General features: G+C 46.0%; 1 long non-coding RNA gene across 1 annotated transcript; it reads left to right on the top strand.

The window, feature by feature from the left end:
* The first annotated feature begins 42976 nt into the window (after positions 1–42976).
* LOC142784417 (uncharacterized) lies at positions 42977–45851 on the top strand. The gene is made up of 2 exons (XR_012888617.1): positions 42977–43121; positions 45037–45851. It is a non-coding gene; the product is annotated as an uncharacterized LOC142784417 (long non-coding RNA).
* Positions 45852–72089: the final 26238 nt, after the last annotated feature.

Below are 72089 nucleotides of genomic sequence, written 5' to 3'. Positions count from 1 at the left end.
CGCTCTTGTGCCGAATGTCAGCGCCGAAAATCTCCACCACACGCCTCCGCCGGTGAACTGCAGCCTTTACCATGCCCTTCCAGACCCTTCGAACGGGTTGGAATAGATATTTATGGGCCACTTCCATTGACTCCGACTGGCAACAGGTGGATAATAGTTGCTATATACCACCTAACGCGCTATGCTGAGACCGCTGCTCTTAAAACGGCTACAACACAGGAGGTTGCCACTTTCCTACTGCGTCATTTTTTGTTGCGTCATGGAGGCCCTCAAGAACTCCTCAGTGACCGCGGCCGCGCCTTCTTGTCCGAGGTCATTGAAAAATTGCTCGCTGAGTGTGCTATTGTACATCGCACATGTACCGCTTACCACCCACAAACCAATGGGGCTACTGAGCTCTTTAATCGTACTCTCGGTGACATGCTATCTATGTATGTGACGCCTGATCACTCTAACTGGGACTTAGTTCTCCCATTCATTACATACGCCTACAATACGGCAACGCAAGCGACAACAGGCTTCTCCTCTTTTTACCTCCTCTACGGCCGTCACCCCTCCCACACCATTGACACCATTTTGCCCTATCGACCAGACGCGTCCGAGTGCCTACCGATCTTGGACGCCGCCAGACACGCAGAAGAATGCCGCCAGTTAGCTCGTCGCTTTACCTGCGATGACCAAAACAGGCAAAAAGCAATTCGTGATGCCCAGACCTCAACTCCCGTTTTTCTTCCGGGTTCTCTTGTATGGCTGTCAGTGCCGCATCGCACACCTGGGCTCTCTTCCAAACTTCTGCCAATGTACGATGGGCCATATCGTATTGTCGAACAAACTTCGCCAGTAAACTACCTCATTGAGCCTCTTACGCCACCATCAGACTTGCGATGTCGCAACCGCGAGGTTGTACACGTACAGAGGCTCAAGCAATACCACGATTCAACGCCGCCTGCACAGGACTAAGTCGCCAGGATGGCTCCTTTTTTCCTCCGTGGGGCCATTGTAAAGAGGAAGTACTCCGGCGCAGAGGCAGCAGCATCGAGTGTGCAGCAGCGGCTCGAGCTCGGAAATTGCGGCTGGTGCATCGCCTTCCAAGCCTTCCAAGCACCAACCTTTCTGCTTAATAAATCTCCTTTATAATATATATATATATATATATATATATATATATATATATATATATATATATATATATATAGTGTGACGGGGCGAGATCTAGGTTTTTTATATAGCCTCCACAGAGAATCGGCAGCCGAACATATCTGAGTTGCCTCTCGCCTAATCGCCTCACGCGCAGGCATCTTCGTCCTCTTCGCAAAGTGCTACGCTTGATACTGTCGATGGTGCACTGTAACATCAATCCCCCGTGGCGTAAGCGCCGTCACGGCGCTTGGTACGGCAGCGACGAACTAGCAGGGCGTTAGGGTTTGAGTCTGCGAATGTGGACAACGTCCGTTTGAAGTGAGGGGGTCGAAGAGGTGTTGTTTAGGCGTGTGATCTCGTAGTTAACATCACTCAGTTTTCGTAACACTTTGTAGGGGCCATGATAGTGTGGTAGTAGCTTCTCTGATAAGCCGATTTGGCAGTTTGGTGTCCAGAGAAGCACCAGTGACCCCGGCGGGAAGTGCACGCCTTGGTGGCGACTGTCATAACGGTCTTTTTGGTGCACTTGCGACAAGCACAGGCATGCATGGGCAAGCTGATGGGCTGCATGGGTTCGAGAAACGACATCGCTGGCATTCTCAGTAAAGAAGGAGGCAGCCGAAGCAAAGAGCGTGTCAAATGGAAACGCTAGATGTCGGCCATATAACAAATAAAACGGTGAATAACTAGCTGTGTCGTGCCGTGAAAAGTTGTACGCAAAGGTGACAAAGGGGAGTACTTAGTCCCAGTCACGTTGATCTGGTGAATCGCACATTGACAGCATCTGCGTCAGCGTTCGGTTAAGACGCTCGGTGAATTCGTTTGTCTGTCGATGATAAGCGGTGGTAAGCTTGTGCTCAGTGGAGCAGGCGCGGAGAATGTCATCCACAACACGTCAAAGAAAGTACCTCCCTTGACCAGTAAGCAGCTGTCGCGGAGCGCCATGATGAAGAATGACTTCATACAAGAGTAAGTCAGTGACGTCAGTGGAATAGCTTGTCGGCAGTGCTTGAGTGAAGGCAAAGCATGTGGCGTAATCTATCGCTACTGCAACTCATTTATTCCCGGAGGTGGACGTAGGAAACGGGCCCAACAGGTCGAGCCAACACAAAAGAATGGTTCCCTCAGTATGTGGTAGGGCTGTAGGAGGCCTGACGGTAGCACAAAGGGGCGCTTGCGACGTTGGCAGTGGTCTCAAGCAGTGACGTAGCGAACCACAGAACGATACAGTATGGACCAGAAAGAGCGACGTCGCACACGATCGTAGGTACGAGAGACGATTAGGTGATCGATTGTAGGCACCTAGTGGAGTTGTTCGAGAACGCTGGAACACAGGTGATGGGGATGCATGAGTAGTATTTCCGGGCCATCGGCGTTGAAGCTGCGATGGTACAGTATGTTATCGTGTAGATCGAACAGGCGAATGGAAGGATCTGTTGGAGTAAAGGTCAGACACTCGATGATGAAGAGTAACGATGGGTCACGTCATTGTTCGGTTGAGATATCATACAAAGCGTGGATGGACAGCACGCAAGGGTCTGAATTAAGGTCTGTCAAGTCGGGCGTTTAAATCGGATGACGTGACAAACTGTCTGCATCTGTGTGCAGGCGTCCCGACTTGTAGTGGACCACGAACGAGTATTCCTGCAGACGCAGCGCCCAGCGACCGAGACGTCCAGATGGGTCCTTTAGCGATGAGAGCCAAAAGAGAGCGTGATGGTCAGTAACAACGGAAAAAGTGATGAAGTAACAACGCTCAGTGATGGAGAAATTTCGTTCGGCAGGTGAAGAAAGATGACTGGCGTAAGCAATCGCGTGGTCCTTCCCATTCTGTCGTTGGCCGAGGACTGCTCCAATTCCATGGCCACTTGCATCGGTTCGAATCTCTGTAGGTGGTGCAGGGTCGAAATAGGCTAGTATTGGTGGCGTAGTCAGCAGATAGATAAGAGCCGAAAAAGCTTCTGCTTGCTCTACGGCTCATGTGAAGGGGACGTTCTTCTTTAAGAGATCAGCATGTCGTCGAGCGATGTCGGCGAAGTTGCGGACAAATCGACGGAAATAGGAACATAGCCCTACAAAACTTCGGACGTCGTTGGTTGAACGTGGTTCAGGAAGTTCTTGTATTGCTGGCAGCTTCTCATGATCCGGTTGAACACCAGCGGCACTGACAAGGTGTCCGAGTATGGTGATTTGGCGATGTCTGAAATGACATTTTTCAGAATTGAGCTGAAGAGCGGCTCTTCAAAAAACAGCCAGAGCGGCCGACAGACGTGTGATATGGTTGTCAAAGGTAGGTGAGAAGACGATGGCATCGTCTAAGTTACATAGGCAGATGAACTCCTCGAAATTCGCCGATGCAATACATAGCCCGAACGGCATGACCTTTACTGGGAGAAGCCGTCGGGCGTAACGAAAGCGGTTTTTTCGCGATCCTTGGGGTCAACAGAAATTTTTCAATAGCCCGACCGAAGGTCGATAGACGAGAAGTATTGGCACCATGGAGGCAATCGAGGGCGTCATCAATCCGAGGCAAAGGGTAGACATCTGTATGAGTGACTTTGTTCAACTGACGATAGTCCACGCAAAAGCGTCAGCTGCCATCCTTCTTCTCAACGAGCACGACTGGGGAGGCCTAGGGGCTTGATGATGGTTCTATGACGTCTTCAGTAATCATTGCATCCACTTCATTTTGAATTACCTGGCGTTCCTTGTGAGATGCGCAATATGGACGCCGCCGTATTGGACTAGCGTCACCAGTGTTGATCCAGTGAGTCACGCCAGTTGTATGGCCGAGATGGTGGTGGTAAATGTCGAAAATGTCTCTATATGATGTTAGCAGACGATAGAGGCACAGCTTGCGCTTGGGTGAGATCGGGAGCAATCATCTTGTTAATGTCTATATTGTAATAAGCGCTGCAGCGTGAGCACGAAGGTGCTAGAAGAAAAAGACGAAAGGCGAGGCGAAGAAAGCAAAAAGGACAACACGAGCACTGACTACCAACTGAATTTACACGCGCTGCAGCCCTTCTTACCATAAATTCAAACCAACTAGCCCAAATAGCCGTTCTTCTTGTTAATGTCATGGGCAGGCAGAGTGTGACTGCGGCCAAGACAGGGGGATGTAGGATAGATGTCCAAACCAGTAGCGTTGCAGCTGTCAAGCGGAGATAGGGTGGCCAAAGACATGTCCTGAGGAATAACTTGAGTCAAGAAACTGACATCCAATAGGGGTATAAACACTGTATCATCAGTGACGGAGACAACGGTGTAAGCAAGGGCGACGTCTCGGGCCATCAGTACGTCGACTATTGGAGTGACGAGGTAGTCACCATCGGGCACATCACGTGAGCACGACAAAGTAACGTACGTAGCAGCCTGCGGAGGCAAGCGAACATGATGACGAGGGCATAAACATGGAGAATGGTCAGCTGGGAGATCGGCAAGCTGCGGCAGCTCAAGCTGAAGAGCACCAGTCGCACAATCAATGAGCGCAGAATGACGTGACAGGAAGTCCAAGCCAAGTGTTAGGTCATGAGGACACACTTTAATGACGACAAACTGAACTAATATAGGGTGACCGGCAATGGACACACGGGTCGTGCAGATCCCTCGAATGGCAGGAGTCCTCCCATCAGCGACTCGGAGTGTGCGGGAAGCGGCAGGCGTGAGCACTTTATGTAGGCGTCGACGAAGGTTCGTACTCATTACAGAAATGTGCACTCCACTACATATAAGAGCTGAAATCGTCACACCATCAACGTCAAAGTCCAACAAACTTTGTCTCGTCGGAAGCGTCAAGAGAGGGCTTGTGGAGAAAGTCGATAAAGCAGCGGTACCTCCGGGCGCTGCACCGTTTAGTTTTCCGGATAGGCAGGAGCGGGGTTGAATGGGGACGACGGCCTGCGAATATGCGGTGAGCGAGACGACTGGCGACGTCCTGGAGGTGAACGCGACTGACGACCATGCGGTGACGGAGATCGGCTGTTGAATCTTCTGTAGTTGTATGGCGAAGAAGGCTGCGCGGCAGATGCAAAGCGAGTGCTGTCCTGTCGATAGTAAGGTTCAGATGACGTCCGGGGGGCGAGGACCAGCGGTAATTGCAGGAGCGGATGACGTGACTGATATGATGGCAATGAAAGCAAATTGGTGGATTGTCGGCGGTTCTCCACGCAGCAGGGTCGCGAGATGGAGCCGTAAACTGCTACTCGTGATAGGACGAGGGTGGACGCCATTAAGCTCGCTGCGGGCTGGGCAAAGCGCACACCGAGGGATTACCTATGCTGGTGAGTTCGTGGCGGACGATGGCTTGAATCATGTTGGCAGTGAGTGGGGTCGTGTCACATGCAGCAGTGTGAGCCGCAGCAGGGGTAATGGCTTCTAGTTCGCGCCGTACAGTCCGGGTCACCTGATCTAATGAAACTGGAGGTGGCCTCGGTGATGAAGGTGGCCTCTTTTAGGCCTTTGCGCCTATTACCGACGCTTTATTGATAATTTCTCGCGTATTGCATCACCTTTGACACAACTCCCCCGAGAAGACGTCACGTTCATGTGGGGTGAAGAGCAGCAAGCAGCGTTCAACGAGCTGCGACAACGTCTTCGAAACCTACCAGTTTTCGGACACCTCGACGACGACACTCCGACAGTGGTTCACACCGATGCCACCAATGCCGGCTTAGGAGCTGTGCTCGTTCAGTGGCAAGATGGCGCTGAACAAGTAATTGCTTCTCCCGTACAGATGAGAAGTACTCCACCACTGAAAAAGAGCGCCTTGTGGTGGTGTGGGCGGTCATGAAGTTTCCCTCATAATTGATTTGCCGCCCGTTTACATTCATCAGTGATCACCACTCGCTTTGCTGGTTGACCAACATAAAGGACCCGTCAGAACGATAGACGCACTTCAAGAATTTGATATGGCTATAGTTTACAAATTCGGAAAGCGACATACAGACGCCGAATGCCTTTCTCGTGCCCCATTAAGAGACACAAATGCCGAAGAAGACGACGAAGGACATTTGTCGGTGTAGTCAACATTTCTACATTCGCGCAGCAGCAACGCGATGACACGGCGTTGCAACCCCTTATTGATTTCTTAGAGGAACGCACATCTGCTATGCCAAAGCTCTTGGCAAGAGGGGTAGCATGGTTTTGTTTGTGCAACGACGTCCTTTATAAGGTGAACTTTTCTCCGAGCGGCAACACATAATTGTCATCCCCACACCACTCAGGAAAGAAGTACTAGAGGCGTGCCATGACGAACTGACAACTGGTCATTTAGGCCACACACGAACGCTATGCCGAGTGAGACAGAAGTGTTATTGGCCGAGACAGATGGCAACCGTTCAACAGCACGTTTGGACTTGTGTTGAGTGTCAACGTAGGAAAGTGCCAGCCGTCAAACCAGCAGGTCTCCTCCATCCAATTTATGTACCAGAAACTCCATTCATTCAAGGCGGAATGCATATTCTAGGACCATTTCCAACTTCAGCTGCTGGTCCCAAATGGATATTTACAGCCACAGGCTCATTCGCTCGCTACACCGAAACCAAGGCTTTGGAGCGGAGCACGACAAGTGAAGCAGCTCGGTTATTAATAGAGAATATAGTCCTGAGGCATGGCGCTCCATCTATATACTAATATTTGACAGAAAAAAAAGCATTCACAGCCGAGCTATTGCGCACAGTTTTAAGCCTAAGTGGTACATCTCACCGGCGTACAAAGGCATATCATCCACAAACAAATAGTCAGACGAAACGGCTGAACAAAGCACTTTCTGATATGCTTTGCATGTGCTTTGATGTGGAACATATAAACTTGGATGAGATACTGCCTTATGTCACTTTGACTTACAATACGGCACAGCGAGAGACAACACGCATGACACCGTTAAGTCTTCTCCATGGCCGTGATGTCACAAAGATGGTCGACACAATGTTGGCGCGTGAAAGTGACTGCGTTGAAAAAAGTGCAGGGTACATAGCTTAGCTTGCTGACGAAGCCTTCCAACTTCGCCACGTACTTAATCGTCGCCACCATAACTACGACACAAGGCGCTAAAATCTTCGCCACCAACAAATTTCCTATGAATCAGGAGAAAAAGTTTGGATCTGGACCCCAGTTCGCCATCGTGGCATCTCAGAGAAGCTCTTAAGATGGTACTTCGGGCCGTAAAAAGTCCTCCGGCGTCTCAGTGGTGTTAACTATGAGATTGTTTCCGACAGTCCACATTGTTCAAGACGTTGAAGACATGATCCAGAGGTTGTGCCCATGGTTCAGTCGAAGCCTTATTTGTCCGAATGAACCCGTGGGCTGCTAGTGACTACAAACCCGATACAAAATGGAGGAAGCAAACCAGAAAGTTGACTGGTAAATACTTAGAAAACAGCAGGTGGCCAAACCAAAAAGAACTATCGGTTAAGAAGAAAGTTAAAAAAAGGGAGACTGCATGTGGAAAATGGGCATGATTAAGAAGTCCGCACTAGAGATCTATCGAACTTTTAAGCAGGAAATTGCCAAGAAAAGGATCTATGATAATACTCGGGGTAGTTCTCTACTGTTTGAGGCAAGGACGGGAGTACTGCGAACCAAGACATATCGGGCCAAATACGAAGGGTTAGACACAGTATGCAGTGCGTATGGAGAGGAAGAAGAAACTGCCGAACACTTGATATTGTTCTGTAAAGGGCTTCACCCTATAGTTCAGGATGATGGCGCAGATTTTTTCAAAGCACTGGGGTTTAGGGACCGGGAGGGCAAAATAGACTTTAAGCAAGTAGACTTAACTAGAAGGAGGTTATCTGATTGGTGGCTAAAGTCAAGGCATGATTGAAAATTTAACTCTTGACTGCAAAGTACGAATCCTCAAACTCACTTTTTAAGGAAAAATTAAATAAATATAGTTCTGAGTTCATTAAGCATTACGGCTTGTTGGCGCTAGCCACCGCCCGATCTAAAGGGTACAGCCGTATCCATCCATTCATACATCCATACGTTTAAATTCCCATATAAACCCAAAAAAGTGGCAGGGGGGATACCGTCGTGATAGCTCAGTGGTCGAGCATAGAACGCGTTACTCTCTGCTCACTGCTGGTTATTTTTTCATCCACTTTTCTTTCTTCTTATTTACATTCTATTGGTTCTAATAACTTCCCCTGTACATTACTTGGCATTACTGTCTGTTGAATCTCATTATTATTGTGTTAAAACACGGAAAAACGAGCCCTTAGGTATACACTTCTTTCCCTTATTATATATATTATATATATGACACAAGGATTTGTTTTTGCGAGACGAGCAAGGCTCTATTCACACGCAAGAGCACACGCGCAACGTCGTCTTCTTCAAGAAACGCCCGAGACTGCCGCTTGTGATAATGGCTTCTTCCTCTCCTGTTGTTCTTATGCTATTGCAAAAACTAGCGCCACTGGGTACCAGCGTCTAGCGTCATGCCTGATTATGGGCCGAGTATGAATGGATGGATGGATGGATATGGCTGTACCCTTTAGATCGGGCGGTGGCTAGCGCCACCAAGCCGTAATACATAATGAACTAGAAACTAGATTTATATTTTTTTTAAAAAGTGAGTTTGAGGATTCGTACTTTGCAGTGAAGAGTTTAAGTTTCACTCGTGCCTTGACATTAGCCACCAATCAGCTAACCTCCTTCTTGTTAAGTCTACCCGCTTAAAGTCTATTTTGCCCTCCCGGTTCCTAAACCACAATGCTTTGAAAAATTTTGCGCCATCATCCTGAACTATAGGGTGAAGCCCTTTACAGAACATTATCAAGTGTTCGGCAGTTTCTTCTTTCTCTCCACACGCACTGCAAACTGTGTCTACCCCTTCGTATTTGGCCCGATATGTCTTGGTTCGCAGTACTCCCGTCCTGGCCTCAAACAGTAGAGAACTAACTCGAGTATTATCATAGATCCTTTCCTTGGCAATTTGCTGCTTAAACGTTCGATAGATTTCTAGTGCGGACTTCTTAATCATGCCCATTCTCCGCATGTCAGTCTCCGTTTCCTTCACTTTCTTCTTAACCAATAGTTCTTTTTGGTTTGGCCACCTGTTGTTTTCTAAGTATTTACCAGTCAATTCCCTAGTTCGCTTCCTCCTTTGCGTATTGACATTCTTCATGTACAAGTAGCTGAAAACCTTCCTAGCCCAACGCTCCTCCCCCATTTCTCTCAATCGCTTCTCAAATTTTATCTTGCTGCTTGCTTCCCTGCCCTCAAATGATGTTCATCCCATATCACCTTGTACTTCCTGATTTGGTGTATTCCCGTGAGCTCCTAAAGCAAGCCTACCTAGTCCACGTTGCTGAATTTTTAATCTTTCTTGAACTTCTGATCTCATGCACAAGACCGCACTGCCGAACGTTAGCCCAGGAACCATGACCCCTTTCCATATTCCTCTCACAACATCATACCTATTCTAATTCCCCAGTGTCCTATTTTTCATCACTGCTGCATTCCTGTTACCTTTAGTCCTCACGTATATTTCGTGTTCCCTCAGGTACTTGGTCCCATTGCTTATCCATACGCCCAGATATTTGTAATTATCTGTTATCTCTAGCGTGACCTCCTGTATTTTAAGCTCACTACCTTCGCTGTCCTTGAAAATCATGACTGCTGATTTTTTCTTACTGAATCTAAAATCTAACCTATCTCCCTCATTACCGCAGATCTCCATCAATCTTTGCAAATCTTCCTTGTTGTTAGCCATTAGCACTATATCATCTGCGTACATTAATGCTGGTAGTGCCTGATCAATAAGCTTTTTTGTATGACTAGACAGAGGTTGAAGCCCAGTCCACTTCCCTCTAATCTGGCCTCTAAGCCTTGTAGGTACATCACAAATAATAAGGACGACAGGGGACACCCCTGCCTAATCCCCCGTTTCAGCTCTGCAGGCTTGGAAACCTGTTTTTCCCACTTTATGACTACCTTGTTACCTTTATAGATACCCTTCAAAAGATTAGTGACTACATGTTCCACGCCTAGTGTGTCCAGTAGTCCCCACAATTCCTCTTGAACCACGCTATCGTACGCTCCCTTGATATCCAAAAATGCTAGCCACAGGGGCCTGTGTTTCTTTTCTGCTATTTCGATGCACTGCAACAGTGAGAACAGATTGTCTTCCAACCTCCTGTGTTTCCGAAACCCATTCTGCAGTTCCCCCAGCACTCCCTTGTCCTCTTGCCATGCCTGCAGTCTTTCCTTTATAATCTGCATCGACAGCCTGTTGACCACTGTTGTCACTGTTATAGGACGGTTGTGATTTATGTCAGCTTTGTCCCCCTTTCCTTTATATATCATGCGCATCCTGCTAAGTTTCCATTCATTGGGAACTTCACCATCGATTATTATTTTGCTCACTGCCTCTCTCAAAGCCTGCTTAGACTTCGGAACTAATGTCTTTATCAGCATAATTGGAATGCCATCTGGGCCTGTTGATGTTCTACTAGGAACCCTTTTCTCAGCCCTTTCCAACTCTCGTTGTGAAAATAGAGCCGTCGCACCACTTGATTCGTCCTTGTCTATTGTTGTGCATAAAGTACTTATTTGTTGAAAATTTTCTGTCACCCTTGTTCTTATATATTCAATAGCTTCGTCTCCTTCTAGCCAAGCACCTTGGCCTGTTGTATAAAACTCTGCTCTAGGCTCGTCTCATTTCTTAGGGAGTTAGATGGTTTCCAAATTTCGCACCTGCCTTTCTATCTTTTTTATGTACTTCTGCCAGCCACTGAGCTCCCTTTCTTCTAATCCTTTAATAGATCAGAAGGAATGCAGCCCTACTACAGCTTAGAAAGGTTTCCCATTTTTTTTTCAACATCATCTGTCGGTTCACCCCGCTGCTTAGCATGTCTGTGTTCCCTAGAGGCTTCCTGACGTTTTGCTATGGCTCTCTTACCTTCCTCATCTCACCAACTTTTGGGTTTGTGTCTTCTTTTCCGGGGTGACTTGTTACGCGTCTTAGCAAGCTCTAGCTCAAAGAGCCTAATTCGATTCGTGTACGTCCACACTGTCTTATTATCCTCCGTGTTTACTTTCTCAATTTGTTTAGTGGCTATTTCAATTTGCCTTTCTGGATAAAAAGTTTTCTGTAGTTGCTCATGTTGTCTCCTTCCCACTTTCACTGCTCTTCGAAAACTTAGCTTGATACGTTTGTGATCACTACCCAGACTTGAAGCCACCTTCATCTATGTGGGTTCCCCTGAGCTTATCATACATCCTATGTAACATCAGTACATAATCTATCGTCGACTGCAGCCTTCCTACCTTCCATGTTATTTGCCCTTCACACTTCTCGGTACTGTTGCAAATGATCGAATAAGCCTTTCACACATATCCATGATCATTTTGCCTGTCGAGTCGGTATACCCATCTATATCTTCTAAGTGCGCATTCATGTCTCCTAGTATAATTATCTCGCACTCTCTTCCTAACTCCTGAATGTCCTTTGATATACACTCTACCATTGCCTGGTTTTCCTCTTTTGCCCTTGCTCGCGTCCACAAGTACACGAAACGAAGGAGTGTCATTTGACCTGCCACTTTCCATTTTATCCATAAATGTTCCTTGCACTCCTGCTTGACCCTTTGCCAGTCTGTACTTTTATGAATGAATGCCCCACTACCACCTCCCTTTCTGCTGCCTTCTGTTCTATTACAATATTCCCACGCGTAGTCCGGATTGTTCGGAGGTTGTTCCATGTCCCTGAGATGTTTTTCTACAAAACCGTATACCATCGGCCTCTCTTCCCTTAGCTGTTCTTCTATCTCTTCCCACTTCAGCCTGTTCCTACCACCCTGCATGTTAATATACCCTATATCTGAATTGGCTCGGCGCTCGTGGCTACGTCTATTTAAGCCCCGAACTCTACATATCTTAGATATTGGTGCCACTTTGGAATCGTATCTGTCCATACCACCTGTCGAAGAGTGACTCTGGTTGTTTTTCTCGTCACTAGCTATTCTGCACTCCGAAGGGCTCGCTTGCCCCCAAAAAAAGCTACTGCGCCTCCTGCAAGTCACCAACACACCTCATGACCTAGCCGCCCATCGAAGTGAATTCTGTCTCGTTGAAAACCACCCCACCTATGCACCTCTCTGTTTATTTCCACCCCCTCAAAGCCATTCTCTCGACTCATCCGTCATATCTCTTGGTTTGCGTTGACAACCGCTCTTTGCATGTTGCTATCACGCACCGGTACCTCCGGTATCGTGCATATAACTACCTGTACCTAAAGAGAAGTGGCGCACATGTCATCGACGCCTTTCGCCAGTGTGGTTGCTAGTCCTGCTGTATCTTTATTTAAGACATCGTTTAAACCGCCTGAAATTATCACGAGGTTTCGTCTATCAGCTGTAGCTTTGAGTTACGCGCTCGCTTGCCTCATGACTGCTTCAAGCTTGCGTCCTGGGAACGCCCCTACTGCAACCCTCTTGTCACCTCTTACCCTCTCTTTGATGGCTTGTGTGCATCGATTTAAATTCGAGTCCCCGGCGATTATCACATGCTGTGACTTTTCAGCTGGAGCGTCCTGCACCTGGGGGCTACTTGCACCTGTGACGCCGGCCGCCTTGTCCCCTCCCAGCCCCACCACTACCTCGCTGAAGCTGGGCCTTGCGACAATTGAACCGGCTGAACCTGTTTTTTTCCATACTTGCTTGCTCTTCCTTCTCCACCATTCTGGTTGCCGGTTTCCTACTATTCTCTCCGTAGGCCGCTTCCTTGTTCAGCTTCGCTAGTGCTTCCTCGGCGGACTTCAGTCTTTCTCCCATTGCCCTCGTTTTCTCTTGGTCTGTCGCCAACGCAGTCTCGACCTCGGCGATTCTCATCAGCAGTTCACTCTGGGCAACCATCATTTTCTCCATTTTTTTCTCGACCTCACATTGCCTACACTTCGCGTCAGCCTTTTCTCGATCCACTTCTACGCTTGGGTGCACTTTTAAACCCACTCCGCATCCTGAACACTTTACAGTCTTTTTAACCATGTGTTTCTGACACCTATTGTCCCTATACTCGATAATTACTAAACTCGAGCCCTGCACTACGAAAATAAAGAAAGTCTGAGCTTTACTACAAAAATTTGCGTGTTCAATGTATGCGCACCTCCCCCACGGGGTGGCAAAAGAAAGAAAACAACAAAAATATTCATACACACACACCCTCACTAACTAATAAATACCTGGTGACTGGCCCCCGAAAAAGCCGTACCATAAAATAAGTGCTACGAAAATTTCAACCGCTGCCTTATAATTATAAAGACAAGCTCAAAACATGCAAAAACACTTATCTGCGCAGTCAATCTGGAGCGCTCAAAAAACACGTCCATCCACCGTGACAGCCCGAACTCATCAGCTACAAGTACTGTACTGTACTCATCAGCTACATTTACCGCCATCTAGTGAACAAGCTCTGATGAAGCTGAAACGAGGTTCGAAGCATCACAATCTTATCATGTGTACGGAAGTTCTCGGTGCAAAAGAGAGTGCGCAATGGTCGTAAACAATGTTTCGCATCAGTTCATATTGTAGAACGATAAAATAACGGCCCGAATATACGCCAACTCGTAATCCTAATCGTGGCGGAAAACAAACCAATTAAGCCAAACAAACCAAGTATGGCGCTGGTACCAGTGCATCCTAGCGCAGGTACTGGGACGCTGGAGTGGCAGCGTCCCAGTACTCTGCGCAGAATGGCTTCCCACGGATAAAACGGGGGTGTCCATTCGCCATAAATAAATAACTAAATATATAATGTAAATAACGCGCATTCACAATAAAAGAATGAAAAAAATAAAACAATGCTTGACGGAATTCAAACCCACAACCTCTTGATCTTTAACACAGTACGCTGCCCACTACGCCAAGCCAGAATTTTTTTTCATGGTATTTATTCAAGTACTTGGGCAATAAAGAGAAAATCAAGCGAACAAAAGTACAATCAAATCGCGAAAGTAAGCGTTCAAGCGTTACTCATAAACACTAAATGGCTAACACAGCGCGAGTTACTCACATGGAGAGTTCTTCACATCGTGTTATACAAACAAAAAAGGGGTGAGGTCAAACAGTTCTCTAAGACGGAGTACCAGTCCGGTCTAAAGTCTAGCTCATCGTAAATGTTTTTTAGGTGGATAGCCATATGAATGAAGTGTGCGCTTGAAGAGGTGGTGGGCTCTGCATTGCGGTCTTGCATTCGTGTCTTCCACAAGCTGTGCAAACACATGAGGAAAAAGATATCATATGGTACTTCATCACGCGTTGCTGGTAGAAGATAACGTATTGTGTGCGAATTAATGACGAAACGCTTTTTCAGTGCTCGCTGAAGGACATGCCAAAATAGTATGGCATCTTTGCAGCTAACAAAGCAATGTTCAATCGTTTCCGGCACATCACATAGATGGCAGTTAATAGACGGAATGAAATTACCTTTTCTTTCTAACTATGTGTTTACCGCCAATGTTTCAGAGTGGAGTTTATAGAAGAATGTTTTTGAATTTGGTGGAATGTACATTTTGCGCACTCGCTTCAACACATCGTGACCTGGAAGATTGGAGTACAGTGAACGGTACAATTGAGGTGGGAGGAGTCTACTCAGTAGGTCTTTATACAGCATTTTGCGCGATACTGTGTACAGGTATTCCACAGAAAAGCGAGTTTTAAGGAACTGAACTGTGAGGTAAACTTTCTGCATGAATCCCCACAAGCATGGGCGTTCGGAGAAGTTGGATGAAACAATTAAATCTGGTAAGCAATCAACAAGTGTAACCTGGAAGAAAGAACGGATTACAGGATGGGAATTGTCTCAAAAAAGAAGAATCGGGACACTATTTGCCATAGATAAAGGTGTTTTAGTCCTAACCCACCCTCACTAACTGGCTTGAATATATTATAACGACGCCAGGGCTCAAAAGTCAAAGACCATATGAAAGTAGCGAAGATCCGATGAAAACGTTGTATATAGAATCTTGCGCAATGAATCAGTTGCAATACGTAGTAAAACTTTGTAGCTAAGAAAGTATTGCAAGCTTCAGCTCTCCCAAATATCGAAAGTCGAAAGAGCACAAATGTCTGGGCCTGTCGTTCAAGCTTAGGGACGCGTTCCTTCCAGTAGTGCGCACTGAATCTATATGCATGCAATGGTACACCGAGGTATGTTGGAGGAGTTCTTGTCCAATTAATCCCTGCAAAGTGGTCCGGTGTGCTACCTCACAAGCCAAACCACAGCCCTAAACTTTTAGAGGCATTTAAACGAGCTCCTGATACTACGCCAATCTTTTCAACAGTATATACCACATGTTCGACACTTGGTTTATCTGTGCAAAAGAATGCGACATCGTCTGCATAAGCCAATACTTTAACCTCACTGCCTAATATTCTAAAGCCACGAATGCAACTCGACTGTATTATGCTTAAGCACAGTGGTTCTAGATAAAGTAGAAATGAAAGAGGTGACATCGGGCATCCCTGTTTTACAGAAGAGCGAATAGAAACTGGCTTGGAGAGGTGACCATTAACTATCAAATGAGTTGAGCATTCATTATAGCATAATATAACGCCTTTCAGAACAACATTGCCAACATTAGCTTGTTCGAGAAGAGAAAAAGGAAGGAATGACGAACACGATCAAAAGCTTTTGCAAGGTCTACCTTTAGCATTGCAAGATGTTGTTTAAAACCATGACAGTATTGAAGCACTGTTCGAGCGACATATATATTGGTTTGTATGGATAGACCTCTGATCCCACATGTCTGATGAGACCCAATGAGGATCGGCATAGCAAATTGCAACGTATTTGCTAATACTTTTGCGAAAATTTTGTAGTCCACGTTTGACAGCGATATTGGTCTGTAGCCCTCAACGTAGCGAAGTTTTTCCTTGTCAGTTGTTTTCGGTATTAACACAGTGTGACTTTTGCAAAACGATAAAGGGAGTGTATCCATGTGATAACTCATCTGAAATATATTCTGCAATATAGGAGCAAGCGTTTCCTTGAAAGCTTTAAACTTCGCCTGAGATGCCATCAGGGCCCGCTGTTTTCAATAAAGGCAAGTTGTCGATTGCTTGCTCGATTTCCTGTATAGTAATGGGCCCTTTAATGACTGCACAATCACTGTCCTTCAAGGGGTTCACAAGAGAAACAAAGCTAGCCTTGAGGTGAGCGTCAAGATCGTCAGAGGGAGAGCTAAATAAGCTGTTATAATACGTTTCGAACGCAAAAGTAATGTCTCCGTTATCTTTTATGAGCACATCGTTAAAGTACAAGTCTGGAATAACTTTAGAAATCACATGGCGTTGCTCATCAAGTAAAGCTTGGCGCGTCGGTTGCTCAGAATTTAAAGTGCGCTGGTTCCGAGATCTAATACGTGCCCCTTGGTAGCGAGCAGCATCATATCTCTGTAGTTGGCACCTATTATTCTCAATGTCCTTGATGTACTTTCCCGGTATTTCGCATTCCATCTCATAAAGATTTAAAGAACTTTAACCAGTATCTTTTCATCATTGTTTCTATAGAAAGACTTAACAGCCCCAATTTCTAAAGCTATAGCACGAACTTCTTGTTTAAAAAGCTCCCAAGGAGCGAAGATATGAAAACCAATCGAAAAAGATTGCCTCAATGCCATCTGGACGCGATTCATGAATTCCTGATCACAGAGGAGCTTCGCATTCATTTTCCAAAGGGCCCACTGGGGACGGAATTGTTTGTGACGATTTTCACCAATTTGCGCTATGACAATACGATGGTCTGAGAATGATACAGCTTCGGTGCTGCAGGAAATTATACGAGATAGGAGTGATGATAACACATAAATTCTGTCGAGGCGAGCATGAGAACTGCCTTGTACTCTTGTATATGCTGTTGCCCGATTCGAGAGCACGATGTCACTTAGTCCTGCATTGTCTGCAATACCGGATAAAAGCTCACCACTCCTGTCTCTCTTTCCAGACGAATTACAACGATCAATAGCTTCACATACGCAGTTGAAGTCTCCCATAAAAACCGTGCATCTGTCGACGTCAGTTAAAATACGCACATTTTCAAATAACTCAAGTCGTTTCGGAACATCATTAAGCACATATAGATTGATAATTCTCCATGGCACTCCTTGCAACAAAAAATCACAGCATATATACCTGCCCTCTTCATCAACACTAGTGCATAATGCTGAACAGGGTAGACTTTTTCTCAGAAACAACCAACAGCCAGCAGATAAACCTTTGGCATGTGAGACACACACATTAAACTGAGACAGAAAACTTCCTCGCTCTCGATCTTTGTCTCTTGGATGGCGACAAAGTCGAGACGCTTCCGATTGAGAAGTCTACGGAGCTGTGCTTGTTTCTGCGAAGACCTAAGGCCGCGTACGTTCAAGGTGGCATTTAGGAGTCACTCAGACTGCGCCATGGTGACTACCTTCCGATTCACTTATCGTCCCACTTGATCAGTCCCAAGATTTGGCGCTGAGGCTTCCCGTGTACCCCAAGCAGGCCTCCTACATCGGGATCGGCGACACTTCCCCTTTGGCATGGACTTTCGGCGACGGCGTGACTCCCTAGTCACTGACGCAGGGTCACTCCTTTTGCTTGAATCCGAGCTGTACGATGCGCAACGTTTCAGTATTGCTGAATCCGTAGAGATATGCATATCATCTTCCGACACTGCACCATGATGAAAAAGCTGCTACGGAGCTGCAGCGCAAGCAAGTGATGAACTTTCTGCGGCATCCAGCCCAGAGTCTCTATCTTGTACTGGCGGTTCTTCGGCATCTTTATGGGTCAGCGCAAAAGCACTCTTCATAGGAACTCCTACTGGTGCTAGGGGTTGTGCGGAGTCGTTTTGGGTATGTTGCTTGCATGATTCACTTGGCTCTTTGCACGCAGAAGTTTCAACTGTGTCAACAGCGAGTGACTTTCTTTCCTCTTCTGGATTCCTTGTGGTAGAGCCTGCAGCATATGACATTGACGGAGTGTCTCCTGTTGCGTCCAAAACCTCGGTGGCATCTATAATATGCTCTTGTAGGTTATCATCTGGCTGTTTTGTGTGCTGTCACAGATTGTTGGCGTATGTCATAACACAATCTTCGGCCGAATGACCGAAGCGTCGACAGTTGTCACAGCGAGGGGTCCTGCAGCTTCGACGGATGTGTCCAACCTTACTGCACCGAAGGCAAAGTGGTGGGCGGCCAGGTATCAGGACGAGGCTTTGCACTCCGCAGACAACAAGAATATGAGGAATATCCGCAATGCGAACTCCATTAGCAAGGGACAAAACAACATCCCTATTTAGCGTCCGCATTTGTTCCATGTCCGCTACTTTCCAGCTTTCTTGTGATATTGTCTTGACCTTCCCAAAAGCTTGCAGTGCCTCGCACTCATAGGCGTACTCCAAGCGCTCAGGAAGCCACTTAAGTTTCAACTTTCCTTCCGTGGGCTCCGGGTCTATAACGAGGCATCGACGACTTTTGACGAAAAATTCGCCTCTTGTGACCAACTTTGTTTTCATCAGCGTTGACTTGCATGTGACCATCCAAACATGAGACATTTGAAATTGACCTATGGAGCTTATTTCCTTCAAGTCAATGATGTCCCGAAGAGCATCTCTAAAATCTTGAACCCGGAGGGGCGACCAGCTAAGTCCGCATGTAGAAAAACAGAGCCTACAACAGGCTTACCGGTGGGAAGGCGAGGAAGTACAACACGGTAGTCATTGCCGCTGGCTGAAGCCTGAGCAGCACCTCGGCCTAAGGCCGATAAATCCTTCGAAGTGGAGAACATGAAAAACGCCTCCGTTCAGAACGTCGTTTCGTCTTTCTCCGTCTACGCCACGCCACGCCAGAACGTGCCTGTGAAGTTGTAAAACGGCTTTTTATCCGCAGAACGTGCCGTTGAACTTCATGTTTACAAGTCACACAGTCAAGACTGACCCGATATTCCTTTCCAAACAACAATTGCGTCTTGACTCGGCAGTGCCGAACGGCTTCGAGGCACCAAATGACGTGCAGATATTAGCAAGAGCGCAAAGTTTTTGAATCATCTATATCTTGACTCTGAAAAATCTCAAATTGACTGGAGGAGCAGCCACAGATTGTCAGCTGTCGCTGCCGATAGTTTTTTTTCTTTGATAGTCGTTTCTAACACGTGCTACTGGTCAACAAGTACAGATGATATACATGTCTTGTTTCGTAGATATGAACGCACACGAGTGAATATTGAGTAATTTTTTTCGCGCAAGCGACGACGTAGCAGTACACATCCGGCGTGTCAGATTAAATAATTGCAGTTATATTTATACTTGCAATTACGAAATTGCTGAAGAAATTACTAATGCCATCAGCTGGGAAAGTATTCCAGTATGTTTGTTCACTAACGCATACCAATTTACCAACTCAAAATTGCGCGTTATTATGTACGAGTCAGGAAAGTACCGGCTCCTGCGCTCAGAAGGAAGCTTTTGGTGACAGCCTGCGTTGCTGAAAGCACGACACATCGATCGTCGCCGCTCCTTCTGCGGGCACCGCACACGTGAATAGTCGATTTAGGCTCAGGGATGTCTAAAGTGTACTTTACAGTCATTTTTGTATTTTTGAATTCAATTGTGTCTACATTAAGTAAAAAGCACCGGCAGCAGGTACACCAATGCGGGCGGCACGATAGGCCTCGCTGAGACGGGGCGCTGGGTAAGGCTGCCTTCGAAGCAGCTGAGTTGCGATGCTTGAATTTTCAGCATTTGAGCTTCGCAATATTTCTAACTGTACCTAAACTGTGCCTGAAGTAAGTGGAAGGTCAATGAATTCCAGAAATGCATTTACGAAGTGGCGATGGTGAGCGACAGCCAATTTTCTGGCCTCCGCTGGCAGTAAACAGCGGACGTGCCAGTTTACTGATATATGCAGTTATTTTATTTATTTATTTACAAAATACTGTCAACCCTCCTTGAGGGTTATTACAGGAGTGGAAAGGATACAAACATTATACAAGCAAGGCAATATAGTGGCAATACAAGAAGAGTACATAAGAAACGCGCGATCATGATAATAAGTAATGTATACATCATACAGGCATAGTTGCCTTGAACCAAATGATGAAGAAAATAAAATAAAATGTTAGAGTGTGGATGCTTTCTCCCGAACGCAATTAGGTTAACACCTGGAACTTGGGAGCACAGACATGAGTTTTTCAACGCTTTCTAAAAATTTTTGAAGTGTTGGCTGTGCTACAGTATCTGGATCAAGCGCATTCCATTCTCTTATTACGCGAGGGAAAAATGAAAACCTGAAGGTATTGTTACTGCAGAAATATTCTTTGAAGATGAGGTCGTGTTTTTGGCGCACTTTCCCTTTTTCTTTTATAGTAGTGAAGACGGAGGCATTAGTTTTAAAGTGGCCGTGCAACAGTTGATAAAAGAACTTCAACCGATGTATTTTTGCTCTATCGCGAAGCGTAGGTAGCTCTGCTCGGAGCAGAAGCTCGGAAGGGGAATCCGTTCGCCTATAGCGGTTAAAGATAAATCTTACCGCCTTGCGCTGTACGCTCTCGAGCAAAGCTATGTCAGTATTTGTTGAAGGAAACCACACTATATTCGCATATTCTAGCATAGGTCTTATAAAGGAAATGTAAGATAAGCGCTTGGTATCTGTGGTAGCGTAGCGTAGGGTCCGTTTTAGAAAAATCAACTTGTTTATTGCCTTTTTCGTCACCTGATGTATATGCGCAGTCCATTTGAGGTCAGATGATATTAGAAGCCCTAAATATTTATACTGAGTTGCTGTGCGAAGGGTGACACCATTAAGTGAGTATGGAAATAATAGTTTGTTTTTCTTTCTGCTTATGTTCATCACGACCGTTTTTTCGGAATTAATAACCATCTGCCAATCATGGCACCACTGGGCTACGTTGTTTAGGGAATCGTTAAGGGCAACCTGATCGTCAATGTGTTTGATTTCACTGTAAATCATGCAGTCATCTGCAAACAGTCTAATTTTAACGTTTACTGATTCAACAATGTCATCTATGAATAACAGGAACAAGAGCGGAGCGAGAACGGATCCCTGCGGAACGCCCGAAAGAACTTTAACAGTGTCAGAATTTTGTCCATTATAGTGCACAAACTGGTAGCGGTCTGAAAGGTAATCACTAATCCATTCAACTATTGGACCATTGCCTAGTTTGTCTATGAGTTTAGTGATGAGTTTAGAGTGGGACACGCGGTCGAAGGCCTTAGAGAAATCTAAAAAAATTACATCGATTTGTGATTGTTCATTTATTGCCAGCCCGAAGTCATGTATAGCCTCTGCAAGTTGAGTGACAGTAGATAGCCCACTTCTGAACCCATGCTGAGAAAGAGAGATGAGGTTGTTTTCTTCTACATGCTTGGTTAATAACTTTAAGATAATGTGCTCGAGAATTTTGCAACTAGTGCAAGTTAAAGAAATTGGCCGGTAGTTCGTTGGGATAGAAGTATCACCAGATTTGTGCACTGGCACAACTTTCGCGATTTTCCACTCCGCCGGAAGACGGCAATCGCTAATTGACTTTGTAAATATGAGATGGAGGTACTTGCTAATGGGTTCAGCATAGCGTTTAAGGAAGGTGTTTGGTATTTCGTCTGGGCCACTACTTTTCTTTTCATCAAGGTCTAATAGCAGTGAAAGAATGCCAGGTACTGTCATATTTAACGACGGAAGTGATCTGCCTTGGTCATCGTGACGGGAACCCGGTGTAATCTTTCGGAGGTTATCAGTGCTAAAAACAGAGTGAAAGTAAGAATTGAAATTATTCGCCTTTTTCTTGCCCTCTTCAGCTGGAAACACCGATAATGTCAACCGTTTTACGCTTATGTAGCGCCAGAATTTATCGGGTGCGCTTTTAATAAACTTTTGTAGGGTGTGTCCATAAAAATGCCGTTTTGCGTCTCGTATCTTTCCTTTTAAGGTCGATGTTAGCGTTGCTATTTGTGAGCTAGCACTTCCTAGCGTTTTTTTTGCCTTCCTTACACGCTTGATTTTGCGCTTGAGGTGAATTGTGTCGCGGGTAACCCATGGGTTGTGCTTTCTTGTAACCAGTTTTCGTTTGGGAATAAAGTTAGAAATACAATGCATGATATGATGCTTAAACTGTGCCCACACTTCATCTATGCTCGTGTTATCTGCACATAGCTCAGAAAACTCGGGATACTCGTGCGACAGGTAACTCATTATCGCCGCATCATTAGCTTTATTGAAGGAGGGCACATATTGCACTGGGCCAGATTGCCGTATTGGAGTTGCTAAAGGCAAAGTACACAAAACTATTTTATGATCCGATATGCCATTAATTGTTTCAACACTTGCACTGTCGGTGGAAAAGTGATCACTTGCAAATACAAGGTCTAACACTGAGTGCGACTGTCCTTGTGTTCGTGTATTTTCGACAACAAGCTGAGTTAGGTTAAAAGCAAATAAGAAGTCGATGACTATATTATTCGACAGGGGACCTGGACTTAATGAGGACCAATTTACATCAGGTAGGTTGAAGTCACCTGCCATGATAATCCTGCCACCGAGCATATGTAAATTCATATAATCCAGAAGGGGGTTTAGGTACGACGCATCGGCGTTCGGGGGCCTATAAACGGCGCCAACATACACGTAGCCGTCTTTCAGGAGAAGCTTACACCAAACCGCTTCGACACTGTTCACCTCTGGCATGACCGTGTAAGCGATTCCCTGCCGTAAAACAATTGCTACTCCTCCGCCTCTAGTGTCCCTATCTTTGCGGACAATTGTGTAGCTCATTATATCAATGCCAACACATAAAAACACCCGTAGAATTACCAATGCGATCCGCTGAAAACGTATGCCATGGAGTCAGTTCACGAAGGCGTACCGAACTACACTACTGAAAATTGCGTGCTGTTACATAACATTCAGAGAACTACCGGCTAAGTGCGGCCTGCAGCTTTGGCTGACAGCCTGCGTAGCTGTAAGTGCGACCTTCGTTCGTCAGCGCTCCTTGTGAGAACATCGACACAAGACAAAATAGTTGATTTAGGTTCATGGTTGTCTAAAGTACACTTTAAAGTTATTCGCACATTTCAAAATTGTGTGTACATGAAGCAAGAAGCGTCGGTAACATATATACCAACGCGGCTGGCACGGCTAGGTTTAATGCCCGCCGGGCCGGGCCCTGGGTAAGACCGCTCTCGACGCGTTGAGTTGGTATGGTTGAAGATTCTGCATTTGAGCTTCAGAACATTTCTAACTCTTACCTAAAGTAAATTGTAGGATAAGCATGACCAGGCATACATCTATATGGTGTGGCGGAATCGAACGACAGCTTTTTTTCTCGCCTCCGCTGGCAAACCTTGCGAAGCAATCGAGAGAGCTCATTTACGTTTTCTCAACTTTGCGGTAAAAACAATTTCCTTTTTCTGTTAGGAGTGGCGTGCAGCTCAAGGCTTACAAACACTGCAATTTGAAATCGTTACAGCAATACACGGATGATGTGAATATGGCTGGTTTACGCGGGGGCATATGCGAAAAAGGTGCATTATAGTTGTTGCAATAGGTACGTGCGCCGCAAAATTTAGGTAGGCTCTGTATCTCTTTGGGTAGCATCTCTCCCTGCCGTCGAATCAAACGTTTTATATTCAAAGACACCGAAACAAACCCTGGCACATACTACAATAACATGCACGCTGCAGCTGCGCTGGTAGAAACAGTGCGTGCTCCAGTATTCACCAGCGCTTGCCAGTGAAAATTCCAGCGCTTCCAGCGCTTCGCAGTGCAGACATGCATAACAGCGTTTGAGCCAACGCCCACACCAGTGCGACACAGCTTTGTCCCAGTGCGCCCAGCGAAGTGCCAGTGATTACGAGCGTGTACCAGTGTCTCCAGCGTGTACCAGTGCCAAAAAACGGACTGGCATCACACTGTTTTTGCTATAGTGTACGGATAATAATTGTGGCATTAGCCACCCTTCTGAGAAGGAATCGCCCGGATGCTTCATCATCATGGCGGCAGGGTTTGTAGTCACTGGCAGCCCACGGGTTCATTCGGACAAATAAGGCTTCGACCGAACCATGGGCACAACCTCTGGTGCATGTCTTCAACGTCTTGAACAACGTGGACTGTCGGGAACGATCTCATAGTTAACACCACTGAGACGCCGGAGGACTTCATACGGCCCGAAGTACCATCTTAAGAGCTTCTCTGAGAGGCCACGATGGCGAACTGGGGTTCAGATCCAAACATTTTCTCCTGGTTCATAGGAGTATAGATGGTGGCGAAGATTATAGCGCCTTGTGTCATAGTTATGGTGGCGATGATTAAGTACGCGGTGAAGTTGGCAGGCTTCTTCAGCAAGCTAAGTTATGTACCCTGCACTTTTTTCAACGCAGTCACTTTCACGCGCCAACATTGCGTCGACCATGCTTAACGGTGTCATGCGTGTTGTCTCTTGCTGTGGCGCATTGTAAGTGAAAGTGACATAAGGCAGTATCTCATCCAAGTTTATATGTTCCACATCAACGCACATGCAAAGCATATCAGAAAGTGCTTTGTTCAGCCGTTCTGTCTGGCTATTTGTTTGTGGATGATATGCCTTTGTACACCGGTGAGATGTACCACTTAGACTTAAAACTGTGCGCAATAGCTCGGCTGTGAATGCTTTTTTTTCTCTCAGCTATTAGTACACTGATGGAGCGCCAAGCCTCAGGACTATATGCCCAATTAAAAACCGAGCTGCTTCACTTGTCGTGCTCCGCTCCAAAGCCTTGGTTTCAGTGTATCGAGCGAAGTAGCCTGTGGCTGTAAATATCCATTTGAGACCAGCAGCTGAAGTTGGAAATGGTCCTAGAAGATGCATTCCGCCTTGAATGAATGGAGTTTCCGGTACATCAATCGGATGGAGGAGACCTGCTGGTTTGACGGCTGGCACTTTCCTACGTTGACACTGAAGACAAGTCCGAACGTGCTGTTGAACGGTTGCCATCTGTCTCGGCCAATAACACTTCTGTCTCACTCGGCATAGCGTTCGTGTGGCCTAAATGACCAGTTGTCAGTTCGTCATGGCACGCCTCTAGTACTTCTTTCCTGAGTGGTGTGGGGATGACAAGTAGGTGTTGCCACTCGGAGCAAAGTTCACCTTATAAAGGACGTCGTTGCGCAAACAAAACGATGCTACCCCTCTTGTGAAGAGCTTTGGCAAAGCAGATGTGCGTCCCTCCAAGAAATCAATAAAGGGTTGCAACGCGGGGTCATCGCATTGCTGCTGCGCGAATGTAGAAATGTTGACTACACCGACAAATGTCCTTCGTCGTTTTCTTCAGCATTTGTGTCTTCCAATGGGGCACGAGAAAGGCAATCGGCGTCTGTATGTCGCTTTCCGAATTTATAAACTATAGCTATATCAAATTCTTGAAGTGCGTCTATCGTCCTGACAGGTCCTTTATGTTGGTCAACCAGCAAAGCGAGTGGTGATCACTTATCACTTTAGACGGGCGGCAATTCAATTATGAAGGAAACTTCATGACCGCCCACACCACCACAAGGCACTCTTTTTCAGTGGTGGAGTATTTCTCATCTGTACGGTAGAAGCAATTACTTCTTCAGCGCCATCTTGCCACTGAACGAGCACAGCTCCTAAGCCGGCATTGGTGGCGTCGGTGGGAACCACTGTCGGAGTGTCGTCGTCGAGGTGTTCGAAAACTGGTAGGTTTCGAAGACGTTGTCGCAGCTCGTTGAACGCTGCTTGCTGCTCTTCACCCCACATGAACGTGACGTCTTCTCGGGGGAGTTGTGTCAAAGGTGATGCAATACGCGAGAAATTATCAATAAAGCGTCGGTAATAGGCGCAAAGGCCTAAAAGAGGCCACCTCCATCACCGAGGCCACCTCCAGTTTCATCAGATCAGGTGACCCGGACTCTACGGCGCGAACTGGAAGCCATTACCCCTGCTCCGGCTCACACTGCTGCCAGTGATACGACCCCACTCACTGCCAACATGATTCAAGCCATCGTCCGCCAAGAACTCGCCAGCAAAGGTATTCCCTCGGTGTGCGCTTTGCCCAGCCCGCAGTGAGCTTCATGGCGTCCACCCTCGTCCTATCACGAGCAGCAAATTACGGCTCCATCTCGCGACCCTGCTGCGTGGAGAACCGCCGACAATCCACCAATTTGCTTTCATTGCCATCATATCAGTCACGTCGTCCGCTCCTGCAATTACCGCTGGTCCTCGCCCCCCGGACGTCATCTGAACCGTACTATCGACAGGACAGCACTCGCTTTGCATCTGCCGCGCAGCCTTCTTCGCCAAACAACTACAGAAGGTTCAACAGCGGATCTCTGTCACCGCATGGTCGTCAGTCGCGTTCACCTCTAGGACGTCGCCAGTCGTCTCGCTCACCACATACTGGAAGGCCGTCGTCCCAATACAACCCCGCTCCTGCCTATCCAGAAATCTAAACAGTGCAGCGCCCGGAGGTGACGCTGCTTTATCGACTTTCTCCACAAGCCCTCTCTTGACGCTTCCGACGAGACAAAGTTTGTTGGACTTTGACGTTGATGGTTTGACTATTTCAGCTCTTATATGTAGTGGAGCGCACATTTCTGTAATGAGTACGAACCTTCGCCGACGCCTACATAAAGTGCTCACGCCTGCCGCTTCCCGCGCACTCCAAGTCGCTGATGGGAGGACTCCTGCCATTCAAGGGATCTGCACGACCCGTGTGTCCATTGCTGGTCACCCTATATTAGTTCAGTTTGTCGTCATTAAAGTGTGTCCTCATGACCTAACATTTGGCTTGGACTTCCTGTCATATCATACTGCGCTCATTGATTTTGCGACTGGTGCTCTTCAGCTTGAGCGCTGCCGCAGCTTGCCGATCTGCCAGCTGTCCATTCTCTATGTTTATGCCCTCGTCACCATGTTCGCTTGCCTCCGCAAGCTGCTACGTACGTTACTTTGTCGTGCTCACGTGATGTGCCCGATGATGACTACCTCGTCACTTCTATAGTCGACGTACTGATGTCCCGAGACGTCACCGTGGCTCACACCGTTGTTTCCGTCGCTGATGATACAGTTTTTATACACCTATTCAACGTCAGTTTCTTGACTCAAGTTATTCGCAGAACATGTCTTTGGCCACCCTATCTCCGCTTGACAGCTGCAACGTTACTGGTTTGGACATCTATGCTACATCCCCCTGTCTTGGCCGCAGTCACACTCTGCCTGCCCGTGACATTAACAAGAAGAACGGCTATTTGGGCTAGTTGGTTTGAATTTATGGTATGAAGGGCTGCAGCGCGTGTGAATTCAGTTGGTAGTCAGCGCTCGTGTTGTCCTCTTTGCTTTCTTTGCCTCGCTTTTCGTCTGTTTCTTCTAGCACCTTCTTGCTCACGCTGCAGCCCTAATTACCATAAAGACATTAACAAGATGATTGCTCCCGATCTGACCCCAGCGCAAGCTGTTGTCCTCTATCGTCTGCTAACATCATACAGAGACATTTACGACTTTGACCATCGCCATCTCGGCCAAGCAACTGGCATGACTCACTGGATCAACACTGGTGATGCTAGCCCTATACGGCGGCGTCCATATCGCGTATCTCACAAGGAACGCCAGGTAATTCAAAATGAAGTGGATGCAATGATTACTAAAGACGTCATAGAACCATCATCCAGCCCCTGGGCCTCCCCAGTCGTGCTCGTTGAGAGGAAGGATGGCAGCTGACGCTTTTGCGTGGACTATCGTCAGTTGAACAAAGTCACTCATAGAAATGTCTACCCTTTGCCTCGGATTGATGACGCCCTCGATTTCCTCCATGGTGCCAATACTTCTCGTCTATCGACCTTCGGTCTGGCTATTGAAAAATTTCTGTCGACCCCATGGATCGCGAAAAAACCGCTTTCGTTACGCCCGACGGCTTCTCCCAGTTAAAGGTCATGCCATTCGGGCTATGTAATGCATCGGCGACTTTCGAGCTCATGATGCTTTCGAGCCCTTCTCCGAGGATATAAGTGGTCTATCTTCCTATGTTACTTAGACAATGTCATCGTCTTCTCACCTACCTTTGACAGCCATATCACACGTCTGTCGGCCGCTCTGGATGTTTTTCGAAGAGCCGCTCTTCAGCTCAATTCTGAAAATTGTCATTTCAGACATCGCCAAATCACCATACTCGGACACTTTCTCAGTGCCACTGGTGTTAAACCGGATCGTGAAAAGCTGCCAGCAGTACAAGAACTTCCTGAACCACGTTCACTTAACGACGTCTGAAGTTTTGTAGGGCTATGTTCCTATTTTCGTCGATTTGTCCGCAACTTCACCGACATCGCTCGACGACATGCTGATCTCCTAAAGAAGGACGTCCCTTTCACATGAGGCGTAGAGCAAGCGGACGCTTTTTCGGCTCTTATCTATCTGCTGACTACGCCACCAATACTGGCCTATTTTGACCCTGCATCACCTACAGAGATTCGAACCGATGGTAGTGGCCATGGAATTGGAGCAGTCCTCGGCCAACGACAGCATGGGAAGGACCACGCGATTGCTTACGCCAGTCATCTTTCTTCACCTGCTGAACGGAATTTCTTCATCACTGAGCGTTGTTACTCCATCAGTTTTTCCGTTTTTACTGACCATCACGCTCTCTCTTGGCTCTCATCGCTAAAGGACCCATCTGGACGTCTCGGTCGCTGGGCGCTGCGTCTGCAGGAATACTCGTTCGTGGTCCACTACAAGTCGGGACGCCTGCACGCAGATGCAGACAGTTTGTCACGTCATCTGATTTAAACGCCCGACTTGACAGACCTTGATTCAGACCCTTGCGTGCTGTCCATCCACGCTTTGTATGATATCTCAACCGAACAATGACGTGACCCATCGTTACTCTCCATCATCGAGTGTCTGACCTCTACTCCAACCGATCCTGCCGTTCGCCTGTTCGAACTACACGATAACATTGTGTACATCGCAGCTTCAACGCCGATGGCCCGGAAATACTACTCGCGCATCCCCATCACCTGCGTTCCAGCGTTCTCGAACAACTCCACGACTTGCCTACAGTCGGTCACCTAATCGTCTCTCGTACCTACGATCGTGTGCGACGTCGCTTTTTCTGGTCCAGACTGTATCGTTCTGTGGTTCGCTACGTCACTGCTTGAGACCACTGCCAACGTCGCAAGCACCCCTCTGTGCTACTTTCAGGCCTCCCACAGCCCTACCACATACTGAGATAACAATTCTTTCGTGTTGGCCTTGACCTGTTGGGCCCGTTTCCTACGTCCACCTGCGGGAATAAATGGGTTGCAGTAGCGATAGATTACGCCACACGCTTTGCCTTCACCCAAGCACTGCTGACAACCTGTTCCACTGACGTCACTCACTTACTCTTGTATGAAGTCATTCTTCATCACGGCGCTCCGCGACAGCTGCTTACTGGTCAAGGGAGGTACTTTTTTTGACGTGTTGTGGATGACATTCTCCGCGCCTGCTCCACTGAGCACAAGCTTACCACCGCTTATCATCCACAGACAAATGGATTGACCGAGCGTCTGAACCGAACGCTGACGCAGATGCTGTCAATGTACGGTTCACCAGATCACCATGACTGGGACTAAGTACTCCCCTTTGTCACCTTTGCGTACAACTTTTCACGGCACGACACAGCTAGTTATTCACCGTTTTATTTGTTATATGGCCGACATCTAGCGTTACCATTTGACACGCTCATTCCTTCGGCTGCCTCCTTGTTTACTGAGAACGCCAGTGATGTCGTTTCTCGAGCCCATGCAGCCCATCAGCTTGCCCATGATTGCCTGTGCTTGTCGCAAGTGCACCAAAAAGACCGTTATGACAGTCGCCACCAAAGTGTGCACTTCCCGCCTTGGTCACTGGTGCTTCTCTGAACACCAAACTGCCAAATCGGCTTATCAGAGAAGCTACTACCACACTACCATGGCCCCTACAAAGTGTTATGACAACTGAGTGATGTTAACTACGAGATCACACGCCTAAACAACACCTCTTCGACCCCCTCACTTCAAACGGACGTTGTCCACATATCCAGACTCAAACTCTAACAACCTGCTAGTTCGTCGCTGCCGTACCAAGCGCCGTGACGGCGCTTCCGCCACGGAGGATTGATGTTACGGTGCACCATCGACAGTATCAAGCGTAGCACTTTGCGAAGAGGACGAAGATGCCTGTGCGTGAGGCGATTGGGTGAGAGGCAACTCAGCCATCTTGTTCGGCTGCCGATTCTCTGTGGAGGCTATATTAAAAACCTAGATCTCGCCCCGTCACAATATATATATATATATATATATATATATATATATATATATATGTACGGGACAGAGGTGTATACCTAAGGGCTCGTTTCCGTGTTTTGACACAATAATAATGGGATATAACACACAATACTGCCAAGGAATGTATAGAGGAAGTTATTAGAATAAATGTATTGTAAATAAGCAGAAAAAAAGTGGGGGAAAAACTAATCTACCGTGAGAAGGAATCGAACCTACGACATTCGAATAACACGTTCGATGCTCTAACACTGAGCTATCATGGCGGCCTTTCCTCCATCCACATTTGGGTTTTATATGTGAATTTTAACGTGGGTGAATGGATGGATGGATGGATGAATGGACGAATGAATATGGCTGTACCCTTTAGATCAGGTGGTGGCTAGTGCCACCAAGCCGTAATACTTAATGAACCACGTGGGAGTGTCAGTCAGCGCCATCTGTAGCCAAGCGGCGAGTGTCAAACAGCCTTCTATTAGCCTTTGTGGAGTCACGTAGCACGTGAACTTATTAAGAGCGGGCAGTTGACCAATAGTCCCTCGTATACACCCTAATGGCACCAAGTCTGCCACTACGAGACCCTCGTTAATAAACAAAGGAAGGCCGCCGTGATAGCTCCGTAGTTAGAGCATCGAACGCGTTATTCGAAGGTCGTAGGTTTGATTCCTGCTCACGGTAGGTTATTTTTTCACCCAGTTTTCTTTCTTCCTATATACATTACATTTCTTGTAATAACTTCTCCTATACATTCCTTGGCATTATTGTCTGTTAGACCTCATGTATATATATATATATATTTATATGTTGAAATACCATGGGTTCAGCTGACGCTTTATTCAAGCAACAGCGAAATGGCGCCGTGGGGCCCGCCAGGAAGAATGGTAGCTAGGGTTCGGTGGACGGGCGACTAGAGGCGCGAGATGTTCGTGATCAGGCACAGGTGGTGGTACTTGAGACGGCGAGCATTGCATTGAAGCGATCTGTGCATACGAAGCGGGTTGGGGGCATGGTTGAGCACGGTGGGTGCTTTGAAGCACTGACATTTCTTCCCTAACAATGCCACGTAGATCGCTAGAAGCGGGTTGAGCGGGAACGTTGTGAAAAGGAGGTGAACTGTAGGCTTGCAGTTCCTCACGATTCATGGTTCGAATGATGGATCGGAGCTCCATACTGTTTGCCAGGGGGTTCTCAGAGAAGTCGGGTCGCAGGCGGGTTGACTGCAAGGTATCAAGCTGCTGGCATACAGAGACGACGTCGGAAACCGTGGAAGGGTTGTGCGCAACGAGGGCGTTGAAAGCGGTAGGTCCGATACCCTTCGAAAGATGCCGGACACGATCACCTTCTGGCATGGTGTCGTCGACACGGAGGCAAAGTGCATGCACATCCTCAATATAGGAAGTGTAGGACTCACCGCAATGTTGAACACGTTCTGCCAATTTCTTCCGAGCAACTTCTGAACAGACGGTCAGTGTGCCGAAATTGCGTCGGAGCTGGTCTTTGAAGGAAACCCAATCGCGGAAGTCACTCTCATGATTTACGAACCACGTCTTGGCAACCCGAGAGACGTAAAACTGGACGCGTGCTAATTTCGATGCCTCGTTACTGTTGTTGTAGACACCTACGCGGTCTTAGTTGTCGAGCCAGTCTTCGACATATTCGCCAGGCAGACCGGAGAAGATTGGAGGCTCCCAAGGGGGGTTGTTGACCGGGCTAGGGTTGGCGTTGGGTGGCTGAGCCGGCGCGTGGTTCGGTTGGGCTTGCTCTTGCGCCATGGTGCTCTGCTGGCGTAAGCGACGTCTCGAACGGAGCTCCAGGAGGTGGCTTTGGATGGAGAGAGGTCGAAGAGACCGGGAAGCACCTCCACCACTTGAAATACCACGGGTTCAGCTGACGCTTTATTCAAGCAACAGCGAAATGGCGCCGATGATGAAGAGGTACGGGCAAAGACTGATGATGGTTATTGACAGATGAGGATGACTTCCAATGAATTCTTACACTAAATATACATACATATATATATATTATTACGGATGTGATGTGTTTATATACACTGAAGATGCCAGGGCTCAACTCTAACTGTCGAATCAACATCGAGCTCGTTCGAGAGCGTCTTCCCTCTTCTTCTTTCTAGCTCTTTCTCTCCGCGTTACAATTTGCTCCGGGCAAGACGAAGCTTACCGAGCGTGTAGAAGCGATCGCTTGTTGTAGGGCTTCAATCGAACAATGTGCTAAATTTGCGTATTACGCGAACGCCGGTTTTGAGCTGTCACTTTCGCAACAACGTAAGTGATATAACTGCAACAACGTAACTGCAAGGCATTCTTGCTCTGTGACATAGTAGTAACGCTCGGACTTGCATACGCTACGACGTGTTCTTGATTATCCAAGCGTTAAACCAGGACAGCACCTACACCAATACCGCTGGCGTCTGTGTGAAGCTCAGTGGGAGCCAGAAGATTGAAGTGTCGAAGAATCGGATGAGACGTCAAAAGAAACTTCATCTGCGAATAAGCAGACTAGAATTCTGGGGTTCAGTCAAACTGCGCACCTTTCTGGAGCAGACACGTGAGCGGGTATGCGATATTGGCAAAGCCAGGAATTAATCGGCGAAAGTATGAACCAAGCCCTAAAAAGCTGCACAGTTCTTTCACCGAGTTTGGTTGCTCAAATTCCTCCACTGTGGCTGTCTTGGCGGGATCCGGTCGTATGCCTTCCTTGTTTACTAAGTGTCCAAGGACGAGCGTTTGGCGCTCTCCAAAACGCATTTTTTTTAGTTGAGCACCAAGCGTGCTTTGCTTTGGCAGTGTAGTACAAGGCCAAGGCGTGTGTTGTGCTCACAAAGGGTGCGCCCAAAAATCACAACGTCGTCCAAGTAACACCTACACACTTCCCACTTTAATCCACGCAGAATGCTGTCCATAAATCGCTCAAAAGTTGCGGGCGCGTTGCAGAGTCCAAATGGCATCACATTGAATTCAAATAGTCCATCTGTTGTAACAAATGCTGTTTTCTCCTTGTCTTCCTCGTGCATTGGAATCTGCCAGTAGCCTGACATCAAATCCACAGACAAAATGTAAGAGGCCGATGATAGACAGTCGATAGCATCATCAATCCGCTGGAGTGGGTATACGTCTTTTTTAGTGATGGCGTTGAGACGGCGGTAGTCAACAGAAAATCGCCATGTCCCATCCTTCTTTTTCACTAGAATTACTGGAGGGGCCCACGGACTACATGATTCTTGAATTACCGTTTGCTTGAGCATTTCGCAAACCTGTTCATTGATCACTGCACCTTCCGAAGGCGATACACGATATGGTTTCTGTCGGAGAGGTCTGTGAGAGGTCGTGTCGATTCGGGGCTTTATACGAGAAGCAGGGAATGACGGTGGATCATGCTGAGCGAAATCCAAAATACTGGCATGTTTGCGCAGAATACTCGCCAGCTCAATACGTTCCTTCGTGCTGAGTGATTAGTCGATCATAGCCATAATGGTGGTGTCCCTGGCATGCAGATTTTCGCAACGGGTCTTATCCGGAGAATCATTGCTTTCTGCAAGGGTGGCAAGCGAGAATACTTGCTGTTCACGAATCTCTACAAGTTTCAGACCCTCCGGCAGCAGTGTAGGTTCATTAGAGAAGTTAATCACCCATAAACCAGTATGCCCTTGCGCAACCGATAGCATGCAGTAGGGTATTAAAACTGCCTTCTTTATGCAATTGAGACGCACGGGCTCCACAGTTGCGTCAAATGTTTTTTCGCTTGCAGGTGAACAGACAACAGGGACACATTTTGCAGACAACGGCTGCACAGTTGCGTCCACAGACACGCAAAGAGCACTTTCTTGAGAGGGCGAGTTTTGCATAAACGCAACTGGGATATCGGAATCTACTGTAATTTTTCCTGTGCGGCAATCGACTGTAGCACCACATAGCTTCAAGAAATTGAGTCCCAGAATGACGTCATGCGTAGTATCAGGGAGAACAGCAAACTCTGCGACATAGTTCTGGTACGTCAAACTAACAGTCACAGTGCAGACGCCAACAGGTTGTAACACCTCTTCCCTCACTCCACGAAACGTATCAGGACGGTCCGAACGAAACATAACCTTTCGTCCAAGAAGGTGGGTGAAGACTAAACTCATGTGGTAACAATATATATATATATATATTGTAATGAAGAGGAAGTAGTCCGGCACAGAGGCAGCAGCCTCGAGCGTGCAACAGCGGCTCGCCCCGCCGTGGTGGTCTAGTGGCTAAGGTACTCGGCTGCTGACCCGCAGGTCGCGGGTTCGATTCCCGGCTGCGGCGGCTGCATTTCCGATTGAGGCGGAAATGTTGTAGGTCCGTGTACTCATATTTGGGTGCACGTTAAAGAACCCCAGGTGGTCGAAATTTCCGGAGCCCTCCACTACGGCGTCTCTCATAATCAAATGGTGGTTTTGGGACGTTAAACCCCACAAATCAATCAAATAAATCAACAGCGGCTCGAGCTCGGAAATCGCAGCTGGTGCGTCGCCTTCCAAGCATCAACCTTTCTGCTCAATAGATCTCCTTTATATTTGGTAAAGGTGCTGGGTACCGTCCCCTATACCTTCCTGCTACCATCCTGGAAGTCCGTTCTAGGCGGTTACCTTCTGCTATGCAGGACGCCAATAAGCAGACGCTTCCATCTCCCCCGGCCACCTTTCCAGGGAGTGTTCCTCGGCAGGAGCGTCCAATCTTCAGTGGAACAGATGACAACGAAGCTGAAGATTGGCTCTCGTCTTTCCAACGGGTGAGCGCTCTAAACAGATGGACGGACGCGGACATGTTGACACGCGTGTCGTTCTACCTCGCGGGTGTAGCCAGCCTTTGGCTTAGAAACCACGAGGCAGACGTCCGAACCTGGCCGCAATTTAAAACGTCGATTGTAGCAGTCTTCGATCGACCTGCCATCCGAAAACTTTGTTCCGAGCAACGTTTACGCACACGCGCACACGAAACGGGTGAAACCTTCACTAGTTACATAGAAGACGTCGTCTATTTGTCCAGACGCGTGAACGCCGCAATGACGAAGCAGAAAAATGTAAGCACATCCTCGAAGGGATTGACGACGACGCTTTTCAAATGCGCTTGGCGAAAAGCCCGACCACTGTTAACGACGTAGTTAGCCTCTGCCAAAGCTACGATGCATTGCGGAAGCAGCGTGCTCTGACAAGACGTCCTCCAGTGCACGATTTGGCATCACTGTCTAGTGCGATCAATGGTCATGACCAAGCGTCACTAATGGCCGAAATAAAAGCATTTGTCCGCGAAGAAGTCGCACGACAGCTTTCCTTGGTGACTTTCACACCAGAACGTACCACAACATTACCGTCCTCTCTTCGTGGCGTCATTCAAGGAGAGGTCGCCGAGGCCTTACCAGCTGCCCGCGAGCCTATTCTCCTGGCTGCTTCTTTCCCCTACGCCACGGCGGCAGTCATTCCAACTCGCAAGGCGCCTGCGCCTCCGTTCCAGCTTTGCGCGAGCTATCCCCTTTCCCCAGTTCACTGGACCAGCACTAACACCGCCAACCCGTGGCGCATTCTCGACAATCGCCCGATATGTTACGCTTGTCGATACCCCGGACACGTCGCAAGGTATTGCGGCCGCCGGACGCATATCACCAATGAAAACCGTCGTCAGCCTTTCTTCCCGCTTGACTCCAACGCGCAATAAGGTTCTTCCACTCCAATGCCAGCCCGCTACCAGGACGACCACCGTCCTTGGTCGGGACGTCTTCACTCGCCCTCTCCACGCTGCCAGTCGCCTTCTCCTATGCGTCGACGGCCCGCACCTAACGAGGAGGAAAACTAGACGACGCAGTTCCTGAGGCAAGAACTGCGCAAGTTTCGGTTTGCCCAAGTCCTCATTTGTCAACTACCAATGTTATTGATATGTTCGTCGAAAATATTCTTACTGTCGCTCATGTAGATACCGGTGCAGCTGTTCCTGTTATAGATGCTGGAATTTGCCGCTCAGTTCATAAGGTTACGACGCCTTTCTGCTGATTATCGCTTCGCACAGCCAGTGATCAACCTGTTCAACCGACCGCAGTATGTACAACCCACGTGACAATTCAGGACGTTCTGTATACAATAGAGGTCATGGTTCTTTCATCGTGCTCCCATATTCTTGGGATTGGACTTTTTGTCGCGTCATAACGCCGTAATCGACTGTGCTAGCGCTGAGGTTGAATTTTGCTCACTAGATGACCAAGCGTCCGTCGACACCCAGTCTGCCGCTAAACTTGTCGTTACCAATGACACCTACATCCCTCCATGCTTTTTTGCGTTCGTGCCAGTTTCATGCAGCGCCATATCCGACGCCACGGTCTTCTTCACACCATCTCGAATATTCGTCGCCCGAAGGGCCCTCCCCCTGCCTTTTGCTGCTCTCGACATTGTAGAAGGCTCAAGCACACTGGCAATGTATAATCATGAGTCGTCGTCTTTATCCCAACTTTGTCACGAGTGCCTTGGCCACGTCGAGACGATCAGTTCTACTAGAATTATATCGGTCCTCGATGAGGTGCTTTCTACCTCCGTCTGTGAACTGGCTGTCGTCTCAACGACTGACTCAACATCAGCGAACACACTTACACACTTACACACACACACACACACACACATATATATATATATATATATATATATATATATATATATATATATATATATATCAGATGTAACAGACCGTAATGCCAAGTAATGTACAGGGGAAGTTATTAGAACCAATGGAATGTAAATAAGAAGAAAAGTGGATGAAAGAATAACCAGCCGTGAGCAGGAATCGAACCTACGACCTTCGAATAACGCGTTCGATGCTCTAACTACTGAGCTACCACAGCGGCCTTCCCTCCATCCACTTTTTTGGGTTTATTTATGAATCTAGAAGTAGGTGTGACAGTCAGCGCCATCTATAAGCCAAGCGACGAGTGTGAAAATACTCTTTTTTATGCGCATGTTTGGCGTCACGTAGCACGTGAACTTATTATGAGCGGGCAGCTGAATAATAGTCCCTCGTTTACAACCTAATGACACCAAGTCTGCCAGTACGAGACCCTCGTTTAATGAAATAAGGGAAAGAAGTGTATACCTAAGGGCTCGTTTTTCCGTGTTTTAACACAATATTAATGAGATCTAACAGACAGTAATGCCAGGGAATGTACAGGGGAAGTTATTAGAACCAATGGAATGTAAATAAGAATAAAGAAAAGTGGTTGAAAAAATAACCAGCCGTGGAAGGTCGTGGGTTCAATTCCTGCTTACGGCTGGTTATTTTTTCATACACTTTTCTTTCTTCTTATTTACATTCCATTGGCTCTAATAACTTCCCCTGTACATTCCTCGGCATTACTGTCTGTTAGATCCCATTAATATTGTGTTAAAACACGGAAAAACGAGCCCTTAGGTATACACTTCTTTTCCTCATATATATATATATATATATATATATATATATATATATATTTAGCAATACTGCTAGCCCCAACATGGGGCCATAGCAGAGTGGGTGAACATAGTACAACAAAATCAACAGTACAATACTGCAGTCAACACAGAACAAAGCACTTCAAACAACATAAAAAATGTTTCACGTGAAAAAAAAAATAACTAGTCAGATATAAATTTTTCAAATGCCTCGATACTGGCTGTTTCAATAATTTTGCTGTCAAGCTCATTCCATTCTTTGGCAGTGCGCGGAAAAAAGGAATACTTGAAAGTATTATTATTGGGCTGGAAAGGAACTACAGTGTGTTTGTGACGTTGTCTGGTAGAGTAACTGGAAGAGAACTTTAAGTATTCACCTGTGGTACTATTTATTCGACCATTAACTATCTTAAAGAAGAACAACAAACGGGAAATTCTATTTCTTTCTGAAGTCCGTTTGAATCCCGCTTTGGCAACTAATTCAGAGACTGATGTTGGGCCGTATTTCTTGAAAATAAATCGGACAGCCTTCTTTTGGATTCTACCTTGTTTATGGATATTGACATTGGTGTAAGGATCCCAAATAATGTTTCCATAATCAAAAATGGGTTGGATAAGAGATTTGTACGCCAGAATGTTAGTGTCGTATGATGAATAGCGAAGAGGACGTCTCAAAAAATGTAATTTCATCATTGCATTATTAGATATGTAGTTGATATGTCGATCCCAGTGGAGGTTGCTACAAATATGCAAGCCTAGATACTTGTACTCTGTTACTCGATTTAGGATATTTCCATCAGCTGTGTAATTGTGAACAAGGGGACACTTCTTATTTGTTATCGACATGGCCACACTTTTTTGATAGTTTACACACATTTGCCAAGAATTACACCACTTCATGAGTTTCTCAATTACTGTGTTAAGCTTAACTTGGTCTTCAACTGTGTGAATAAGAGAATACAACGCACAATCATCTGCATATAATCGTATTTTAACCCTGCAATTATCAACAATATCTATAATGAACACCAAAAACAACAACGGGCCGAGCACAGAGCCCTGGGGAACCCCTGAGCCAACAGGTAACATGTTTGAGGGAGTGTCTTTAAAAACAACGTATTGCTGCCGGGAGGTTAGATACGATTTAATCCAGCTACACAGTTTCCTGTTTTTTAATAATGTGTTCAGTTTAATGAGCAATTTAGAATCGGAAATCTTGTCAAATGCTTTAGCTAAATCTAAAAAAATTACGTCTATCTGTTTTCTCTCATTAAGAGCTGCGGCGAAGTCATGTGTCATTTCAACCAGTTGAGTTACAGTAGAAAAGCCGTGACGGAACCCATGTTGCATTGGTGTTAATATTGAGTAATCCAAGAAGGGCGTAATATGCTTATGAATAAGATGCTCGAGAATTTTACAACACGTGCATGTTAAAGCTATAGGTCGATAGTTAGAAATAAGCTGCTTATCGCCATTTTTAAACAGTGGTTTAATCTTGGAAATTCTCCAGTCATCAGGCAAAGTACCCGTCAAAAGGGATGTACGGTAAATAATTAACAAAATTTTAGATGACCACTCAGCGTATCGTTTAAGGAATGCATTAGGTATATTATCGGGTCCATATGACTTTTTCACATCTAAATTAAGCAAGAGGTTAAATATTCCACTTTTTGCTATTTCCAAGTCTTCAATCGGAGGCAATGTCTGGAAATTGTCAAATAAGGGTATGCTGCCATCATCTTTGCGAAAAAACGGATTCAAAGTGGGTGTTAAACGCATCAGAAATCTTAGCAGCATCGGATGTGAAATCATTGCCTATGTTAAATGTATTAGTACTTGAGGTCTTCGGTGTGATGGTCCTCCAAAACTTAGCTGGTGCCTCCTTTACCAGCGTGCCTAAACGGACGTTATAGAAGTTGAAACGTTCCTGCTTCATCTTTTTCTTAAGTTCACGAGAGAGCATTGCCACTTCAGCGATACGTTTTTGACTACTGTTATTATTAATTTGTTTCCTGGCACGGTTTATGTTTCTTTTGATGTGAATGCTATCACGCGTTATCCAAGGATTCGCAGAATTGATTTTTCGATACTTGACTGGTACAAAGAGCTGAATGCAGGCGTGAATTGTATTTTTGAATTTCAGCCATAATGAATTGACGTCATACACTTCAGTGATCCTACTACTGCAAAGTTCATCGTAGGCTATTTCCAGTCTGTCTAATATCGACGTATCATCAGCAGCTGAGAAGTCAGGAAAATGAGATACGTTAACGATGGGTTTCTGCAGTAATGAAGAGAACCCTATTAAAACACATTTATGGTCGAAAATTCCCTCAACTATTTCACAATTAGAATCACCACGAATACTTGAACTGACAAAAACAAGGTCAAGCACAGATTTACTAGTTCCGTGAACACGTGTGAAGTCTTTAACTAGTTGGGTTAAACCAAATTGAAATGCAATATCAATTAATGCTTCATTATTATTTGCCTCGCTTCTGTCAGCCGAAAGAGTGTTCCAGTTAATGCCGGGGAGGTTTAAATCACCACACAAAATAACTTTATTGTTATCAGTTGTATTGCACTCAATGTACTTTCTAAGATTCTCTAGTACTTCTAAATCACTCGCTGGTGGTCGGTATACAACACCAACGATCACATTTTGGCCCTCATGAAACAGCTTACAGAAGAGTGCTTCAACGTCTACAGCATCAGACATTCTGGCCACGTTCAAAGTTTTCTTGAAGAGAAGGGCAACTCCCCCACCATGAGAGTTGCGATCACGACGATAAACATAAAAGTTTGGGGGAGTGAATTTGTTATCATAAACACCACTGTGCAGCCAGGTTTCAGTAAGCGCAATAACATCAGGCTCATGAACTTCCACCAAGTGTTCAAAATCAAGACCCTTATTCACTATGCTTCGCCAGTTCACATTAAGCAGCTTTAAGGAATTGCAACCGGTTGTTCGTCATGTATGATGGCGTTTAAAAACACGGACAATAGAACCGCTGGTTTCGTCCCACACGTAAAGAACATCATTAATGGACACTTTGTCGAAGATAAGCCTCACTCGCTGTTTATTTTTTTTATATTCTGCGGTGCAGTCCCACAATTTTGATCTAAGATCTCTCACTTTCTGAGAAAAGTCTTCTGTGAGATAGTAGTTTGATCCCTTGAGCTTAGCGCAGTTTTTTAGAATTGTAAGTTTTTCACGGAAGTCAAGTAATTTCACGATGACAGGCCGCGTTTTATCAGGCCGTTTACTACCAAGTCTGTGACATCTTTCTATTCCTGATATAGTAAGGCCGAGCTGGTCGAGCAAAAAAGTGAGTGACGCTCTCCCGTAATGATACAGGAGTTTCGCTAGCGGGTTCTTCAAGACCATGAATAATAATGTTGTTACGACGACCGCGATTTTATAGATCATCAATTTTATCCACCATAGGAACAACCATTTTTTGCAGATTGCTAACTTCGGATTCAACGGCTTCCAGTTTGCCTTGCGCCAAGGATAAATTGGCAAGAGCCGATTCCAACGAATCAAGCCTACCCTTACATTCGGTTAGTGTGTCAGATAATGTATTCTGCGCAGCACTGAAGTCATTCATGCGCTTGATAATTGCTTTCTGGCCTGTTAGAACATTGAGTATCAGGTCGCGATCACTTAAACCGGAGAGGGATTCTTTGAAGTCGGTTACCCCTTCATCGCTATCAGAATCAGGCCCCGGATTTTGCTTGACATCCCCACATTGTACAATCAAGTCAACAAAAACGCACAAAATGTAACAAACATCATTTAGCACACGGGGGCAAGGTAGCAGCACTAAGCAAACATTACTACGAACACACTTGGCATTGGGCAGATAACTAACCTGCACAAGAAAGAAGACGTGCTCGTTCAGCATTGCTGTCAACGTGCTGCCACATTGCCCACTGAAGTGCCAGAGGGACGTCGGCCGGTATAAGTAGCTGTCAAGTCGTGACGTCACTCCGAAGGAAACGCTGTAGTCAGTAGCTTCCACACGTTCGTACTGCATCGGCTCGATGAAATCGCAGATTTTTGAAACAGTGAATGCGTCGTTTTCTTCTCGAACTGCGGCAGCTGGCGAATCCAACCGGATGGAAGCATTTTCCAAGGCAAGCGCATGCTCACCAAAGGCGACAGTCAAAATCTGCAAAAGAAAGAAGACGTGCTCGTTCAGCATTGCTGTCAACGTGCTGCCACATTGCCCACTGAAGTGCCAGAGGGACGTCGGCCGGCATAAGTAGCTGTCAAGTCGTGACGTCACTCCGAAGGAAACGCGTAGTCAGTAGCTTCCACACGTTCATACTGCAACAGCTCGATGAAATCGCAGATTGTCGAAACAGTGAATGCGTCGTTTTCTTCTCGAACTGCAGCAGCTGGCGAATCCAACCGGATGGAAGCATTTTCCAAGGCAAGCGCATGCTCACCAAAGGCGACAGTCAAAATCTGCACAAGAAAGAAGACGTGCTCGTTCAGCATTGCTGTCAACGTGCTGCCAAAGTGCCCACTCTCTCTCTCTCTCTCTCTCTCTCTCTCTCTCTCTCTATATATATATATATATATATATATATATATATATATATATATATATATATATATATATATATATATACATATATATATGTATACCCCGCGCGACCCGCATCGAATACTTTGTATTTGGTATCTGTTTGTTTGATATAAAGCCATATCAGTCAGAATAAATTCTCGCGTGTATATCAACAATTGCATATCTTTATTTTACATTATATGAATATTTTGTGTTGGTTATTACCGATGTTGTTCGTTTGTTTGTTCTGAATTGCGTTTATTGTGTACCTTCATTAAAAGTTTCAAATTTCGCGTGTTCAATATTACACGGTTCTTTTTTTAGTATCAAATTATTAGACGTTTTACATACTTCTGTAGTTTATATGTACATATATTTTACGTATTTTATTGTCATACCAAAGCTTTCTAATCAGCATTAATATAGAGAAGCGCAAATGTGGTTGCGTCAGCGAGGCTGTAACCACTTTGCTTGTTAGAACGTGTTATCCGCTGTTCAACCGACGACCGCCTCTTGAAGGGTTCTGTTCGAGTCGATTTCCCTCGTCTATGAAATCTGCTTGCGTTCTGTGTTCGTGTTTTGTGTTCTGCAAGTGCTGCTGATTACGAAGATGCGCTACACTCAAGCGAGGACTTGTGGCTTCGTATCGTGGAGCACTCGCCAGGTATGCACTACAATGCTGCTGGCGGCGCTGTGTTACCACCACGTTCGCCACGTATTTCGTACCATGTGCATGATAAGTGAGCTTTTGTGTACGTGGCGAGCCCGTTTGTCACTAAGATTTAATCAGGGTAAAGGCAAGGTTGTGCGAACTTAAGAATGAACGAGTTTTTTCTTTGTATGATGTGTGAAGCAGGCTGAGCATGTGCGCGCCGCGGGAATTCGGCGGCAGATTTGAGCTGAGTTGGGATGGCACCCGTCTCTGTCGGCAGTGGTGTTGGAGGGGGGCCCTGCGAGTGACCACTATTTTTATTTAATAAATCTGGGGACCCTGTTTGCGGTAGGCGTTGATCATGGCCAGGGCGCATAAACCCGTTATATTTATTGTATGCCATTGAAGTGAACGTGTCTACGGCAATTTGATACGCTGTACGTTTTATTTAAAGCAGCTACAGTTTTGTTATCCTTTATGACTACGATCAGAGCTTTTTTTCTTGCGAGTGGCCAAATGTATGCTGGTGTATGCATGCGCGCCGGCACGCGTTTTTATAAACTACCGTGATACTAGAGCTTATGCGTGTTCATGCGCAGCGTGTTGCATCATCTTAGGTAGGGATCGCAAAGGTTCACTTACGCTTAGGTGTTCAAGCAGCTCGTTTAGTAAAATTCGAACTTGCGGTATACACCTTCAACATAGATTACCTGATGTGGCCACAACCCGTGCATTTTAAGCTATTCGTTAAACGTGAAATGCATCTTCGAACGAATATTTCGCTATACCTTACTCTGCGAGCACAAATTCGGCCATTACTCCAAGCGTTTGAGCACCACAGACTTTACTCTGAATGTTTCCACTATGTCTGGATTTTGTTACTTTGTTTCGGTTGAATAAATATTGTATGCGCTTCGCCCAACTTTGGTGTTGAAACCTTGCTAAACGTATTTCCACTTTTTTCTAATTAGACAGCCTGTGATGCTTATGTGAGGCGTACTGCATTTTTAGCCAACAAGGATAATTGAAACTAATGACTATAGTTTAGCAATAACAATATTAATTCAGTGACATTATTATCTGACATTATAAACATAAACTTTCCAATGTGAGCAGCCTGACACATTATTTGCATTTGAAATCAAATTCATATTTTAGTATTGGTACTGGGATCTACCCAGCACCTCCACCAGATGTCACGGGGTCGTGACGTGGCCGAAGACAGGAGACTTCGTGTTGGGATTTAACTGTTTATTTGGGCGAACCTGTGCCCGGTAAAGGGAAAGTCTAATTACAGCAGCAGTCTTGCACAGATAGCAGTCTCGGACTGATAGCAGCGAATGCAGCGTCGGCCTTCGATCAACAACTGACAAGTGGCGAAGCGCGTCGGCATTTATACTCTTGCCGTTGAATGTTCTAGCGTTATCGCTGGCGGTGGCGTAGGTTCCAGAACAATCTGTACCGTTCGCACAGTGGGCGTGATCTTATCGAAATGATCTACTACAGTCCGGAACCTTCTCGAAAACTGCAGGAGCGGTTTGCGCTGAGAATCGTGTGGTGTTTTGGGACGATAACAAAAACTTGGGAAATGGAACGTGGCAATATGTTACCCCGCAATAGATACTTGATGAAATTGCATAGGATCATGGGTGTGTTGTGGTATCTTGAATTTGCATGTCAACGCACATGAGCGGGCGCAGTAAGCACGGTTTTGACACATCTGTGATGTGGACATTGCATATTATTTCATAAGGTTGCAACTGTGTTCGCCAAGAACATAAAAAAGTTCATGTTGTAACATCTCTCGTTTGTGTACATCCTGTTAGTTTAGGAGACAATGTTCAAAGTCATTTTAAATATACTGAAAACTTCAATTTTGCCAGGGAACTCATCTCACTAAATTGTTTTTTCTGTGTTTTCATCGCAGCCTATGCATGCTCCTTGTGCCAACTGAATGTGAAAGAATTCCGGACAAGCCTGTCATCAGTGGTACCTCGTGGAAACGTTTGCTGCAGATGTACAACAGCTGTGCATAGCTTCCATTTCCAATGTAAAGGGAACTTCACTGAGCCACCTGGTTGCTGTATTCAAGTAGCTCGCATAGTCAGGATGTTCAAAATTAAGCCCTTTGTACTTCATTCAAAAAGTCAGTGCTGGAAGTTATGTGTGTAAAATACATCTTCACAGATAGCTATGTGTTCAGGGGGACACAATGTGCAACAATACTTATTACTGTCAGCCGTGTCGATGAATAAGAGGCATTAATGAACTTTTTAAGATTGGAGGCCCCTATTTATGTATTGAAAATTTGAGCCTGTGACATTTCTGCATTGATCCAAAAAACTTTTGCATGCCTCTGACATACTTTACGTATTATTATACAAGAGATGCCTAATTTTGGTTTGCAAAGCTCATCAAGGTATACTCTCCATAATGTTTCGAATGCCTTGAAAAAAAGCCGTCTGGTCAGAAGGTACTGTTGTGATGAGTTTTTAATGTAAAACACTTCTTTGTGTTTTTGAGAAAGAAACGTACTCTCAATTACCAAGAAAAATGCTGAAAAAGTAAAAACTTTCACAGTGACAATTATCTGTTCAAGCTTCATGACCTAAGGCTGATGTGTTAATCTTATTTGTTTTCAACCACCAGCTGATGTGCGTTACCTGTTCAAATATTGTTTGTAAAATGCTCGAAGCTGTACAGCGTAAATGAAAATGAATAATAATTTTGCAGTTTAACGTGCTTGTTGATATTCCTTCCACTTTTAACAGCCTGCATTATGCAGCACCATACAGGCTATCAACTGGCCTAAATTCTGGTCTGCATAAAGGTAGCTAGGCTACTTAAAGGACACATACAATACACAATCTTTAGTAGACATAAACATGGTAGCAAAATTATGACAGTTGGAAGACATACAAGACGGTTACATATCAAATACACACAGGACAGTAACAGATTGGACACTTACATGATGGATGCTATGAGCAGACAGAAAGTCGGCGGCCAAACCATTACATCTTGAAGGCATACAGTTTGCGTCCTCATGCTGCCTCGGGAAAATATGATGGTATAAGTAACGACGCTTTTCAATTATTGGCAGTTGCAATAAAGCAGTTTGAAATGCGTAGAAACATGTTCTTTTGTGTGAATAAATGTGAAGAAGTGCGGAACGATGCAAGTCTCACTATAGTAAGTTCTCATGGAAAGTGGTTTGGACACTGTACCAGATATTCATTGGGTGAATTACCGACTATTATTTGACACACAGTTCGACGTTCATTTTTATTTACAATGCTTGATTGGTGCAGCTGGTCCTATAGATAGGTGTGGTGCAAAGACAAGCACGGGAACAAATAAAACACAAATGGTGTTGGTCATGTCTCGTTGCCGCATGAAAGTGAACAAGACAAGACAAACACCATTTGTGTTTTGTTTTGTTTTAGTTTGCACCGAACCTCCGCTATCATATATGACAGCCTCAGGCAGCCTCACACTCAACGGTCCATCGGAATGGGGCGTTTTTTGCGGAGCAACTTTGTCAGAGGATGAGCAAGCTGGGCGAAGTCTTTGATAAAGCGGCGAAAATAAGAACACAGGCCCACAAAGTTACGGAGATCCTTCAAAGATGTTGGTTGCTTGAAGAATTGGACAGCACTGATCTTTTGTGGCTTTGGCTGTATACCGTCCCTGTCGACTAGATATCCGAGCACAAGGGTTTGACGCCCACCAAAATGAAACTTCTTTGCGGTCAAAACGAGACCAACTTTTTGACGTAATCCAGAACAACGCTAAGCCGATGGTTGTGCTCGTGGAATGTCTTGTGAAAAATAACCACATCATCGAGATAACACATACATATCTCCCATTTGAGACCACGAAGGATGGAGTCCATGAATCGCTGAAAGGTAGCTGGGGCATCGCATAAGCCAAACGGCAGAACGTTAAATTCAAATAACCCGTCAGGTTCGACAAAGGAGTCTTTTCTCTGTCAGACGGATGCATTGGTAGTCGCTAGTATCCGGACCTTAGTTTGACGGACGCAAAGTATGTGGCCAAGTGCAGACAACCAACCGCATCATCGATGCGTGGTAGCGGATAAACGTCTTTTTTTGTGACGGAGTTGAGACGGTGGTAGTCTACACAAAGTCGCCAAAAGTTGTCTTTGGTTTTACCAATATAACAGGAGCAGCCCAGGGACTGCTTGACTCTCTAGTAACGCCTTTCTGCAGCATCTCGTTTACCTGATCGGCGATCACTTGCCTCTTTGACGGGGATACACGATAGGGCTTCTGGCGTATCGGTGTAGCATCTCCCGTGTTGATGCGGTGGTGCATTAGGGATTGGGGCCACATGGAACAACGCTTGTCTTGAGTGAAGTCAGACTCCCTCGTAGCGTGTAAGCTCCTCCTCGAGGACATCCCGCTCTGAATAAGGCAACATCCCATTGATCATACGTTTCATCTCGGCTGAGTAGTTGGGCGCAATCTGATTGATGTCTGGAGACTCTTAGATCATTCTGACGTGGATTGTGGCCTGCTCCTGGAACGTTCCCAGCTTGAATCCGGCTGGTAGAACAACAGGCTCTGAGGCTGCGTTGAGCGCCCACAAACAACCATGTCCATCGATTTCTGTAGGGAAAGACCGTGGGAACAGCACTATCTTCTTAGTGGCGTTGGTATGATCAGGCTCGACAAGTCCAGTGCAGGGTCCTGAGTGGACGTGAGAAGAGCATACGGGTACAAACACTGCTCTCTGGCCAGGGATCGTCACATCTTCAGACAAGGAAAGCGCATCGATGGGCAGAGTTGGAAAATTCTCAACTATTGCAGCGGCCAACATACTTTGTAGAAGAATCTCTCCAGTGAGCTGTAGTGTCGCTTTGAATGATGGATGCTAAGTACCGCAGTTTGGTGCCAACTAAGTATCTCTGCCAGTGCACTGATAGCGTTTGCCACGTTCATTCATAATTCACTATCACATCACAATCCTAATTTATTGCAGCATTTATGGATTGCCACGTGAGTTGGTTAAGACGTTATGGTTGTTCCGTCTTTCCTACTTTGTAAGGCTGCATACATTTGTTATTAGCTCATAAAGGACAACAGGTCACTGTGTTATAGTTTAAGTTTTATACAACACATGGTTAATTCAGGTTTGCAAAGCTAAGTACACTCTCCATAGTGTTTCGAATGCCCTGAAAAGAGACTTCTGGTCAGAAATTAGTGTCGTAATGAGTTTCTTACGTAAAACATTTGTTTTTGTGTTTCGAAAAATGATTGTACTTTCAATTACCTAGAAAAATGCTGAAAAGTAAAAACATTTATGATAATGACAAGTTCAAGCTTCATTGGATAAAGGTTGATCTGTTATTTTCATTTTTCTTCAACCACGATCAGATGTAGACTACCTGTTCAAATATTGTCTGTAACATGCTCTGAACTGCACAGTGTAAATGAAAATAAATAAAAAGTTTGCAGTTTCACACCTTCTTATATACATTTCACTTATAACAGCCCCAATTACGCAGCACCATACAGGCTATCAATAGGCCGGATTTCTGGTGTGCATAAAAGTAGGCTCCTTATAGGACAAATAGAAGGAGCACACCGGAGTAGACGTAACCCTGGTGGCAAAATTATGAAAGTTGGAAGACATACCGGATGGTTACATATCGAATACATACAGGTCGGTTACAGGTGGGACACACACATGAGGGATGCTATGAGGAGACAGAAAGTCGGCGGCCAAATCGTTACATCTTGGAGACATAGAGCTTGGTTGCATCATCATGCTGCATCAGGGAACCATACAGTACACTTGCAAGACATCACCAGTTTCATAGAAATCCGGACTTCTGGTTTTAAGTTCTTATGTGTTACGTTCTTATGTGTTATGTGTTCTTATGTGTTCGAGGACTACTATGTGTACACACAAAAGCTCGACTTTTGAACAAGAAAAAAAATGTGATGGCATAAGTCGCGACAATTTTCAATTATTGACAGTTGCAATAAAGCAGTTCGCAATGCATAGAAGTATGTTGCATAGAAGTATGTTGCATAGAAGTTCGCAATGCAAGAAGTGCGGAATGATGCAAGTCTTACGATAGTTGGTAAGTTATCATGGAAAGTGGTGTGCAAACTCCACCAGATATCCATTGGGTAAATCACCGACCAATAATGGAGACATAGTTGGATGTTCGCTTTTATTTACAATGCTTGATTGGTGCAGCTGGTTATATAAAAAGAAGAGGTGCGGTGCAAACACAAACACGAGAACAAATAAAGCACAAATAGTGTTTGTCATGTCTTGTTGCCACATAGAAGTGAACAAGACAAGATGAACACCATTTGTGATTTGTTTATTCTTGTGTTTGCACCGAACCTCCTCTATCATTATGTCTTGCTGCACCAAATAAGAATGAATTACACCATTACAAATAAGAATAAATGGTGGATAAGGTGTCCACTAATGGTCTGTGATTTACCCAATGCTTATTTAGTTGAAATTGGACAATGCAAAGAATATTACAATAAAACGGCCTATATGCCCGTTGAACGCCCGCATATTCACCCGAAATACTCCCGCTGGATTGCCAAATAGTATGCGCCTTGGAGTCCTGTGGATGTCCGCTGGACGCCGATAGGTGATTTGCAGACGACTGGTGGACGACCGAGACATACGGAAGTGGTTGTCCAGTGGACGTCCATTAGTGTTTAAATGCGTATTGGGATCTCCCTTCTTGATGCGGCAAGAGTGTGATACGAAAACCACGAGGCTTCCTTTAGAAGTTGGCCGGAGTTTCATCGGCTACTTGGTGAAACTTTCAGCAGCCTCGAGCGGAGAGAAAGAGCTGAGCAGGCACTGTCTAGACGATTTCAAATGCCGAACGAGTGTGTCGCCATGTTTGTTGAAGAAATGTCACGGCTGTTCCGACGAGTTCACCCGCGAATGCCAGAGGCCAAGCAAGTAGGACTGTTGTTGCGTGGCGTAAATAAACAACTTTTCGCGGGCCTCGCGCACAACCCGCCAACAACGGTGTCTCAGTTCGTGCGAGAGGTGACTATTATGCACCGCATGCTTCGGCAGCGGTTCTTCCAGTACGAGCGATGGATTGCCCTCTCCGCTGCATGCTCACTTGTGCCTGAGTCTTATGACAGGAAGACAAATAGCTTATATGACAGTTGACTGATAGAAACTTCACAAGTGTCATACAGCAGTACTTCCGAGCGTCAAAGCTGTCACCGACTCCATTCTGGATGAAATAAAACGAATCATTTCTCTGTCGCTACAATTCCGACCCAAACCCACCACGCTCTCTACGCGGATTCTCTGTGAGTCTCTACACCGTCGACGGCACGTTTCTCGCATGCTGAGACTTCTCGACACTTCCCAAGCCCTATCCACCACCCAGCTTTGCAGACCGAATAACGCTCTGGCCCGCGAAAGTCCACCGTACGGCGTGCATCGGACAATCTACCTTCGTGCTATCACCGTGATGAAGCCGGACACATGTACCGCGACTGCTACTACCGAAGAATAGGCCTGCGTGAATTCCACCCGGATGCCCGTTGCCCACGCTGTGTGGAGCCCCCGTACGAATCGAACACTACATAGGAAGTACCCTATTGCAAAAACCAGCGCCACTGGGTACCAGCGTTCAGCGCCATGCCTGATTATGGGCACAGTAAGGCGCTGGTGCCAGCGCCTTGCAGCGCAGGTACCGGGACGCTGCAGCGGCAGCGGCAGCGTCCCACACTCTGCGAAAAATAGCTTCACAGGGTTAAAACAGGTGCGTTCATTTGTTATAAGTAAATAAATATATAGGCAAAATAGCACATATTCACATAAAAATAATAAAAATTGAAAAAATAAAACACCACTTGATGGGATTTGAACTCGCCACCTTTTGATTTCGAACTGGGTACACTACCCACCACGCCACACATTTTTTTTTCCTTTTTTTCCGGTAAACTTCACAAACGGGTTGCTAAGATAAATGTAGTACAATTAACAACAAACAATACAAAAAACTTAAAAATAACTAAGCCCGTCAAGCATTACTATAACACATCCAGTCCTAAAGAGAGAGAGAGAGAGAGAGATAAATAGAGAGGAAAGGCAGGGAGGTTAACCAAGCTTGGCTCGGTTGGCTACCCTACACTTGGGGTGGGGGAAAAGGATAATAATAGAACGAAAAGAGATAGAAAAGAAGCGGAGTAAGAAAGAGAAGCATAAATTGTCAGTTCTAGACTACACGTACAGCACGGTCTCGCACAGTTCTTTCACAAGCGGTCGTGAAGTCTGGTGGTCCTTAACAACTACAAGAGGGCTTTCGTGGCTTTGCGCGTTTGGGAAGCCGTCGGCCAAGGTCCCAGGATCTTCTCTTCTGTAAGCGGCCGTGCATCCAGCTGACAGAGCTTGGCTTCCATAATACGTCGTTCGGTCTGGTATGCTGGGCAATGACATAGAATGTGCTCAAGCGTTTCCTCGCAGGCGCAGATGTTACATGCCGAAGTGCTCGCCATTCCAAGGAGACGAGAGTACGAATTCGTAAATGCCACGCCCAACCTCATGCGACACAGTAAAGTTTCAGCGCATCGTGGGAGCTTCAAACTTGCGATGCATCCAGCAACTGCGCCATGGAGTCTTCGTCAACCTGACGTGCGCTTATCAGTTTCTGGAATCTTTAAGAAGGCACGCATGTCAACGCTGGCCCTGGAGCAATTGAATTTGCGTCTGTTGGACGAAAGGTACTTCGACCGCATACTTGTTTACACCGATGGCTCCACTAATTCCAACAGCTCCACAGGAGCAGTGGTTGTTCCATCTGAAAATGCGTTGCTTCAGTACAAGTTTTCTCACACCACGACGTCGACAGCAGCAGAGCTCGCAGCACTTCAAGCAGCAGTAAAATACATTCTTCACCAGCAACCTAACCAATGGGCCATCTTACGCGACTCCAGGTCAGCCTTACAGTCACTACAGTTTGTTATGCAGCACGGGTTACACGAATGATCAGTATATCAGATAGGGCACGACTACCACGAAGCGCTCAAGGAAGGTTACGATATTGTATTTCAGTAGTTGCCAAGTCATTGTGGAATCGTCGGCAACGACCGCGCGGATGAAGCTGCTCGATCGGCTCATGACCAAGACCAGCGCACGCCCATACCACTCTTGAGAACGGACGCTGCAAGGCTACTACAATCACTTCCTCACCGTATATCTCTCCCACAATGGAATACGCAGGGTTTCTCCAACACGCGCCTGTATTCAATCGACCCAAACTTGCAACTTCGTTTGCCATCACGTCGTAGAATTCCTTCAAGGTCAGTAGGGCTTCTACCCTTTCTACCCATAAAGGTACACATTCGTCTGTTCTTACTACCTCAAGTGATCTTCAGATGCTTTCTTTAAAATACTCTCTTGCTGGTCTTCTGTCTGGGTCACAATGAAATCCAGCCATTCTAGAGCGCCCTATACTGTGCAAGGCAGTCATCATGATAAAATCGAAAGGTAATCAATCCTCATTCTCTATTGCCAAATACCTGGTCCCATGAGGGTCTAACGGGAACTCTTCTTTGATTGTCCTTTGTAATACGTCCCAAAAATAAACTCCTTCCCAACAGTGCAGGAAAACATGGTGAATAGTTTCCGGTTTCTTACAGATTAGACAGTGAGATACCCAAGGTATATAAAACCCACGCTCCTCTAAGAAGGTTCTTACAGGAAGTGTTCCAGTGTGTAATTTGAAAAATATTGTTTTTGCACTTGGAGCTGCTGACATTTTTTTAACTCGTTTAAGTACATTCTGACCCTTGCGAGCGCTCTGACCATAGCGCTCTGTACAGTGGGATGGGGAGCATCGTGTCACATAAATCTTTGTACAGTTTTTTCTTTCCAACAGACCACAGGTAGTAAGTTGAAAAACGAACACACAAAAACCGCACGCTGGCCACAACTTCCTTCATGTATCTTTGCACAGCCCCTGTGGTAACATGGGTGCTCACAACAAACTCAGGCAACAGTCTACTTAGTCTTGTTTGACACACTGTTAGTAGAAAAGGATCTCTTGTCTCAGGAAAAAAGAAAAACCTATTTACTAACTGCTTGATAAACAGATGTTTTAGCCCAAGGCCTCCACACTTCACCCGTCTAAACAAATTCGTGCGACTGCACCTTTCCCAGTTAGACCCCCACACAAATATTGCAAACACCCGATGTAATTTTCGCACATTGACCCGGAAACAGTACAGCACTTGCATCACATACCACAGCTTAGACACAAAAAACCAGTTGCATGCAGTAGCCCTAGCAAACATAAACAGATAAGTTGCATTCCACCTATTCGCTTTCTGTTTAATTTCTTTCGTTTGCTGTGCCCAATATTCATCAGTACGTTTGTATAACTCGAGCGGTACTCCCAGATATTTAACTGGCGTTCTGGTCCAATTATAGACTGAAAAAAATTCTGGTGTTGAAGGCCAATATTCATGCCAGAAGCCGATGCATTTACCCTAGTTTTTGGGACTTCCTGGTACTTCAGCGAAAAATTTAGAAACTCTGATTGATTCTTCAATACCTTCATAGGAAGTGCTACAAATCGCAACATCATCAGCGTATGCGAGTGGTTTGACCTCTGAAGATTGTACTCTAAACCCATTAATGATGTCATTCTGCAATATCGACCGACATAAAATTTCAACATAAACTCAAAACAACAGTGGACTAACAGGGCAACCTTGACGCACTGAGCGCTCAATTCTAATGGGGGGGCCCAATGTCTTGTTGATAATTAGTCTCGTACTACCATTCCGAAATGCCATGGCTACACCGTTAATAATTATCTTACCAACATTAATGTGCTTCAATACTGGAAACAAAAGAGCGTGGGCAACGCAATCACACGCTTTCTCCAGATCCAGCTGGAGTATGGCCACACGAGCTTGACTGGTGTCAACACTTTCGAGCACGGATCGCATTTTATGAACGTTTGTAGCTATCGACCGACCTTTGATTCCACACGTTTGGTGTGGACCAACGATATTTTTTATTACTGACTGAAGTCTAGCCGCCAAACTTTTCATTAATATTTTGTAGTCTACGTTTGTCAGTGCGATTGGCCTGTACGCTGTGACGTGCCTGAGCTTTTGAACCTCGTCTGTTTTCGAAATCAGAACAGTACGCGATTCACCAAAGGATGGTGGTAATTTTTTTTCCTGATATGCCTTATTAAAAACGCCCGCAAGTATTGAAGACAAGTCACTTTTAAAACATTTGTACCACTTGGTGCAAAGACCATCTGGTCCTGGAGATTTCTCGCGATTTAACTTATCAATCGCCCGTTCAAATTCAAATGCAGATATAGATAATTTCAAAGCGTTTTTCACCTGCTCACTCACTTGCAGCATGCGTCCTAAATATTCTCCTTTAAATCTTTCTAGGTTTACCTGTCTACACGTAAAAAGGTTTTCAAAATGACTTGAGAACACGGATGAAATGCTGTCCGTATCTGCTACTTCGTGACCATCCTCTATTTTTTCGATATGATTCCGTCGAGCGTTCGTTTTCTCCACCCCTAACGCGGTTTTTGTTGGCGTCTCTCCGGCCACTAAAGCTTCAGCCCTAGCACGGACGAGTGCACCGCGGTAGCATTCCTCATCAAACAGAGCAAGTTTCTGCTTAATATTGCGTATGGCAATTTTATACTCTCCCGGTTGTTTGCACTCCAAGTCTATTCGTCTTTCCAAAGTCTTTCGGAGTTCTTTTTCTTTCTTTTTCCTTTCGTAACTCAATGCGCGAGAACGATCAATAGCTTTTATTTTTATTCGCTGCTTGAACTCTTCCCATTGTTCTGCAAGTTTAACTTCATCATTCATTTTTATTTCATTGCTACAGTTCATTGCCTTCTCTAAAAATATTCGTCAGTGATCAAAGTGGAATTCATCTTTCACAGCTCCCATGAGAAAGTTCCACCTTTTGTTTTCTCTCCCATATCACATTTAATTAAAACAATGATCACTGAAGTGTATTGGGTAGACAGCATATGTCTTACAGTTGGCTATTAATTCAAGCGCCATGTATATGCGATCAAGGCGCGCATGGCTATTCCCCTAAAATAGTGTGAAACGCACCGCGTTCCCTCCATACAGCTGCCCACGTCTTCTAACTCGAATTCAGTAACTACGTTCGCTAGCGTCCTACTACTTTTATCGTAAATGGCGCGTCCATTCGCTCGATCTCGCCCGTTGAGGACGCAGTTAAAATCACCAAGTAATACATATTTCCTTTCCAAAGTGAAGTGCTGCTTTAGGCTTGAAAAAAAAAGTAATCGCTCCTCGCAAATGGTTGGTGCATGAATACACACTATACGCCACTCACATTCATTGAATACAACATTACAGGAAGGCAATCTACCAGACAAGCAAGAGAAGGTATCTTGCACTACCAGACCCAGTAATTTCTTAATGAACAAAACACAGCCTGCACGAGTGCTTATTGCTTGAGTTACAATTGCGTAGTAACGCGCCGTAAACCTCAGCACCATGCCCCGGTCTCCTCCTCACCGTCTACTTTTGTTTCTTGTACAGCTAGTATATCCAGATCATGATCCACGAGCAGCCTGTAGACTTGGCGCTGTTTCCGCTTGGTGGCAACACCTCGAACATTTAACGTTGCCACTCTAAGTTTCGGTGCAGAAGCCATGTCTACACAATGAAGAAGTTAGCCCGGGGCATGATGCTTACCTTCAGCGTCTAGCATAGACGCTAGACGTCTTCGGAGCCTCCAGGTGGACACGTGCCACTGGAGGACAAATGTGGCCAGTGTTTGTCCAATATCGGGTTGGAACGCAGCCTTTTGCTGCTACGTCTGAAAGAAGTCTCCTTCGCAGGTGGCACCTCTGCATGCTTTTCACTGGACACCTTACGCCGTCCTGAAGATTGCTCGCGGGGTCTTTTGCTTGCCGCCCCACCACTGATACTCTCGCACGGTACTGGAAGTTCGGTTAATTCCACCGGCTCAGGCTCCTTCGATGGGGTGCTTGTAAAGCCTTCTTCGGTTTGGCCGGCTGGCTCTTGAGTAACCTCCCCAGATTCTATGTCTGCTTGGACTGTTGGTTCATCACCACCAGTCAGTGTGGCAGTACCTGTTGAAGCTTCTGGGTTCACCACGTCACCAGCGCCTTTCGCCGCGTCTTCAGCCTCGGTCACGTCCATCACCAACACTGCTTTGTCTTCACCTTCAGGTGATCCTATAGCCGATGCGTACGTGGGCATGCATGCGTCTTCGCTGTGGCCAAACCGCCGACAACGCGAGCATCAGGGTACCTTACACTTTCTTCTAATATGGCCGGTACCTTGGCAGCGCAGACACTGCATTGGCCGACCAGGTGCAACCACAAGTGCCAGTTCACCAGCCACCTTGGTTTGATGCGGGAGATCTTCAACCTTCACACCATTCTTGAGCTTAGGAAGCACAGTTCGTGTGTTTGATTTGTTGTCGCTGACTCCTTGAACACGCCAATTCTCCCTGGTGACTTGTACGACCTTGCCATAAGTCGCCAACGCCGTTTGCACGTCTTCATCGTTGACACCATACAGCAGCCAATGAAGACGCAGCCGCGCTTGCTGATCCGGGGGGTCTACGATGATGCAGCGTCGACCCTTGACTTTCAGCTCCTTCACGTCCAGCAAGCGTCTCGTAGCGTCCGCGTTGTTCATGGTGACTTCCCAGACATGATTTATCTGGTAGGCGCCCAGTGCACCACCTCCGGAAGTAGTCCCGTAGGTCCGAGCGCGTCTCGGAAATCTTCCACTCGATACCATCTGCCACGCACATCACCGTGTAAAAACACAGTGTTTTGCGCGACGCGTCCCTTGGGCAGTGGTGGCAAAATAATCTCGTATCCTGCGTCTTGGTCTTCGGTCATCCTGTTACCGCGGCTTGTATGTGCCGCAAACTCCGCTCCTACGGAGCACCTGATTTTTGCGTCCGACGCGCGTGAGACCCGACGAAAGAATGACACCACGCCACACATCTTTTCCGTTATTTCCGATTAAACTTAACACACGGGGTGCTAAGAGAAAGATATTACAATACACAACGAACAATACAAAAAATAAAAAATAACTAAGGCCACCAAGCATTGCTATAACACATCAGGCCCTAGAATTCCTTCATGGTCAGAATGGCTTTTAGCCTTTCTAACCATAAGGATACACATTCGTCTTTTCTTTCTACCTCGAGCAATCTTGAGATCCTTTCTTTTAAATTTTCTCTTGCTGGTCTCCTGTCAGGGTCACAGTGAAATCCAGCCATTTTAGAGCGCCATATAATGTGCAAGGCAGTCATCATGATAAAATCAAAAGGTAATCCATCCTTATTTTCTCTTGCTAAATACCTGATCCCATGAGGGTCTAACGGGAACTCTCTTTAATTGTCCTTTGGAATACGTTCCAAAATTAGCCTCCTTCCCAACAGTGCAAGAAAACATGGTCAATTGTTTCCGCTTTCTTAGAGATTTACACAGTGAGATCCCCAAGGCATACAAAACGCACGCTCCTCTAGGAAGGTTCCTACAAGAAGTGTTCCGTTGTGTAATTTACAAAAGAACGTTTTTGCAGTTGGAGCTGCCGGCATTTTTTAACCCGTTTAAGTGCATTGTGACCCTTGCGTGCTCTATATAGCGCTCTGTAAAGTGAGATGGGGAGCATAGTGTGACATAAATCTTTGCACAGTTTCTTTTTTCCTACAGACCACAGGTAGTCATTCGAAAAAAGAACACACAAAAATCGCACAATGGCCACAACTTCCTTAATGTATTCTTGCACAGCTCCTTTGGTAACATGAGTGCTCACAACAAAGTCAGGCAACAGTCTATTAGTCTTGCTTGGCGCACTGTTAATAGGAAAGGATATCTTGTCTCGCCGAAAAAGAAAAACATATTTACCACCTGTTCGATAAACTGCTGGAAGGTATATTACAGCTGTATCTTGCCGGTACTTAGCTACAGGGCAGAAACCTGGAGACTTACAAAGAAGGTTCAGCTTAAATTGAAGACAGCGCAGCGAGTGACGGAAAGAAAAATGGTAGGTGTAACCTTAAGATAAAAAAAGAGAGCAGAGTAGATTAGGGAACAAACGAGGGTGAAGGATATCATAGTTTAAATCAAGAAGAGAAAATGGACACGGGCCGGGAATGTAGCACATAGACAGGATACCCGCTGATCAATAAGGGTAACTAACTGGATTCCCAGAGAAGGCAAGCGAGTTAGGGGGAGACAGAAGGTTAGGTGGGCAGATGAAATTAAGAAGTTGGCGCGTATAAATTGGCAGCAGCAAGCACAGAATCGGGTTAACTGGCGGAACATGGGAGAGGCCTTTGTCCTGCAGTGGACGTAGTGAGGCTGATGATGATAAACAGATGACCTAGCCCAATGCCTCCACATTTCACCCGTATAAACAAATTCGTGTGACTGCACCTTTCCCAGTTAGACCCACACAAAAATATTGCAAACACGCGTTGTAAATTTAGCACATTGGCCCGGGAACAGTACAGCACTTGCATCTTATACCTTAACTTAGACACAAAAAACTAGTTGCATCCAGTAGCCCTAGCAACCATTGAGAGATAAGTTGCATTCCACCTATTCGCTTTTTTTGACTTCTTTCGTTTACTTTGTCCAATATTCATCTGTACTTTAGTATGACTCGAGCGGTACTCTGAGATATTCAACTGGCGTTCTTTTCCATTTAATGGTTTCGAAAAATCTTGGGGTTAAAGACCAATATCCCTGCCAAAAGCCGAGGCATTTTCCCCAGTTTATATGGCTTCCTGTAACTTTGGCGAAAGATTTAGAAACTCTGATTGATTCTCCAATAGCTTCATAGGAAGTGCTGCGTATCCGAATAGTTTCACCTCTGAGGATTGTACTCTAAACACATTATTGATGTCAATGTGCAATATCGGCCAACCTAATGTTTCGATATAGATGCAAAACAGCAGTGGACTAACAGGGTAACCTTTACGCACTGAGCACTCAATTCTAAAGGGGGGCCCAATGTCTTGTTGATAATTAGTCTCGTACTACAATTTCAATATGGCATGGCTACACCGTCCATGATTATCTTACCATCAATAATGTGCTCCAATACTGCGAACAAAAGAGCGTGGCCAACGCAATCAAACGCTTTCTCCAGATCCAGCTGGAATATGACCACACGAGCGAGACTGATGACAAACCATTCAAGCACGTACCACAATTTATGAACATTCGTTACTATGGACCGACCTTTGATTCCACACATTTGGTGTGGACCGGTGATATCTTTTATTGCTGACTGAATGAAGTCAAGCCACCAAATTTTCATTAACTTTTTGTAGTCAACGTTTCTCAGTGTGATTGGCCTGTACGTGGTGACGTGCCTGAGCATTTCAATCTCGTCTGTCTTCGCAATGAGAACGGTACGTGATTCACCAAAGGACGACGGTAATTTATTTTTCTCATATGCCTTGTTCAAAATGCCTGCAAGTATACGAGGAAAATCACATTTAAAACATTTTACCACTTTGCACAAAGACCATCTGGCTCTGGAGATTTCCCGGGATTTAACCTATAGATCGGTGGTTCAACTTCAGATGCTGATATAGATAATTGCAAAGCGCTTTTCACTTCCTCACTGACTTGTGGCATGCGTTCTAAATATTCTTCTTCTTATCTGTTTAGGTTTACCTGTCTACCCGTAAAAAGGTTTTCAAATGCCTTGAAAGTACGGATAAAATTGTGTCGGTATCGGTTACTTCGTGACCACACTTCTCTATTTTTTCGATATGATTCCGTCGAGCGTTCATTTTTTCCACCCCTCAAGCTCTATTTGTTGACGTCTCTCCAGTAGCTGAAGCCTCAGCCATAGCACGGATGAATGCAACGTGGTAGCGTTCCTCGTCATGCAATGCCAGTTTCTGCTTAGTATTGCGAATGTCAATTTTATACTCCCCTAGTTGTTTGCACTCTAAGTCATTTAGTCGTTCCATGGTCATTCGGAGTTATTCTTCTTTCTTTTTTTCTTTCTTAACTGAATGCGGTAAAACGATCAATGGCTTTCATTTTTATTCGCTGCTTGAACACTTCCCATTGTTCTGCAAGTTTAACGTCATCGTCCATTTTTATTAGGATGACGGAGTTCACTCCCTGATCTGAGAAATATTCGTCAGTGATCAAAGTGGAATTCATCTTCCACAGCTCCCATGAAAAAGTTCCACGTTTGTTTTCTCTCCCTTATCACATTTCATTAAACTGCGATCACTGAAGTGTATTGTGTAGAAAGCATATGTCTTGCAGTGAGCTATTATTTCAAGCGACACGTAAATGCGATGAAGGCGTGCATGGCTATTCCCCTGAAAATGTGTGAAACGTGCTTCCCGCGTTCCCTTAATACAGCTGCCTATGTCTATAACTCGAATTCAGTAACTATGCTCGCTAGCGTCCTACTACTTTTATTGTAAATGGCGCATCCATTTGATCGATCTTTCTGTTGAGGACGCAGTTCAAATCATCAAGTAATACAGATTTCCTTTCCGAAGTGAAGTGCTGTTCTAAACTTGAAAAAAAATTGAACGTTTCTCGCAAATGGTTGGTGCATAAATACACCTAATACGCCACTGACATTCATTAAGTACAAAATCACAGGAAACCAATCTATCAGACGAGCAAGAGAAGGTATCTTGCATTGCCAGACCCGGTAAATTCTTAAAGAACAAGACACAGCCTGCAGACGCGCCTATTGCTTCATTTACAACTGCGTAGTAGCGCGCTGCAAACCTCAGCACCATGCCCCAGGTCTCTTTCTCACCGTCCGCTTTTTTTTCTGGTACAGCTAGTACATCCCGATCATGATTCACGAGCAGCCTGTAGACTTGGTTCTGTTCCAACTTGGCGGCAAGACCTCGAACATTAAACGTCGCCACTCTAAGTTTTGGAGCTAAAGCCATGTCTAAACAGTGAAGAAGTCAGCCCAGGGCATGATGTTACCTTCAGCGTCCAGCACAGAGCTGTACATCCTCGGAGCCGTCAGGTCAACCCATGCCCCTGGAGGACAATGGTGGCCAGTATTTGTTCGATAACAGGTTGGGACGCAGCCTTGTGCTACTGCGTCGGAACGAAGTCACCTTCGCAGGTGGCCCCTGTTCGTGCTTTTCACTGGACACCTCGCGCCATCCTGCAGAATGTTCGTGGGGTCTTTTGCTTGTCGCCCCACCACTGGTACTCTCGGTCGACACTGGAAGTTGTGCAGTTAGTTCCACTGGCACGGACTCTTTCAATGGGGTGCTTGTGTAGTCTTCTTCGGTTTGGCCGGCTGGCTTTTGAGTAACCTGCCCCGATGCTTGCATTGTTGATCTATCACCACCAGTCAGTGTGGCTGTACCTGTTGATGCATCTGGGTTCACCACAGCACCTGCTCTTTTCGCCGCGTCCTCAGCCTCGGTCACGTCCATCATGAACTTCGCTGTGTCTTCACCTTCGGCTGATCTGGTAGCCGATGCGTACGTACGCATGCACTCATCTTTGCTGTGGCCAAACCACTCACAACGCGAGCGTAAGAGTACCTTACGCTCTCTTCTAACATGACCGGTATCTTGGCAGCGCAAACACTGCATTGGCCGGCCAGGTGCAATCACAAGTGCCAGTTCACCAGCCAACCTGATTTAATGCTGGAGATCTTCAACCTTCACGCCACTCTTGAGCTTAAGAAGCACAGAACATGTGGTGAACCCCTTGTCGCAGACTCCTTGAACGCGCCAATGTTCGAGGATACTTGTACGACCTTTCTAAAAGCCGCCAACGCCGTTCGCACGTCTTCATCATTGACGCCATACAGCAGCAAATAAAGGCGCAGCCACACCTGCTGATACTGGGGGTCTACGATGATGCAGCGTCGCCCCTCGACTTTCAGCGCCTTCACACCCAGCAAGTGCTTTGTAGCGTCCGCGTTGCTCATCGTGACTGTCCAGACATGATTTATCTGGTAGGCCCCCAGTGCCAACACGTTCGGCAGCAGTCCTGTAGTGCCGAGCACGTCTTGGAAATATTCTACTCGATCGGTCTGCGACGCCCATCACCATTTAAAAACGCAGTGTTTTGCGTGACGCGTCCCTTGGCTAGTGGTGGCAAAATAATCTCGTTTTCTGTGTCTTGGTCTTCGGTCATCCTGTGGTATTCTGTGTCTTGGTCTTCGGTCATTCTAGTATGTGCCGCCAGTGCCGCTCTTACGGAGCACATGAACCTTGCGTCCGACGCGCGTGAGTGCCGACGAAAGAATGGCACTGCACCACACCAGAACGCACATCTTGGGTTGTAAAATGGCTACTTATCCAAAAGACGCGCTGTTCGACTTTATGTTTACTGTCGCACAGCAAAGATGGACGTAATATTCCTTTTCAAATACGAATGGTGTCTTGATTCGACAGTGGAGAACGGCTTCCGGGTACTAAATGAAATGCGAATATTAGCAAGAGCGCAAAGTTTTTTGGAAACATCTAAATCTGAACTCTGAAAAATCTCAAATTGACTGGAGAAGCAGCCACACCTTGTCGGCTGCTGCTGCTGATAGCTTTTTGCTTTGATAGTCGGTTCTCGCACTTGCGACTCGTAGACATGTACAGATTATTTAAAATGTCTTGTCGGTAGGTATGCATGCACAAGTGAGTATTAGGTATTTTTTTTTCGCGCAAGCGACGATGTAGCAGTACACATCCGGCGAGTCAAATTACATAATTGCAGTTATATCGATACTTGCAACTAAGAAACTGCTGAAGAAATTACTTATGCAATCAGCTGGGAATGCATGCCAGTGTGTTAGTTCACTACGCGTACCAAATTACAAACTCGAAATTGCGGGTTCTTAATTACGAGTGAGAAAAAAACCGGCTCCTACGCTCAGAAGGAAGCTTTCGGTGACAGTCTGCATTGCTAAAACGTCACATCGTTCATCACCGCTCCTTGTGTGGGCACCGCACACGCGGATATATAGAGAGTTTAGGCGCAATAACTCCTAAACTGTACTTTAAAGTCATTTTTACTCTATCGAATTGTGCCTAACTAAAGTAAAAAGCGCCGGCAGCAGGTACACCGACGCGGCCGGCACGATAGACCTCGCTGGAATGGGGCACTGGGTAAGGCCGCTTTCGAAGCAGCTGAGTTACGATGCTTGAAGTTTCTTTATTTGAGTTTCGCAACATTTTTAACTGTTACCTAACCTGTGACAGAAGTAAGTGTAAGGTCAATAAATGCCAGAGATGCATTTACGGAGTGGCGATGCCGAGCGACAGCCGTTTTCCTGGCCTCCACTGGCAGTATACAGCGGGCGTGCCAGTGTACAGATATATGCAGATATATACAAATACTAACAAATAAAATACACCCATAGAAATACCAGTGCAATCCGCTGAAAACGTATCCCAGGGAGTAAGTTCACTAAGGCGTACCAAATTACCAACTCAAAATTGCATGTTGTTACATATAAGTCAGAAAAGTACCGGCTAAGTGTGGCCGGCAGCTTTCGGTGACAGCCGGTGTAGCTGAAAGCGCGATGCATCGATCGTCAGCACTCCTTGTGCGATCATCGACACAAGAAAAAATAGTTTATTTAGGTTCATGGATGTCTAAACTATACTTTACAGGTATTCTCACGCCTTAAAATTGTTTTCACACGAAGCAAGACGCGCTGGTAACATATAAACCAAGGCGGCTGTCACGACAGGCCTAATGCTCGCTGGGTCGGGCACTTGTTAAGACTGCTTTGGACGCGGTGAATTGGGATAGTTGAAGATTCTCCATTTGAGCTTCAGAATATTTCCGTTACCTGAAGTAAGTAGAAGGATGATCATGGACAGATATCTATTTATGCTGTTTAGTGGAATCAAATGATAGCTTTTTTCTCGCCTCCTCTAGGAAACCTTGCGAAGCGATCGAGTGAGCTCATTCAGGTTTCCTCAACTTGGCGGCAAAAACAACTTCCTGTTTTTGTTAGGCATAGCGTGCAGCTCTAGGCTTACAAATACTGCAACTTGGAATCGTTACAGCAATACACGGCTGAGGCGAATATGGTCGGTATACGCGGGGGCATATGCGAAAAAGGTGCATTACAATTGCTGCAATACGTACGTGCACCGCAAAAATTGCGTATGCTCATTATCGCTTAGGGTAGCATCTCTCCGTGTCGTCGAATCAAGCGTTTTATAATCAATGACACCGAAACATACCACGGCCCACGCTACAATAATGTGCATGCTGCGCTGGTAAAAACAAAGCAATCTCCAGTATTCCCCAGCGCTTGCCAGTGAAAATTCCAGCCTTGCCAGCGTTTCGCAGTGTGCACCGGCATCACAGTGGATAAGCCAGCACCGCTACCAGTGCAACACAGCCTTTTCCCAGTGCGTCCAGCGAAGTGCCAGCGAATACAAGCGTGTAGCAGTGTCTCCAGCGTGTACCAGTGCGATAAAACGTACTGGCATCATACCGGGGAAGCTTTTTTTTGCAATAGAGTCGTTATCTTCGTCCTGGCCCTCAGCTACGACAGTCACTGTCACTATCACCTCGTCGACCCACATCGCCAAAGCACGTCCGAGCGGCCTTTGAGCCCACTGGAGTCAGTGGCTCAAATAAACTTAGGACAACCATCTTCGGTGGTGAGGCCACTGTCACGCGAACAGACAAATATCTTCCGATAGCACCCCCAATGACGTATCACTGACGCCTTCTACAGTAACCGCTGAAAGAAAGCCTGCTGCTATAACCGTTTTTTTACTGTCATCCAGTAACCGCACCCTTCGATACAGGAGCTGATTACTCAGTAATGAGTGCTTCATTAGCCGCCGAGCTACTCAAGGTGCTGACAACGTGGGACGGTCCACAACTGATCACCGCTGTAGGACACTTCATGTCACCAATCGGCCGGTGCACCACAGGACTTCAAATCTGTGCGTCGGCCTTCATAGCATATTTCCTTGTGCTGCCCAATTGTTCTCGGCCAGATATATTGTGTATGAATTTTCTTCAAGAATATGGAGCGGTAATTAATCTGTGATATTTGTTCGTAACTTTCGCTAACTATGTGCATACTGATTGGGATGACCGGGACGCACGGCGGCGTGTGGCGTTACGCGTTGTAGACGACTGTGTAACATTGCCGCCTCATAGCAGCGTCTCCGTCTTTGTTGAGTGCTTGCGGGAACAAGCGGGCACAGGCATCGCTGAAATAACGTCTCCTTAGTTTTGGGTCAAGAGGTCGTGATAGCTCGTAGTATCGTAGAGCTTCGAAATAGGTGGACTGCGATCTTAGTGACCAACTTCAGTGGTCAATACAAGCATTTGGCAAGGCGCACAACCATAGCCCGCTGAGCCCTCGACGATTTTAGCAGCTGCGCTTCAATTACGACGCACTCTACAGATGAAAGCTGTGATGTAGTCGTTGAAAATCACATCAAAGTTAGTCAACAGTAAGAGAAACACAAACGGCAAAGGCTACTCAGCTTGCTGTCATCTTTGAGCGACTGTTTCGCCCCTGCATCGAAGGTCCGGCAGACTCTGCTAACCAAACACAGAATCATCACTAAGCCAACCGTCCAACTGGTGCGTCAACAGGCTTACGGTGTATCACAGAAAGAACAGGATACTATTCGTCATCAAGTCAAACAAATTCTAGATGGCGACATCATTCAACTTTCAACCAGTCAGTGAGCATCACCTGTTGTACTAGTTGAGAAGAAGGATGGCTCGCTCGATTCTGTGTGGATTGCTACAAGTAGAACTTCATTACTAAAAAAGATGTTCATCCTCCTTCCCGTATTAACGACTCTTTAGATCGCCTGTGACTTGCCCACGACTTTTCATCGATGGGTCGTTATAGCGGGTACTGGCAGATTGCATTTGACAAATGGCACCAGAAAAATGGCATTTAAAACTCCTGAAGGCCTTTACGTGTTTGAGGCCCTCCCTTTCGGGTCATGTTCTGCTTCAGCTACGTTCCGACAAATGATGGACACAGTACGTGTTAGCTTACCTGGAGTGGCATTCGTGTTTAGTGTACTGAGACGACGCAGTTGTTTTTTACACGATGTTTGAAGAGCGCATCAAGCGGTTTCAGGATGTTCTTCAGGCCATTCGTGCTGCTGGTCTGTCTCTAAAGCCAGAAAACTGCAGCTAAAATTCTTGGGTAATATTGTGAGCAGTAAAAGCGTGCGTCCTGACCCCGAAAAATCTATGGCAGTTGCTCTGTTCCCGATGTCGAAGACGAAGCAAGATGGACGCTGATTCGTAGGCCTTTGTGCGTATTACCACCGTTTTATGCCAAAATTTTCTAAAACTGTGGAACCTTTGCAACAACTGATCAAGGACGACGTCGCCTTTACCCAGGGCTCGGCACATTCTGACGCTTTCCGTGAGCTTCAGCAACTTTTTCAAAACCCACCGATCCTTGTTCACTTTGACACAGAAGTTGATATGGTAGTGCACATTTATGTCAGCAACCTTGGTCTGGGAGCCATTCTCGTGCAGTTTAAAGACTGCGTCGCCTATGCTAGCCACGCGTTGTCTTCTACCGAGAATAACTACTCAACAACTGAAAGAAATGCCAGGCCATAGTAGAGGCTATTGCAAAGTTCCGCCCATATTTGCACGGACCGCCCTTTCGGATCATCAGTGATCACCACTCTCTCTGCTGGTTGTCGAATCTCAAGTATCCTTCGGGTCGCCTTGAAAGATGAAGCCTTCGATTGTAGGAATTCGACTTGACATTCGTGCACCAGTCTGGCCAGAAACACGCCAACGCCGACTGCCTTTCCCGTGCCTCCGTCAAGAGCGCTCCAAATATTCTGACGAAGACTGCGGTTTTCTTTCCACTCTAGCATCTTCCAACATGGCCAACAGCAACGCCAAGACCCAGAACTGCAGCCATTTGTAGAATACCCCGAAAGACGTCGCCCACAACCACATTCTCCCTGTCTGTTTGCTAGTGTCGTCATCTTCCTATCTACGCGATGACTTCCATCTCGCACAAACCGTTGACCTGCTGTTAGTTCCTGCTCCTATCCACGACGACGTTTTACGTGCGTGCCAAGACGAGCCATCATCCAGGCATCATGGCTTGACACGCACCTTGGCGAGGAATAGCATAACCTGTTATTGACGGAAACTCGCAAAAGCGTGAAGCAGTACGTCAAATTTCGTCCTGCTTGCCACGCCGCAAAGTTTCGCTACAAAACTAGCCGATCTCCTGCAGCCTGTCAGAAGATTTCCGCACGCATCTTTCAAACAAGTTGGCATGGATTTTCTCTGGGCCTTTTCTAATTCTACAGCTAACAGCCACTGGATTATTGTCACTACCGACTATTTGACTATATTCTGCAAAACCCAAGTCGTTCAGTGAACTACTGCTTTCGATGTGGCCAACGTCTTCATCAAAAACATCGTTCTCCGCCTTGGTGTCCCAACAGTTGTCATCACAGATTGCGGTACAGCCTTCATGGTCTAGTTTATTCGTGATATTTTTGAGCTGAAGGGTACCACGCACCAAACATCAACAGCATACCACCCACAGACCAATGGGTTAACAGAGCCCAACGAAACGATTGCAAGCATGATTTGGATGTATGTAGCCTCGCACCACGAGAACTGAGACGAAGCCCTGCCATACATAACATTTGCCTACAGCATAGCTCTCCAGGAAACTACCGAATTTGCATCTTTCAGACTCGTTTACGGCCGCGATGTCACCACGATGCTTGTTGTAATACTCGTGCCGACTCCGTCAGCCACCACCTCTCCTATTACAAACGTCTTTCTTCGGCGCCATGATGCAGCACGAACACATGTGCGGCCACGCATTTTGTCTCAACACCAAGATGCTCACCGATACAATAGTGGTCACAGAGTAGTGACCTCCAAGACGGGTGGCCTAGTCTGGATTCAGAAGCCTATACGACGACGCGGCCGCTCAGAAAATATTTGCTCCTGTAGTTTGGAACGTACCGCGTTCTGCATCGCATTGGCTAAGTGAACTGCGAAGTTGTGCCAGCGGAGACATCTCGCCCTTCTCGTTCACCACGTTCTTCTGATGTGGTTCACGTCACCAGAATGAAACCATACTATTCGCGCTGACTGCAAGCTACGACCTTTGCTGTACCACACCTGCAGTCAAGTACATTGTGTCTCTTTTTGGTTTCCCTTTATTTTTTCCTTCACTACTCAAGTGAATAATATCTCTCTCGGCTCAGCATTATTTTTGTTTGACGCTATGGTATTGACGATAGTTATAGCGTGAAAACAGAACGATGACACGACTGTTCTCGCGCTCTAACTATCGTCACGTAATACCAACTAGCCCAAGCTGCCACACTTCTGTGGTATCGAGCCGAAGCACTTCTTTTTTCGTACGGAGAGGGTAATGCCACACGCGCTAATGGCAGTTGAGGCTGAGAAGGAAGAAGTTGTGGGCTGTTGAGATTGAAAGTGCACAATTTGGTCGTTTCCTCTCTCTCTCTCTCTCTCTCTCTCACACACACACACACACACACACACACATATATATATATATATACATATATATATATATATATATATATGTGTGTGTGTGTGTGTGTGTGTGTGTGTGTGTGTGTGTTAAGAGACGACGTCTAGTACGGCAGTAAACAGGTTATATTTTCAATCCAGACGCAAGAGCCAAAAGAGGCCCAGCCCGCGTGATAGATGACGATGATCACTACAATTATTTTGTCATACAAATGAAAAGGAAGTATACAGTCAGCGCTCACACTATTCTCCTCCGCCTCACGAAGGCGGGCAGCAAGTGAGAAAGGGTTGGCATGCCGAATATATGGTTTTAATCGACACACGTGGGTGATCTTGGTGTTGCGTTGACGACGATCAGGAGCCGAGTTTAGAGAAGTGGCGCGATAGTTGACGTCAGATGTTCGTTCTAAAACAGTTCATAGACTGAGATATTGGTGAAATCTTTTTTTGAACATCCCAGGTGTAAGAACAGATGTCCACAAAAGGACTTCGTCGTCTGGGTGGAACAGAACATCTCGATGATTCGCATCAATGTCGATTTTTCTTTTGTCCTGATTGGTAGCAGCGTTGGCGGGGGCAATTTCACTACAGCGGGTGACGTGAGCGGCGAAATCTTCCGGTATAGATGAAGACGGAACGGAAGATGTTGTCGAAAAGGTGGTGTCCAGAACAAAAGGGGCATACCACCGCATCGAACGCGATCATGAAAATGCCCTTCCTAATGCAGGTTGTTCTACTCGGGTTCATCTCGACTACATCCTGCGTTTTCCGGCTGCCCGAAAGTCCTCCCGGATTACCTCCTGCTTACCTCACCAACAAGCCGCCACTTCTTTTCACCGACGAGAACGACGAATGTCAAGCCGAACCGGATCCGCCACCTTCAGTCGCTGACCACTTTATCGCCTGGACACTTCGGACATCTACTAGCGCCGCAGCCCTACAAAAGCCGCCTTCGCCCGGAGGCCAGTTGGGGCATGCCACCGCATCGAACGCGATCATGAAAATGCCCTTCCTAATGCAGGTCAGTTACTTGCAACACGCTAATTCCTTTCGATCAAGTGATTCCTTTCTACTTGCGGTGTCGTGCCCCCCTGACATCCTTGATTGCTGGCGTAGGTGGCGTAGATTATTGTGTCAATCATTGTGTTCTTTCGCCGTGAATGCCCATTTAGTTTGCCGTCTGCTCATGCTCGCGGGAGACATTGAATCTAACCCTGGTCCTTCCCCCTCACTTGAAAGTATTGCTGAAGCCATCGCTCGCGTTGAAAAATCGCAAGACACAGTGCTCTCTGAATTGGCCCTTATCCGAGCACCACAATCAAACATGGAAGGCTTGGTCGATTGCCTCTCCTCCCGTGTTGACGCTCTTGAGCAAATTAACGCAGCCCGTGCCGCTGATCCCACTACCGAGAATGGTAATACCCTATCTAACCTTTCTTTCAGCATTAAAACGCTAGCCGAAAAATGCGATGACTCAGAGAATCGCCTCCGCCGGTGCAACCTGCTATTTTTTTGAAATACCCGACATCATTAACGAAACATGGGCCGAATCAGAATCGCGTATAATCTCGTTTTGCACCGAAAAACTTGAAGTTCCAATTACTTCCGTAGATAATGAAAGAGCACACAGACTAGGCCGATTTCAAGCCAATAAAAACCACCCGATTATAGTCACCCTGTCCAGATTTAAGGATAAGGCTAGAATACTTTCCGCTGGCCCGAAACTGAAGGACTCGTTATTCTCTGTACGCGAGGATTATTCAGCGCGTGTAAGATTGGCAAGGAAGAAGCTTTTCTTGTATGCGCAGGAAAGCAAATTCGTGTCCTTTGAAATCCGTTTCGACAAGCTTATCGTTGACAAAAAGCCTTTCGTTTATGATGCTGAATCGGACAGAGTTATAGAACTGAAAGCATAGCGTTCACTGTGTGCTTCCAGGGTTCCGTCCTCCCCTCCTTTCGAGTCCATTCCAACTAGAATCGCTCCTCCAGTTTATCAAACTACATCTATCCTGCTTACCAATATCCGTAGCTATATGCCCAAAAAGGAAGCTGTGCAAACTCTCCTTGAGGACACCTGCACCGACATCACAATCCTAACTGAGTCATCGCTAACCCCTGATATTCACGACAATGAATTACGTCACAGCAACACCCATTTCACGTCTTACAGACTTGATAGGAACAGACACAGAGGGGGTGGTATTTTAGTTTTCGTGAAAGACAGCCTACCCTCCCAAACTGTGACAATCAGTACGAATTAGGAAATTCTTTGCGTTGAAATAATCCTTCCCACGTGCAAAAACATTCTTATAGCCTGTTACCGCGCACCCGACTGCGACCACTCTTTCACAAATGACCTTCAAAATGTTCTTTTTGATCTGACATCCCGGTTTCCTCACGCAAACTTCTTGCTTTGCGGCTGCTTTAATTACCCTGATATTGACTGGGACAACTTGTGTGCTAGTTCACGACAATCCAGAGATTTCCTCGAACTGTGTCTCCTTTTTAACTTATCGCAATCAGTCACAATGCCAACTCGTGGCACAAACACTCTTGATCTCGTTCTTGTCTCCAACCCAGATTTAATTCAGTCAGTGTCATGCATTCCCGGTATGAGTGACCATAATGTTGTATTGTTTTCATTGTCCATTGCCTTACCTTCGCGAAGACCTTCAAAAAAATTAATACGCGACTTTAACAACGCCAACTTGTCGACGATTAACTCTGAACCTAATATATTTTTGGTCTCCTTCACCCTGTCTGCTTCTACCCGAACAGTGACCAAAACTGGTTATTGTTCAAGCGGAAATTATTAACCCTCATCGATAACCACGTCCCCCTTATTCGTGTTCTAGGCGATGCTCAGTGACCCTGGCATTCTAATCTCCTAAAGAAACTATCTCAAAAGAAAAAACGTCTTTTTCGCGCTGCTAAAGACTTTGCGTCAATATCAAAATGGAACAGATATTTCGCATGCCTTCGTGAATACACTCACTTGCTGAAGCGCTCCAAAAAGAAATTTTTTCATGATGACTTGCTGAACATTGCCCGAACTAATCCAAAGAAGTTTTGGAAACTTCTCAACCCTAAAAAATAACACGCACAAGATATCCTTAACCAACTCCGATGGTTCTCACGTTCCTCTCCCACAGCGGGCGGACGTTATGAATACTTACTTCACTTCAGTCTTCTCTTCTGAACCACTTCATAGTATTCCAGTCATGCCGAGATCTAATTTTTCACAAATGCCGCCTATTGACATTACCTCCGAAGGCATCAGCAGTCTGATACAAAAAATTAAAAATATCCAGCTCCCCCGGAACTGACAATATCCTGCCAAAGTTTTAAAGGCTACTAATAGCATTTCTAGCAAATTTTTGGAGATAATTTTTAAACAGTCCATTTCACAA

Source organism: Rhipicephalus microplus, unplaced genomic scaffold (genome assembly GCF_043290135.1).
Source record: "Rhipicephalus microplus isolate Deutch F79 unplaced genomic scaffold, USDA_Rmic scaffold_14, whole genome shotgun sequence".
Classification (NCBI taxonomy): Eukaryota; Metazoa; Arthropoda; class Arachnida; order Ixodida; family Ixodidae; genus Rhipicephalus; species Rhipicephalus microplus.
This window is presented reverse-complemented; position numbering and strand designations above follow the sequence as displayed.